The sequence below is a fragment of the Salmo salar genome, chromosome ssa22 (assembly GCF_905237065.1).
Source record: "Salmo salar chromosome ssa22, Ssal_v3.1, whole genome shotgun sequence".
Taxonomy (NCBI): domain Eukaryota; kingdom Metazoa; phylum Chordata; class Actinopteri; order Salmoniformes; family Salmonidae; genus Salmo; species Salmo salar.
In genome coordinates, this window is record NC_059463.1 from 6,486,040 (window position 1) to 6,558,128 (window position 72,089).

Here is a 72,089-nt window from a genome sequence, read left to right on the forward strand (position 1 = left end):
ATCCGAAAACTTCAATTTTTTCAAACATATGACTATTTTACACCATTTTAAAGACAAGACTCTCCTTTATCTAACCACACTTTCCGATTTCAAAAAGGCTTTACAGCGAAAGCAAAACATTAGATTATGTCAGCAGAGTACCCAGCCAGAAATAATCAGACACCCATTTTTCAAGCTAGCATATAATGTCACAAAAAACAAAACCACAGCTAAATGCAGCACTAACCTTTGATGATCTTCATCAGATGACACTCCTAGGACATTATGTTATACAATACATGCATGTTTTGTTCAATCAAGTTCATGTTTATATCAAAAACCATCTTTTTACATTAGCATGTGACGTTCAGAACTAGCATTCCCACCGAACACTTCCGGTGAATTTACTAAATTACTCACTATAAACGTTCACAAAAACATAACAATTATTTTAAGAATTATAGATACAGAACTCCTTTATGCAATCGTGGTGTCCGATTTTAAAATAGCTTTTCGGTGAAAGCACATTTTGCAATATTCTCAGTAGATAGCTCACCATCATGGGCTAGCTATTTTGACACTCACCAAGTTTGGTACTCACCAAACTCAGATTTACTATAAGAAAAATTGGATTACCTCTGCTGTTCTTCGTCAGAATGCACTCCCAGGACTTCTACTTCAATAACAAATGTTGGTTTGGTTCCAAATAATCCATAGTTATATCTAAATAGCGGCGTTTTGTTCGTATGCGTTCAAGACACTATCCGAAGGGTAACGAAGGGTACGCGCCGCGCGCGTTTCATGACAAAAAATTCAAAATATTCCATTACCGTACTTCGAAGCATGTCAAATGCTGTTTAAAATAAATTTTTATGCGATTTTTCTCGTAAAAAGCGATAATATTCCGACCGGGAGTCGTTGTTTTCGTTCAAAGACTGAAAATAAAAACATGGAGTCGTCTCGTGCGCGCGCGCCAGTCTCATTGTTCTCAGATCGACCACTTACCAAATGCGCTACTGTTTTTCAGCCATGGCCTGCAAAGTCATCGTTCAACATTCTGCCGCCTTCTGAGAGCCTATGGGAGCCTTAGAAAATGTCACGTTACAGCAGAGATCCCCTGTTTTGGATAGAGACGATCAAGAAGGCCAAGAAATGGTCAGAGAGGGCGCTTCCTGTTTGGAATCTTCTCAGGTTTTGGCCTGCCAAATGAGTTCTGTTATACTCACAGACACCATTCAAACAGTTTTAGAAACTTTGGAGTGTTTTCTATCCAAAGCTAATAATAATATGCATATTCTAGTTTCTGGGCCGGAGTAATAATCAGATTAAATCGGGTACGTTTTTTATCCGGCCGTGAAAATACTGCCCCCCTATCCATAACAAGTTAAATTAATATACATTTATTCAATAATTAAATGCATTCACTTGTCAGTCACACACAACATAGAAAGGAAAACATAAGTTGACTGCCCCATGCATTCACCATGCAATCATAAGACTGGAGGGAGAAACTGTTGCTTAAATGGTCAAGGGTGCTAATGAGCAGACTGGAGACAGGTGAGGTGCAGTAGTGTGTATTCATGGATGCCAAGGGATGCCAGGCTGTTGTGGAAATTCTACACAGGGACACTTGAAGTCAATCTTGAATCATTCTTTATTATTAGAGCACTGGAGAGGTTCCAACCAACTCAATACACCATGTACACATGTAGATCAGGAGCTCCACTCGGGGCAGTCCCGTTAGATCCTTATATACTGGTTACAGACACATTACATAGGCATAGTTCATAGGGTTGGTTCCGGCATGTGTCTGGCACCATCTCCTATCTTATTAACCTCTTACATCTAGACGTTCCGCTAGCGGAACACCGCTCCAATATCCAATGATAGGGTGTGGCGCGAATTACAAACTCCTCGAAAATCCGAAAACTTCAATTTTTCAAACATATGACTATTTTACACCATTTTAAAGATAAGACTCTCCTTTATCTAACCACACTTTCCGATTTCAAAAAGGCTTTACAGCGAAAGCAAAACATTAGATTATGTCAGCAGAGTACCCAGCCAGAAATAATCAGACACCCATTTTTCAAGCTAGCATATAATGTCACAAAAAACAAAACCACAGCTAAATGCAGCACTAACCTTTGATGATCTTCATCAGATGACACTCCTAGGACATTATGTTATACAATACATGCATGTTTTGTTCAATCAAGTTCATGTTTATATCAAAAACCATCTTTTTACATTAGCATGTGACGTTCAGAACTAGCATTCCCACCGAACACTTCCGGTGAATTTACTAAATTACTCACTATAAACGTTCACAAAAAACATAACAATTATTTTAAGAATTATAGATACTGAACTCCTTTATGCAATCGTGGTGTCCGATTTTAAAATAGCTTTTCGGTGAAAGCACATTTTGCAATATTCTCAGTAGATAGCTCACCATCATGGGCTAGCTATTTTGACACTCACCAAGTTTGGTACTCACCAAACTCAGATTTACTATAAGAAAAATTGGATTACCTCTGCTGTTCTTCGTCAGAATGCACTCCCAGGACTTCTACTTCAATAACAAATGTTGGTTTGGTTCCAAATAATCCATAGTTATATCTAAATAGCGGCGTTTTGTTCGTGCGTTCAAGACACTATCCGAAGGGTAACGAAGGGTGACGCGCCCGGAGCGTTTCATGACAAAAAATTCAAAATATTCCATTACCGTACTTCGAAGCATGTCAAATGCTGTTTAAAATAAATTTTTATGCGATTTTTCTCGTAAAAAAGCGATAATATTCCGACCGGGAGTCGTTGTTTTCGTTCAAAGACTGAAAATAAAAACATGGAGTCGTCTCGTGCACGCGTGCGCCAGTCTCATTGTTCTCAGATCGACCACTTACCAAATGCGCTACTGTTTTTCAGCCATGGCCTGCAAAGTCACGTTCTGGCGCCTTCTGAGAGCCTATGGGAGCGTTAGAAAATGTCACGTTACAGCAGAGATCCCCTGTTTTGGATAGAGACGATCAAGAAGGCCAAGAAATGGTCAGAGAGGGCGCTTCCTGTTTGGAATCTTCTCAGGTTTTGGCCTGCCAAATGAGTTCTGTTATACTCACAGACACCATTCAAACAGTTTTAGAAACTTTGGAGTGTTTTCTATCCAAAGCTAATAATTATATGCATATTCTAGTTTCTGGGCAGGAGTAATAATCAGATTAAATCGGGTACGTTTTTTATCCGGCCGTGAAAATACTGCCCCCTATCCATAACAAGTTAAATTACCTTCAAATAACCTACAATTTTCGTTCTCAGAATGCTAATAAAACGTTGCAGGAAATCTTTCAGGGAACTGTATTAAAATGAACCTCCCTGCAACCTAAAAATATACTTTCCCAGAACAGGCGAAATGTTCACTTCTGTTCTCAGAAAACTAAAAAAACGTTCTGTTTTACCAGTCAGGAAACTTATGGCTTTGTTCCCAGAACTAATGGGAAACCAAAAACATTCATTCCCACAACATCCAAGGAACCAAATGTGGTAGATTGGACCATTCAGTTTCTTCAGAAAGTATTCATACATCTTGACTTATTCCAGATAGATTTTTTTTCTCACCCATTTACACACAATATCCCAAAACGACCAAGTTACATGTTCTCAGACATTTTTGCAGATGTATTGAAAATGAAAATTATGACCAATTTGTTTGACTTCCTTGATACTTGAGCCGTGCCGTTTATCATAGTTGCAATGAACACCACAAAATCCACTTTCATTACATACAGCTTGTTCTGTTCTTTTGTTTGACACATTCACTATAGGCTGTGGTGCATCCACTACCATTATCTTCAACACTAGTGTCACTAGCTCCCTCAGCTCTTTTAATTGTTTCCGCATAAGTGATCCGATGGACCGCCCTCACTTTTGCCACCTTTTATTTATTTTATTTAACTAGGCAAGTCAGTTAAGAACAAATTGTTATTTACAGTGACGGCCTACCCCGGCCAAACCCTAACGACGGTGGACCAATTGTGCGCTGCCCCAGCTCAACCCACGTCATCCTTACAGGGCACTCCACGAAGACTGGGTTATGATCCCCACTACAATTGCAACACGGCCGCTCTTCACTCTGATCTTCAGTATACTCCTTCCGTCTGCACACATTTGAAACATGGCCAAATTCTTTACAGTTTTTGCATTGTAGTGGTTTGGGGATAAATCCTGGTACTAAGTACCTCATATATCCTATCTTTACATGCATAGGGAGGTGTTCACTATTAAAAAACAAATAGCCCAGACAAACCTTCTTATTTTCCTCCATGTGGGTCATGCGACAGGCACTATCCACACCTGGGATTCTCGTCACAAGAAATTCCTTCTTAATTTCCACCAACACCCCACAGATAACTCCCTTAGCAGGTGCCTTAGTCCAGAGTTGGAAATACGATACTTTGGATGACACGATTCTCGTGATGCCCACTGCCTTCTTCCTCTTTTCCTCAGACACACAATTAATCAACTCAAGTCCACTCTTGGTCACTCTGATTGATCCCACTTTTCCCAAAACAAGATTCACCTTCTTCGAGACTCCAAACAGATCTCCCAGGTAAACATCCTTATCCAAAAGTATCCTTGTCCGACATACACTTATCATCCCCTTCATTTTTCAACACTATCTTCTTTTTCATTCCATTCTTCAACACCATTATTTTCCATTAATCTTCCCCAACTCTACTAGACTCATTTCACCCTCGACATCAACTTCTGCCATGATCTCTCGCTAGTTCAGCTTCTCAGGCCAAGAGTGAACTGGACGCTCCATTTTAAGGATCTCAGGCAGACCTGGGCCAACTCCCGTCTCCAAGCCAAGACGGAGGAGTCTGCAATAAATCAATTAGAAAACACAAAAGGAGGGAGAGGCACAGCAAACCATAGAAATTCGTGCAAATTAGAATAAGGTAGACATAAAAGATCACTGCAAACTCAAAATAAGTAATAAATACACAAAAAAAGGGGGCTCGTTTCCAATTGGGGGAAAAACAAAGGGAGGGTAGCACGTGACACATACACACACCCTGTTTTTGCCTGTAGCGAAGTTCTCTGAGGAGAGGGGAACACACTATCACCTTTCACCTTCACTGTAAGGAAGACACTTGGGACACGACACGGCTTGCCACACCATGGATTGCGTCAACCCACGCAGCCAGCTAGTTTGTATTGTATTGACCCATGATGGGAACAGAACACGGGAGAGAAACATGGGGACCCACAGAGCACAGACACAAAACAAAACCACAGGAAGGATGTTACTTCTGCATAAAAACTTTACAAATGTACTAAGTTTAACGCTTTTACTTTAAAAATGGAGTTGAAAAAATGTCACATATTTGCCTGGACTAAGTGATTTGTGTGGTATTTGTATACAATTTCAACCGTAACACTATCACCATTACCTTTCAGATCATAGGCAATCTAAGGAAGGATGAAAAGAAGGAAGACAATACAGAGGGTGGAATGGATTGAGCGAAGGAGGGACTAAAAGACAGAAGATTGAGATGTCAAATACATTTGTAGAAGATGCAAATAGTTCAGGTGGTCACTCTCCACCTCTTTCAGATTTGTGACAACTCAACCTCCTTGGATCAAAATTAGGGGCGTGCAAACGTGATAAATAACAGCAATTAATTAATCCAGTAATGCCACTGTCCTTTTCCCCTCCTCTCTCTCACTGACACTCAGACATCCAACCAAACAACACAATAACAAACACGCCTGGAGACTGAGACGACGTATTCAGTTCCACCTCTCTAAAGAATCTTTTTTCCTCCTCACTAACAGCAGACAATGAATGACAGAACACAAATAATCAAAGGCGAGTCCCTAGATAGGACAGGGAGGAATAATAAAGGAGAATATGGCTGTCTTTGAAATGTACTAGGTCAGTCTCCGTTTTGTGCCTGTCACATAACCATCTCAGACCCAGGGGCATTTTCATTAGGCACCAAACGGGAGAAAACAGACGGAAACAGGGAGGACCTACCTGCACTTGTCTAATAGGAAACGAAAAATGTTTGTTTATCATTGCAAAACGTTTTGCTACGGTGTGCCCTGATGAACAGGACAGGTAGATAGATACGGTGTAAGGTGGACAAAAGCACTAACAATAGGGGGGAGCAGGTGTGGTTACAATATAAAAGGTGGTGGAGGTTTTTCAGGTGTTATGTCTGGGGTGTGAGAGGAGTGTGCATGAACCTGTCTGCAGTGCTTGGCTTAATCTCATAAAGGTGAGTAGGCTTGAAGACATAACTTCTGTTTGGTCTTGGGTGAAATATTACAGAATTGTAGAATACTGAATACATTATTGATATAATATTGAATGCACTACAGATAGATCCCAATGACTGTATTTTCTAGATGTACAGAGTCTGAGCATGCTCAGAACGTTCTAGTATCTCCAAAATGTGATACTTTTTTATGGATATGGTCGTATGGTTTTATGGATATGAGAATTGCAGGTAGCACTTTATAATAACTCCATGTAATAAAGCATTTATAATATAAATACTTTATTGATCATTACTCCATTCATAATATGTTTAATATAGGTCCTTATGAACAATTGACTAATCATTAAGTCTTGTTGCATGGCCTCATCTAAAGTGTGGGATATTTATACTTCAGAAATGTTTTGAGTGACCAGTGTAATTTCTCACAAAAAGATGGACATGCCATTGGTAGACATTCCAGCAGTACCTGATGCTCCTTAAGGTCTCAGAACAATCATGATAATGTTGTAAACCTCGAATGCAAACTAATCACAAAAAAGGAAGATGTAGCCTACACAAAACAACTGGTAGAAATGTTACATGTATAACATCTAGATGCTTCCAGTGCTTCAGTCTTTTAACCACAGACTATTTTCACACATGGCTTTGTTTGGCAGCACATTTATTGGATCTTTAAAAGGTATAAATTATTTTAACATACCTGGTAAGCAGTATATGGACTGCTCTTAATGTCTTGTGGACAGATTCTGTGCATAAACAGAATATTCTCCTCTTATTCTTCTTAGTTTTTTTTTTTAAATGCAGGTTGGCAACCAAAATTTGCATTACAGCCACCAACTGGACTGGAGTGTAAATCTATTACACTTTGTGACACAAAATCAACAAATAAATACATGGAAAAACAATTACCCTGCCAACTAATCTTTCACGTATTAAATAAACTAAATAAAACCCACCACCCCATTCCACTACTTTGACCCTTTTTGATCCTACACCAGGCCAACAGCCTGGGAGGACGGGATACTACAATTCAACACTCCTTGTAACTCCTCCGCAGTAAAATCTCGTAATCCCAAGTACTTCTCACAGCTGCCGCCACCACCACACCTATTTCCTGTGATTTACATTCCATTTCTGCGGTGCAGTTGATAGCCATGGCAATGAACACTAAAAAGCCAAACTTACTGAAGCATATCTCATTAAACACACTCGCCACCGGGCCTGCATCGCACCAAATGGCAGGCGTCACTGACACCGGGAATCTTCAACTTCAGTTGATCAACCTCCATCCACACCCCAGTAATCACTCCTTCCAATAGCGCCTTTTGCTGAAAGCAAAGCAAGTAACAGGTATTTCACAATTTACATGGCGCAGAGCACCTGCTTCCTCTGGGTGGAAGAAACACAAAAACGTATCACAAGTCCACTTCCGGTTACCTTCACCGATTCAACAGTACCCAAGTCCTTTTTCACCCAACCTGTAACCACATATGGGTCAGCCAAAAGGCAGGGGTCCACTTAAAAAAATAAAAATGACTCTTGCTGGACCAGATTCCTCACAACACATCAAGTACTTCATCCTCATTCTCTTCTAATACACCTCCAGAGCTACTGGAGTAAAGCTCATTCTGTTTGTACTTGACGTCAATCTTCCTCGACGCCCACGTCTCCCTCATTACTGCTAGCTTCATCGGAAAACACGTAACCTACTTCCAGCCATCTCTTCATTAACCCCAAACCTGGGTTTTCATCACTGATTAATTGGATATATTAATTGGTGAGGGAGGTGCTTAAACTTTGACTGCTTCGCATGTGTGGTGAAATTAACGAAAGAGGGGGCGGCTTTGACAGAGTTTCCTTTTGCGAGGAGGGAGAAACCAACTCCCAACCAGTGTTGGGAAATAGTGAACTACATGTTGTTCAACTAGCAATAAACTTTATTTTGCAGAAGCTTGGTGGTAGTTGAACTAAATTCAAATCTTGGTAGTGTTTTCAGTAGTTAATAGCTTTTTTTGCCATGTAGTGGGGTAGCTAACTACTGGAACTACACACTAAGAGAAGGGTGAAATAGGCAAGAATTTCATTTCTTTTTCATCATCAGACCTGCCTAATCCTCACTGGAACATAGCTTTTGTGTTTAATAGACACATTCTCTTAACATCTGACTCCGGAGTGATCTGTTCATGCAATATGCAGTCTATGACATTTCTGATTTAGATATGATACATTTTTACCAGGAGGTTGGTGGCACCTTAATTGGGGAGGATTGGCCCGTGGTAATGGCTAGAGCAGAATAGGTGGAATGGTATCAAATACATCAAACACATGGAAACCACTATTTTGGAATAAAATGTTCAATATATTTTCTTAAAACATCCTCTGTATTTTGTGATTATTGTTTAACCATTGATATGTTCTAGGGGCATCAGGTACTGCTGGAATGTTTACCAATGAAATGTCCATCTTTTTGTAAGAAATTACATTATAAATTATTTTAAGGGACCAAAGTATAAATAGCCCACACTTTAGATGAGGCTACCCAAAAATACTTTACTAATGATTAGTAAATGTTTTATAAGGACCTATATTAAACATCTTACGAATGAACTTGTGAATCATTATTAAATACTTTAAAAGCTGTTTATACTATAAAAGTGTGAATAAGGGTACTAACACTTACAATTAAATGATCCATAAATGAATAAAATATTTACCAATCAAATATAAATGTTTTATTACGTGGAGTTTTTATTAAGTGCTACCGAATTGCACAAATATGTTATGTCTACATTAGTGGTACATTTCTAAATCTATAGATTTTATTGTGGCATGTTCCTGAATGTCTAATGGCAGTAAAAATATGGAGTAAAATATTTCCCAGTGTGCTTTTCTGTCTGCTTTAGAACCGACCAATCCAGTCCAAATAGACCAGACCAAGCCAGATCAGACCAGATAACCATGGCAGAATCATGTCATGTATCACTGATCCTAATGGTCATCCTTACAATCAGAGGTATAGAACCAATGTATGATACTGGGCATAGAAATTATTCGGCAGATGTCAATCTTACCTTTAAATACCTCCTCTCTCTCCCCTCCTACCCTCCTTCATCTCCCACTCTCGCTCCCCCTCTCCTCTTCCCTCCTCACCCCCTAACCTTTCTTCCTCCCTCCCCCCACCTCTCCTTCCCGCCCGCCTACCCCTCCCTCACTACCTCTCTCCCCCCTCCCTCCCCACCACTCTCTTGCCCCCTTTCCTATGTCCCTCCTTCACCATCCCTCCCCATCTCCTTATAGGAGTACTGGGCCAGAGGATCATTGGAGGTCTGGAGGTATCACCCTACTCTATAACATACCAAGCCTCCATCCAGTACAACAAATACCACTACTGTGGAGGGACCCTCATTCACCCTCAGTGGGTGGTGTCTGCTGCCCACTGCTGGAGACCGTGAGTAATTAAACTGCTATTTCAACCTACAGTTTCTTTGATGGACAATAGCTTCCCACAGCCACTGTGTCTGGAGCTCTATGAGTCTGGCTAATATTGTTCACCAGCTGGCTCTCTCTCTGAACATATGCGGTAGCAATTGAGCCTGGGGATGAGGTTAGAGTCTGGCAAGTGAGACTACCTCTTGTACTACACCCACTAGATTTGGGGGTTATGATGGGATAGAGTAGGGCATTTCTAATGTATATTCTTCAAGAATCAATAGATATACTATTGATTGAAATAACCATTGAACACCAGGACATCTTACAGAGGGTGTTTTTAGAATTAAGTGGAATGATTCATGGTAGATGCCAGATTGGAGTCCTAACTTCCGCTCCTCTCCACCCCTCTCCTCTCGATCCACAGGGCATACCTGATCAAAGTGGTACTGAGTGAGCACAGTCTATCCAGAGCGGAAGGCTTTGAGCAGGAGTTCAACGTCTCCAATGTGCTGGTCTACTACATGTATAACTACAGGACGTTCGACAATGACATCATGCTGCTCAAAGTAAGCTGATACGATGGACAGTAGCTTTGGTTTCCCTGTACTCCCTCTCTGTATATTATCTAGTGGTCTGATTAATTGATGGATAAATCAATGAACAAGTGAATCAATTCATGCCCTCCTTAACCCCCATACAGTGAGGGAAAAAAGTATTTGATCCCCTGCTGATTTTGTACGTTTGCCCACTGACAAAGAAATGATCAGTCTATAATTTGAATGGTAAGTTTATTTGAATAGTGAGAGACAGAATAACAACAAAAAAATCCAGAAAAACACATGTCAAAAATGTTATAAATTGATTTGCATTTTAATGAGGGAAAACAGTATTTGACCCCCTCTCAATCAGAAAGATTTCTGGCTCCCAGGTGTCTTTTTTAAACAGGTAACGAGCTGAGATTAGGAGCACACTCTTAAAGGGAGTGCTCCTAATCTCAGTTTGTTACCTGTATAAAAGACACCTGTCAATCAATCAGATTCCAAACTCTCCACCATGGCCAAGACCAAAAAGCTCTCCAAGGATGCCAGGGACAAGATTGTAGACCTACACAAGGCTGGAATGGGCTACAAGACCATCGCCAAGCAGCTTGGTGAGAAGGTGACAACAGTTGGTGCGATTATTCGCAAATGGAAGAAACACAAAAGAACTGTCAATCTCCCTCGGCCTGGGGCTCCATGCAAGATCTCACTTCGTGGAGTTGCAATGATCATGAGAACGGTGAGGAATCAGCCCAGAACTACACGGGAGGATCTTGTCAATGATCTCAAGGCAGCTGGGACCATAGTCACCAAGAAAACAATTGGTAACACACTACGCCGTGAAGGACTGAAATCCTGCAGCGCCCGCAAGGTCCCCCTGCTCAAGAAAGCACATAAACATGCCCGTCTGAAGTTTGCCAATGAACATCTGAATGACTCAGAAGACAACTGGGTGAAAGTGTTGTGGTCAGATGAGACCAAAATGGAGCTCTTTGGCATAAACTCAACTCGCCGTGTTTGGAGGAGGAGGAATGCTGCCTATGACCCCAAGAACACCATCCCCACTGTCAAACATGGAGGTGGAAACATTATGCTTTGGGGGTGTTTTTCTGCTAAGGGGACAGGACAACTCCACTGCATCAAAGGGACGATGGATGGGGCCATGTACCATCAAATCTTGGGTGAGAACCTCCTTCCCTCAGCCAGGGCATTGAAAATGGGTCATGGATGGGTATTCCAGCATGACAATGACCCAAAACACACGGCCAAGGCAACAAAGGAGTGGCTCAAGAAGAAGCACATTAAGGTCCTGGAGTGGCCTAGCCAGTCTCCAGACCTTAATCCCATAGAAAATCTGTGGAGGGACCTGAAGGTTCGAGTTGCCAAACGTCAGCCTTGAAACCATAATGACTTGGAGAAGATCTGCAAAGAGGAGTGGGACAAAATCCCTCCTGAGATGTTTGCAAACCTGGTGGCCAACTACAAGAAACATCTGACCTCTGTGATTGCCAACAAGGGTTTTGCCACCAAGTACTAAGTCATGTTTTGCAGAGGGGTCAAATACTTATTTCCCTCATTAAAATGCAAATCAATTTATAACATTTTTGACATGCGTTTTTCTGGATTTTTTGTTGTTGTTATTCTGTCTCTCACTGTTCAAATAAACCTACCATTAAAATTATAGACTGATCATTTCTTTGTCAGTGGGCAAACGTACAAAATCAGCAGGGGATCAAATACTTTTTTTCCCTCACTGTATCTTTCTCTCTCTCTCTATCCATCCATCCATCAGCTGGGGAGGCCCGTGAATCTCAATGCCAACATCCAGCCCGCCATCCTGCCCAGAGTGGACATGCCCCCGTTGCAACAGGGAATGACCTGTACGGTAAGCGGCTGGGGGGTCACCAATATCTTCAGCTACTACCTGTCCCCCGTGCTCCAAGCTGTGGATGTTGACGTTATCACCAACTGCCAGAACTACTACTCCTTCAGCATCACAGACAACATGCTCTGTGCCGGCTCTCCCTTCGGAGGGAAGGACTCCTGTCAGGTGAGAGAGAAGAGATCTGTGGCTCTATTTCAGTGTCCATAATCCACACTGACATACTACTTAGAATTAAGTAACGTATCGGGCATACTGTACATTCTAAGTAGAATGCTAGTATGGAGACAGGAATGTGTAGCCTGTGTCTGAATTTCAGACTGTAAGGTACTTTATGTCGTGATGTATGCAGACCGAGGTTCAAATACTATAAGGTATCTCAGTTATTAAGTAGTTGAATATTGGAATGTATTTGAAAAAACACTTGGAAAGTATTTGAAAAAACACTTGGAAAGTACTTGAAAAAACTCAAATACACTCCCATGAAAATAACACAGTTATTTGAAAATAGTATTTTAAAAAAACATTTAAAAAGTTACCTTTTTAGATAAAACTATACTAAATATTTTCACGTGACCAAATTATTTATTAAAACACCTGTTTTGCAAAGAAGGTCTACAGTAGCCTTAGCAGCACTCTGTAGGGTAGCACCATGGTGTAGCCGGAGGACAGCTAGCGTCTGTCCTCCTCTGGGTACACTCCTCTGGGTACATTGACATTAATAGAAAACCTAGGAGGCTCATGGATCTCACCCCCTTCCATAGACTTACACAGTAATTATGACAACTTCCGGAGGACATCCTCCAACCTATCAGATCTCTTGCAGCATGAACTGACATGTTGTCCACCCAATCAATGGATCAGAGAATTAATGTAGTACTGAAAGCATAAGTTACAGCAAGCTAGCACTACTTAAAATGTGGTGAGTAAACTCAGCAAAAAAAGAAACATCCCTTTTTCAGTACCCTGTCTTTCAAAGACAATTCGTAAAAATCCAAATAACTTCACAGATCATTGTAAAGGGTTTAAACACTGTTTCCCATGCTTGTCCAATGAACCATAAACAGTTAATGAGCATGCACCTGTGGAACGGTCGTTAAGACACTAACAGCTAGCAGACTGTAGGCAATTAAAGTCATAGTTATGAAAACTTAGGACACTAAAGAGGTCTTTCTACTGACTCTGAAAAACACCAAAAGAAAGATACCCAGGGTCCCTGCTCATCTGCGTGAACGTACCTTAGGCAAGCTACAAGGAGGCATGAGAAATGCAGATGTGGCCAGGGCAATAAATTGCAATGTCCATACTGTGAGACGCCTAAAACAGCGCTACAGGGAGACAGGACAGACAGCTTATTGTCCTCGCAGTGGCAGACCATGTGTAACAACACCTGCACAGGATCGGTACATCCGAACAGCACACCTGCGGGACAGGTACAGGATGGCAACAACAACTGCCCGAGTTACACCAGGAACGCACAATCCCTCCATCAGTGCTCAGACTGTCCGCAATAGGCTGAGAGAGGCTGGACTGAGGGCTTGTAGGCCTGTTGTAAGGCAGGTCTTCACCAAACATCACCGGCAACAACATCGTCTATGGGCACAAACCCACCGTCACTGGACCAGACAGGACTGGCAAAAAATGCTCTTCTCTGATGAGTCGGGGTTTTGTCTCACCAGGGGTGATGGTCGGATTGCATTTATTGTCGAAGGAATGAGTGTTATACCGAGGTCTGTACTCTGGAGCAGGATCGATTTGGAGGTGGAGGGACCGTCATGGTCTGGGGCAGTGTGTCACAGCATCATCGGACTGAGCTTGTCATCATTGCAGGCAAACTCAACGCTGTGCGTTACAGGGAAGACATCCTCCTCCCTCATGTGGTACCCTTCCTGCAGGCTCATCCTGACATGACCCTCCAGCATGACAATGCCACCAGCCATACTGCTCGTTCTGTGCGTGATTTCCTGCAAGACAGGAATGTCAGTGTTCTGCCATGGCCAGCGAAGAGCCCGGATCTCAATCCCATTGAGCACGTCTGGGACCGGTTAGATCTGAGGGTGAGGGCTAGGGCCATTCCCCCCAGAAATGTCCGGGAACTCGCAGGTACCTTGGTGGAAGTGTGGGGTAATATCTCACAGAACGGGCAAATCTGGTGCAGTCCATGAGGAGGAGATGCACTGCAGTACTTAATGCAGCTGGTGGCAACACCAGCTATTGACTGTTACTTTTGATTTTGAACCCCCCCCCTTTGTTCAGGGACACATCATTCCATCTCTGTTAATCACATGTCTGTGGAACTTGTTCAGTTTCTGTCTCAGTCGTTGAATCTTATGTTCATACAAATATTTACACATGTTAAGTTTGCTGAAAATAAACACAGTTGACAGTGAGAGGACATTTCTTTTTTTGCTGAGTTTAGTTGAATCAAAGAGAAAGACAATAGTTGAACAGCTTTGAACAAGTTAATTTCTTCCAAAATTAAGGAGAAGCAAGATAGAGAGAATGCTAGCTATATTTCATAGTATATTTGTTTTCCACCTTCACTTAGCTAGCATCAATGCAGCTAGCTAGTTTAGCCTACTCAAAGACAGCTTAAACAGAGAGGGATGCTATGTTAACTAGCTGGCTATCCAACACTGGAACTCTTCCAAGTCAGCTTTTGGTTTTATTAATTTCTTGCTACTGGGACACACCAGAGTAACTGCTAAACTGCTTTCTGACTTTAGAGGGTTTACTAACGTGTTAGTTCTAGAAGCTATGTTGACTATGAGATGACTAATGGTTACACCCTTGACCAGCTAGACGCAAGTAAGAGTGTGCAAAGTTGTATTGAATGTGTCACTGTCTGTCACCTTGTTTACTCAAAATCCTCTCGACTTGTGCACCCACGTAAACTTTCATTCATCGGCTAGGTTGTAGCAACCTCATGATGGATACAGGGAAAATATGAGTATCATGTAGTAGCCTGAACCTTTTGATGTTACATTGAGCTGGGTGAATGGAATATGAATGACAGTCATCCAATACGCTGTTATAGAAATAAGGCCATGTTCATGTTCCTCCCTCATATTAAACGGCACTGACCGCCACTATCTACTAACCCTAGCTCTACCCCTAACCTTAACCCTTGCCCTTATTCTAACCCTAACCCTAACCCTCGCCTGAACCTTAACCCTTATTCTAAAGCTAACCCTAACCTTAGCAAGCAGTTGCTTATGAACAGATAGTTTGTTGATAGTCTGACCATCTGTAGAGCATCTACAGACGAAAATCCAGACTATCCAAATAAAGTGTGACCATAAATAATTATATAAAAACTACGCATGTATTTGAACCCAGGTCTGGACATATGTTGTGATATGTGTATGCCAAGTATATCTGTATGGCAAGCAAATGTCTTGATGCGGATATTAAAGCAAATCAATTCTATCAGGGTGACTCAGGCGGCCCTCTGATCTGTAATGGACACTTTGAGGGCATCGTGTCCTGGGGCATCAGCTGTGCCAACCCCTACTTTCCTGGTGTTTACACCAAGGTCAGGAAGTACATCAGCTGGATCAAGTGGATCATGCAGAACAACAGCTAGCGACGCCGTCTTCTCCTTTGTAAGGATCACAATGGATATACCATGTACAGAAACTGATAGTGTATCGATATGGGACATAGATGCTGAACTACCCACCGTAAACCATTACCACCAGTTTTTTTTTACTAAATAGAAAACACGAAAAAATACACTCAGGTCTATTTTCTCTCTTATGGCTACTGAATGCTGTACTGAATATGTCAATAGTGAGTGATATTGTCTTTTTGCTGATAGAAAGCTTCTAGGTAATAGTGTTATCAGCAGACAGACGTGATAAACCTCCAGCCCATGTAATCATTTGTTGAATAAGAAAAAACCTACGTACACTTTACGTCCATTGAAAAACATCGGGAAAATACACAAGGGTTGGTTTCGTTTGTCCAGTCACCAAACAGAAATAGAGTTTAAGACACACTAAAGCGTCTGTGTCTGCACTGTTAGTTGACATTTTTTCCCCTCTATATCATATTTTGATTAATATGTTATTTTGTATGTCTTAGCAAACACATACTTCTTATCCATTTCACCTGTTGATAAATAACGTTTGTGAGGTTATTTTGGTTTTTCCTTTGTGCTTTCCCATGTCCCTACTAAGGGGCAGTAAAATAAAGATCATTATTTTTACCAAGCTGTCTCTTTACTAATCAGTAGCTACTCATCTACAAAAAAATTGATTTTACCAGCACACAAACCTCATTCCGTGAACTTTATACACTGCCACAAAGAAAACATTTACAGTAAGCGATTGCCACAATATGCAACATCCTGCTGGTTACGCAACAGATGTCTATTGCTCACTCATGTCTATGCAGCTGACTCACCCCCCTCCCCCTACACACACACCCTACCCACCCAGACCCATCAGAGAGGGGGAGAATAAATAAGTAACAGGGATTGGCTATAAAGAAATGAACCACCCCCCTCTACCCTCACCCAATCTATTACAGTACAAGGCATACTCATTAAAGTCAGAGAAACTCAACAAGGACAGACACACGCACCTACACCCACAGATTCACACCACAGACAGAGACTCAGAGCCAGTATGGGAGACCTGAAGATCGCGATGCTCCATGGTAAGGACCAGGGGTTGCAGCTCCTCCACCACCCAGACAGGGTAACGGTAGAAGGGCTTATCCATCAGTCCCTGGAGGCCAAGGAGTTTGCCTACTGTCCCTACAGCAATTTCAGGGTGGGGGCTGCCCTCCTGGCCCACGACGACAGAGTGTTCACAGGTGAGCTTTCATCCATTACTTTCATCTATTGATTGAGTTTATTTGATCATCTTAAAAAAAAAAAAGTCCTACAGCTGACAATCAGTATACGTTTAGTTATATTTATTTGACCAGGTAAGTTGACTGGGAACACGTTGTCGTTTAGCGACAGTATTGAACTGGGAAGACTTAGTGGAGAAGGATCCGACATTGGATGCATGTGTTACAGTAAAGTAAAAATGTACAGAACGTCTACATTTTAATCAATAACTTTAGAATAGATGCGTAGATAACCAGAAAATAGGCATATCCAACAATCGGAAAAATTAAACATTACCCTGTAACGTTTATACTGTAGAATTTGTGATAAAGATTGCTTCTAATCGCGAGCAGGAATTTCCTGAACCTGTTTCATGAGTCATGACGAACCACCAAAAAGGAATAATCCCATATGAAGCAGGCCTGTGATGTTCAGAATGATGTAACTGTCTGTGTTCTACAGTTCTGTAGACTATTCACACTTGTTCCCTCGTCAATGGAATTTACTCAGTCAGAAATGAATCAGTTAGTCAGTTAGAATTTAGTCAGTAAGGAATTTAGCTCAAGTGGGCAAGAAGCCTTTATGTGCACAAGCATAACTAGGTTATTTAACAATACATGAACAGTCAGTAAATTCAAAGGATTTCAATAACTTTGTTGAGTACATTGTGTTCTCGACTGACTGGTTTTGCATAACCTGTTAATGATTAACTAGGGGAAAAACTATCTAAACCAAGTACTCTGCTTGGCCTAAAGACACATTTTTTGCAAGAGGATGCTTGGTATTTTCAATCAACCAATCCATCAATTGATCAATCATAAGATCTTTAGAGGGAACAGGGGAGACATCCTCAGCTCTGTCTACTTTGCCTTTGTTTTAAGCCCTTTGAAACCAAGTGAAAAGCGCTGTACATGACAGTAAATGTGATCTGTCATCTCTTCAGGTTGCAATGTGGAGAACGCGTGTAACAACCTGGGGGTGTGTGCAGAGAGGAACGCCATCGCTAAAGCGGTGTCAGAGGGATGCCGTAGCTTCAAGGCCATCGCTATCGCCAGGTAGTTCTACACTGAGTGTACAAATTATTAAGAACACCTGTTCTTTCCCATGACATAGACTTACCAGAAAACGAAAAGAGACCATATGTGTTTTTTCATAAATAACAACTGGTCTCAAGCTTTTGCTCACCTGATAAATAATATCTCATGGTAAACTGCAGACTTATCTACCAAGAGAGATCTCATCCATAATTACACGGCTGTCTACATTCATCCACAAGCCAACAAGGAGATTGAGGTTGTAACCTCATATAAATATCTTGGAATTTTGATTGATGATGGCCTCTCTTTTAAAATGCATATTCAACAACTTACAAAAAAATTGAGGCTGAAATTAGGATTTTATTTTAGGAATAAGGCTTGTTTTTCTTTTGAAGCCAGAAGGAGGCTAGTATCAGCTACATTTATGCCTTTACTAGACTATGGGGATATTTTATATATGAATGCTTCCGCTCAGTGTTTGAGATCAATTGACACCGTTTACCATGGCACTTTGAGATTTATTTTAAATTGCAAAACCCTTACGCACCACTGCACTTTGTATACCAGGGTTGGCTGGCCTTCTCTAGTCACTCGTAGAATCAGTCACTGGTATACTTTTATTTACAAAGCCATTTTGTGTTTACTACCTTTTTATTTGGGCATTTTTATTGTTCAGAAATGTGGTGGGTACTCTCTTCGTTCGCGGGACTTTATCCTGCTAACTGTTCCAAATGTCCGAACTGAATTTGGTAAAAGGGCTTTTATGTCCTCTGCGCCATCGTCTTGGAATACCTTACAAAATACTTTTAAACTGGAAGAACTTCTCCCGATTGGTATTTTTAAATCACTGATGAATGATCTTGAGACTGATTCCCTGACATGTCAATGTTTTTAATTTGCTGTTTTTGATTTTGTTATATTCTTTGTTAATTCTATGGTTTTTACTAGATTAATTGTAGTTTTTCATGTTGTTTGTCTGTAATTTTTGTAATGACTTGGCGCTGCCTATCTTGGCCAGGACGCTCTTGAAAAATAGATTTTAAATCTCAATGAGCCCTTCCTGGTTAAATAAAGGTTAAATAAAAAAAAATAAACACCACACTGGCACTCAACGAACTGTATGGGGCAATAAATAAGAAACCGCTCACCTCAGCGTTTCTGGTGGGTGGTGACTAACATGGGGAGACTTAAAACCAATCCTACCTCACTTATCCCGCTCCAATAGGGGAGCTAAAACTCTAGACCACTTTTATTCTCCCACAGAAACGCATACAAGGCCCTCCCTTGGCCTACCGTTGGCAAATCTAACCATGACTTCATTCTCCTGCTTCCTGATTACAAGCAAAAGCTCAAACAGGAAGTAGCAGTGATAGACTCAATACGGAAGAGGTCAGACGAAGCAGACGCGAGGCTACAAGACTGTTTGCTAGTACAGACTGGAATATGTTTTGGAATTCATCCAATAACATTGAGCCATTTACTACAACAGTCACAGGCTTCATCAATAAGTGCATAGACGATGTCGTCCCCTCAGTGACTATAAGAATGTATCCCAACCAAAAAGCATGGATTACAGGCAACATCCGCTCTGGGCTAAAGCCTAGAGCTACCACTTACAATGCTACGGGGACATGCTTTCATTCAGCCACAAGAGCATTAGTGAGGTCAGGCACTGATGTTGGGCGATTAGACCTGGCTCTCAGTCGGCGTTCCAATTCATCCCAAAGGTGTTCAATGGAGTTGAGGTCAGGGCTCTGTGCAGCCCAGTCAAGTTCTTGTACAGCCAATCTCAACAAACCATTTCTGTAAGGACCTCGCTTTCTGCAGGGGGGCACTGTCATGCTGAAACAGAAAAGGGCCTTCCCCAAACTGTTGCCACAAAGTTGGAAGCACAGAATTGTCTAGAATGTCATTGTAGCATTAATATTTCCATTCACTGGAACTAAGGGGCCTAGCCCTAACCTTGAAAAACAGCCCCAGACCATTATTCCTCATCCACCAAACTTTACAGTTACCGCTATGCATTGGGGCAGGTAGCGTTCTCCTGGCATCCACCAAACCCATATTCGTCCGTCAGACTGCCAGATGCTGAAGCGTGACTCATCACTCCATATGAAGCATTTTCACTGCTCCAGAGTCCAATGGCGGTGATCTTTACACCACTCCAGCTGACGTTTGACATTGTGATCTTAGGCTTGCGTGCAGCTGCTCAAACATGGAAACCTATTTCATGAAGCTCCCGACGAACAGTTGTTTCCAGAGGCAGTTTGGAACTCGGTAGTGAGTGTTGCAATTGACAAGATTTTTACGCACCACACGCTTCAGCACTTGGCGGTCCTGTTCTGTGAGCTTGTGTGGCCTACCACTTCGTGGCTGTGCCGTTGTTGCTCCTAGACATTTCCACTTCACAATAACAGCACTTACAGTTTACCGCGGGAGCTTCTAGCAGGGCAGAAATTTGACAAATTGACTTGTTAGAAAGGTGGCATCCTATGACGGTGCCATGATGAAAGTCTTCAGTAAGCTCTTCAGTAAGGCCATTCTAATGCCAATGTTTATCAATGGAGTTTGCATGACTGTGCGCTCGAATTTATACCCCGGTCAGCAATGGTTGTGCCTGAAATAGCCAAATCCACTAATTTGAAGGGATGTCAAATCAAATCAAATCAAATCTATTTATATAGCCCTTCTTACATCAGCTGATATCTCAAAGTGCTGTACAGAAACCCAGCCTAAAACCCCAAAGAGCAAGCAATGCAGGTGTAGAAGCATGGTGGCTAGGAAAAACTCCCTAGAAAGGCCAAAACCTAGGAAGAAACCTAGAGAGGAACCAGGCTATGAGGGGTGGCCAGTCCTCTTCTGGCTGTGCCGGGTGGAGATTATAACAGCACATGGCCTAGATGTTCAAATGTTCATAAATGACCAGCATTGTCAAATAATAATAATCATAGTAGTTGTCAAGGGTGCAACAAGTCAGCAACACAAGAGTAAGTGTCAGTTGGCTTTTTCATAGCCAATCTTTGGGAGTATCTCTACCGCTCCTGCTGTCTCTAGAGAGTTGAAAACAGCAGGTCTGGGACAGGTAGCACGTCCGGTGAATAGGTCAGGGTTTCAGCAGGTCTGGGACAACAGGTCTGGGACAGGTAGCACATCCGGTGAACAGGTCAGGGTTCCATAGCTGCAGGCAGAACAGTTGGAACTGGAGCAGCAGCACGGCCAGGTGAACTGGGGACAGCAAGGAGTCATCAAGCCAGGTAGTCCTGAGGCATGGTCCTAGGGCTCAGGTCCTCCGAGAGAGAGAAAGAAAGAAAGAGAAAGAGAGAATTAGAGAGAGCATATTTAAATTCACACAGGACACCGGAAAAGACAAGAGAAATACTCTAGCCCCCTGACACATAAACTACTGCAGCATAAATACTGGAGGCTGAGACAGGAGGGGTCAGGAGACACTGTGGCCCCATCCGATGAAACCCCCAGACAGGGCCAAACAGGTAGGATATAACCCCACCCACTTTGCCAAAGCACAGCCTCCACACCACTGGAGGGATATCTCCAACCACCAACATACCATCCCGGGACAAGTCCGAGTTTAGCCCACAAAGATCTCCACCACGGCACAGCCCAAGGGGGGGCGCCAACCCAGACAGGAAGACCACGTCAGTGACTCAACCCACTCAAGTGACGCACCCTTCCCAGGGACGGCATGGAAGAACACCAGTAAGCCAGTGACTCAGCCCCCGTAATAGGGGTAGAGGCAGAGAATCCCAGTGGAAAGAGGGGAAACTGGCCAGGCAGAGACAGCAAGGGCGGTTCGTTGCTCCAGCCTTTCCGTTCACATTCACACCCCTGGGCCAGACTACACTTAATCATAGGACCTACTGAAGAGATGTGTCTTCAGTAAAGACTTAAATGTTGAGACTGAGTCTGCGCACATGGGTAGGCAGACTATTCCATAAAAATGGAGCTCTATAGGAGAAAGCCCTGCCTCCAGCTGTTTGCTTAGAAATTCTAGGAACAATTAGGAGGCCAGCGTCTCCTAATCTCCTATGTCCACATACCTTTGTATATACAGTGCATTCGGAAAGTATTTAGACCACTTGACTTTTTCCAGATGTTGCTACGTTACAGCCTTATTCTAAAATGGATTTAAAAAAATCCTCATCAATCTACACACAATACACCATAATGACAAAGCAAAAACCAGAAATAGAAATAACTATTCAGACCCTTTGCTATGAGACTCGAAATTGAGCTCAGGTGCATCCGGTTTCCATTGATCGTCCTTGAGATGGTTCTACAACTTGGAGTCCACCTGTGGTAAATTCAATTGATTGGACATGATTTGGAAAGGTCTATATACGGTCCCACAGTTGACAGTGCATATCAGAGCAAAAACCAAGCCATGAGGTCAAAGGAATTGTCCGTAGAGCTCCGAGACAGGATTGTGTCGAGGCACAGATCTGGGGAAGGGTACCAAAACATTTCTGTAGCATTGAAGGTCCCCAAGAACACAGTGGCATCCATCATTCTCAAAATGGAAGAAGTTTAGAACCACCGAGTCTCTCCCTAGAACTGTCCGACTGGCCAAAGTGAGCAATCGGGGGAGAAGGGCCTTGGTCAGGGAGGTGACCAAGAACCTGATGGTTTCTGACAGAGCTCCAGAGTTCTGTTGAAATGGGAGAAACTTCCAGAAAGACAACCATCTCTGCAGCACTCCACCAATCAGGCCTTTATGGTAGAGTGGCCAGATGGAAGCCACTCCTCAGTAAAAGGAACATGACAGCCCGCTTGGACTTTGCCAAAAAGGCACCTAAAGGACTCTCAGAACATGAGAAACAAGATTCTCTGGTCTGATGAAACCAAGATTGAACTCTTTGGCCTGAATGCCAAGCATCACATCTGGAGGAAACCTGGCACCATCACTACGGTGAAGCATAGTGGTGGCAGCATCATGCTGTGGGGATGTTTTTCAGCGGCAGGGACTGGGAGACTACTCAGGATGGAGGGAAAGATGAACAGGAAAAGTACAAAGAGATGCTTGATGAAAACCTCCTCCAGACTGCTCAGGACCTCAGACTGGAGGCGAAGGTTCACCTTCCAATAGGACAACGACCCTAAGCACACAGTCAAGACAACGTAGGTGTGGCTTCGGGACAAGTCTCTGAATGTCCTTGAGTGGCCCAGCCAGAGCCCGGACTTGAACCCGATCAAACATCTCTGGAGACCTGAAAACAGCTGTGCAGCAACTCTGCAGAGAAGAATGTGAGAAACTGCCCAAATACAGGTGTGCCAAGCTTGTAGCGTCATACCCAAGAAGACCAAAGGTTGTAATCACTGCCAAAGGTGCTTCAACAAAGTACTGAGTAAAGGGTGTGAATACTTATGTAAATGTGATATTTCCAGTTTTATTTAAAAATTTGGAACAATTTCTTTTAACGGTTTTTGCTTTGTCATTATAGGGTATTGTGTAGATTGATGAGGAAAAACTGTGTTGAATCCATTTTAGAGTAAGGCTGTAACATCACCAAATGTGGAAAAATTCAAGGGGTCTGAATAATTTCCAAATGCACTGTATCATGTATCTACCTCGAGTACCTCTGCACATTGACCTGATACTGTATGTAGCTCCATTCTTGAGTATTTTATTACTTGTGTTAGTTACTATTTTTGATAAAAAAAATGTAAAACTCTGCATCGTTGGTAAAGGTTCATAAGCCAGCATTTCACTGTAAAGTCAACGACTGTGATAAATACATTTTGATATGTGGACATTCCTCATCTCAATAATTCAAGTCTAATGCTGACTCCTAGTGTCAGGGAAGTGTTATAACATCTTGATAACTATCAATGTTCTTATACAAATGTGTTCGAGGCAGGTTGACTTTTATCGTCAGGAGTCTCGCCCTGGAGGCAGAACTGAGCGGTTTCCGCTAGATACGCCAACTGCAAAGTCAAAATTCATATATATAAAAAAAAATGTTTTCATTTAGGGTTAGCAGTGGTTACAGTTAGCTTTAAAATGAGATTATGACTTTGTGGCTGTGCCAGCTAGTGACCACTCTGCACAGCTGCCTCCAGTCATCCCAATAAATGCCAACCTGCGTGTTGCATAGTGCAGTGAAAGGACGATAGTATTCTTCTTATTGACAGTGTTGTAAAAATGTCTTTATATCAATTTGTTCGCAGTGACTTACATGACCAGTTCATCTCACCATGCGGTGGCTGCAGACAGTTCATGAGAGAGGTAAGCATCATTCAAGCCTTGCATAACTGTCTGTCATTCATCTGTACTGAATGTGCAGTAGGTCTACTTCTGATTACCAAAGTAGTTATAGAGCAGGAAACTTAATCTAAAGTTCTGCTGATGCTCCATATACAACGTGTTTTTCTCCAGTTTGGGGCCAGCTGGGACGTGTACCTGACCAAGCCAGACGGCTCATACAAAGAGATGAACGTCAGCGAGCTGCTTCCTGTCTCCTTCGGTCCAGAAGACATGTCCATGAAGAAAGTCGTCAAGATCTCCAACGAGTATTAACCCGTTATAACAACCACTGGAAGGGGGGGGCGGGGGTAGATAAATACACAAGTTGTAAATTATCGAGATGTATTACACAAATCTTTGATATAAGGTAGATTGGGGGTTCCATTTTATGTAGCATGTGTGGACTGGATAGTAGTGCTATGGCAAAGATGTATATTTATGCATTTTCATTGTTCATGTATATCGAGATTTAAATGTTATTGACAGTACATTGATCAATTTGTATTCAATACATGTATAATATTTTGTCACACTTAGCTGGTATCTTTATTCCACATCAATCTATTCCTGTGAGTGATAGATTTAGAAAATGTTTATTAGGCTTAGGAAGCATATAGGCTACATCAAATAAATATCAACAGCACATCGAATAATTCTACATTCACATAATTTCATACCAATCGTTTAAAATGGACTACAGTACTCTCCCAAACATCTCAAACGTACATTTTGTTAAATCTCTCATCAGCACCAATATTGGACATGAACATGAAAAACACATTAAAATGAAAGGCAGGCAAAGTGAAATATCTACGTAGTTCATATCTAGAACTTAGTGAGCTGGAAATCATTCTGTAGCAAGAATGCAAGTAAAGGACATCTTATGCAAAACCTTGTGCAAATGTGACCGGCTGGGTTTGAACCATGGACTATACGGTTTCAACCAGACTGTTTAGCTCGCTAAGCTAAAGCCTTAACCAAAGTCTTCGGGTCTCAGGCAAGGTTACTCATCACACGAGCATGGTTCACAAGCACATCATGAGGTACAGGTACAGAAAGAGATGTGGAATAATGTTGATGTAGCTTTGCAAATCATGTGACAACACAGAATATTCTTCTGACAATGACATGCAATAAAAATCCATAGCGGTATATTTAAGGGCACAGACTCAAAACGGAAAGTAAAAGAAAAGAAACAAGACAGAAGGATGATTCAACCTTTCTGCCTGATCTGCAAATGGATAGAAATATTTATAAAAGAGTTGTACTGAGATCTCCAGCTTGGGGACCTGGCCCTGAGCAGCAGCAGAGAACACCAAGGGCTCTATTCAATCAGCTAGGAACAGTTTAGCACCCCCAAGTCCTAACCATTAGGAAAGAATAAGCAAAACTGACCTTAGTCCAGTGTTACTGTGGTAAAGTTCAGTAAGCATGAAATAGGAGAAAACGTAGTGAAAAGGGAGGTAATACCTGAACTTGTGCTACAAAAACTAGTTTGTTTTTCCTGATTCAAAAATGAATTCCTATGAACATGACCCTAGATTAAAACTGTACATTTAGATTTTTTTGCTTCACATAATTTTGTTCAGTACATGGATCCTAACCTGCATAATTTCCCCCCCATAATTGAACCAGAGTCAGCTGGTGAGAGGAGCAATAGGAGGACGTTTGACTCCATTCCATTGATTCCATTCCAACCATCACAATGAGCCTGTCCTCCTATAGATCACCCCACCAGCCTCTCTCTGAACTGCACATAATATATCCCCCCCCCCCTTTTCTTTAAATCCTAAGAGCCGGTGGTTATTGAATAGGGCCCTTGGTGTTTATTTACAACAAAATATCCAAACATACAGTAGTCAGTGCTTTACAGTGCAACACGTCAATTGTCTCAAGCCCTAATTCTGGGTTAACAGCTTCCTATGAAAGACAATGGCAAGATCAGTGCATTTGAAGCTTCACCTACTATAGTCCCTAAAGTGAAAGTAAAAAATGATTGTTGTGATAGGGTAAATGAAGCTTCAGTTTCTTGCCTGGTTCTGGATCAGTTTGTGCCGTCTGGCCAACTCCTATGACCATTGTCACACCTGAAGTTGGCATTCGCAAGACAGCACAAACAGATGTGGGACCAGGTTAGTATCCTTTATAGGGTTATATTAATCTTCTGTATTATTCATTGGCTTTGCATAATGACTACTGGCTACGTTTAAGCTGCAGAAACCTCATTTACACTTCATAGGGGTCCGGTCGGGTCCAGTCCAGTGTGGTTCCTCAGTTCTGGGGAGTGGGGCTGGAGCTTGGGGAGGTGGTGTCCAGCCCAGGCCAGCCAGGGACACTGTGCCTGGGCAGAGTCCCCTCCATCAGCCTCTCCATCCACAGCCCCAGCCTGTCCAGCTTATGGTGCACCTCCAGACTGGTAGCCCTGGAGGCCCGCCCACCACCCCTCCCTCCCCTACCCGACGGACCCCCCTCCTCCCTGGACCTTGAACGTGAGCTCGACTGGGACCGCGACCTTGACCGAGACTTTCTCCTGGAGCCTTCGTCAAATGATGAAGATGATGAGCTCGAGCTCTCTCCGCCAGTGTCCGTGTCCCCAGTGAAGACAGGTCTGAAGAGACAGAAGTACTTCTTGTGTCCATTGAGGGCCAGAACATGGCCTGTGAAGTCTCTGGGACGACCTGAGAAAGGAGAGGAGTGTTCATCCCCCTCTCCTCCTCCCCCCTCCTCCTCCTCTCCGTGGGCCAGGGCCCGGGCTGCAGTAGGACAAGACTCTAGGAGAGATGGCATCCACTGGCTGTGTTTGTCTGCATTCAGGAAGGAGAAGTGTAGGGTCTGGGTCCTGAGGGTGGGCATAAAGAGACAGACAAACAGAGAGGGTGTAGCACAAAAATACACTAATCACTAGCGCAAGCATGGTATAATACAATATCGCACAGAATGCGTTTCATTTCTGACACAAAATAAAGTGTTGAGGTTATTTTCTAAAGCAGTACATTTTCTGTAACCTTTATTTATATACGTTTGTCTCACTCATTTATATATTACAAAAAAATCTATTTTGCAAGAGAGGCTAAGCAGTGTATAGCATCTTACCCGGAGAAGGAGAAGACCTCTTTGGCGTACTTCCTGAGCAGAGCATTCTTGGAAGCGTCAGTGAGGACTAGGACCACGTTGATGTGACCAGGTCTCAGCTTGACCAAGTTACTGATGTAGGTGATGTTTGTCAGCTCAGTCACCTCCACAAAGTCCTTCTTAGGAGGACGACTAGCAGGGTGGGGAGAGATGAGAGAAGAGGGCGAATACTCGTTATGTTACTGAAGAGAAATATCCTTGCGCATGCATGCACGCACGCACGCCTCCCCACACTCTCACTCACACACACTTATTTTACTGTTACCTGGAAGTATTGGCTCGACCAGGTGAGTCGTCAGTCTTTGGTGGGTTCTTCGGCTTTGATTTCGGGGGAGGCTTCTCTTCACCCGAGTCACTAGTGATGAAGAAACGGTGAGAGAACAGCTGTATGTCTGTCTGCTATCAGAAGACATATGACTCAGCACTCGACTACCGACACTGACTGAAAAGTCTGAAAAGTTTGAGTTAACTAACATAAAAATATGCAGCATCAGGTGTTTTCCAAATATATTTCAGAAAGACAAATGGGATTCTACACGTTTCTATTGTAAATACTGTCTAAACAAATCCTGATAACAGAATATATGCCGTTGTGGAGCCTTTTGTGGAAGCATACACCAGAGGGGTATACTACAAAGAAGAATGAATGAGTTAGCTATTGATTTTCTGGTTCACAAAAAAAGCTAAACTTGGATATAGTTACAATCAAGTTTGGACACACCTACTCATTCAAGGGTTTTTATTTTTACTATTTTCTACATTGTAGAATAACAGTGACGACATCAAAACTATGAAATAACACATACGGACTCATGTAGTAATCAAAAAGGTGTCAAACAAATCAAAACATATTTTATGTGAGATTCTTCAAAGTATCCACTTTTTGCCTTGAGGACAGCTTTGCACAGGCTTGGCATTCTCTCAACGTGCTTCATGAAGAATGCTTTTCCAACAGTCTTGAAGGAGTTCCCACATATCATGAGCACGTGTATCCTTACCTCTGCGGTCCAACTCATCCCAAACCATCTCAATTGGGTTGAGGGCGTGTGATTGTGGAGGCCAGGTCATCTGATGCATCACTCTCCTTCTTGGTCAAATAGCCCTTACACAACCTGGAGGTGTGTTTTGGATCATTATCCTGTTGAAAAACAAATGATAGTCCCACTAAGCGCAAACTAGATGGGATGGCGTATCGCTTCAGAATGCTGTGTTAGCCATGCTGGTTACGTGTGCCTTGAATCCCAGACAATGTCACCAGCAAGACACCCCACACCATCACACCTCCTACTCCATGCTTCACGGTGGAAACCACACATGCGGAAATCATCCGTTCATCTGCGTCTCACAAAGACACGGCGGTTGGAACCAAAAATCTCAAATTTGGACTCATTGGACCAAATGACAGATTTCCACTGGTCTAATGTCCATTGCTCGTGTTTCTTGGCCCAAGCAAGTCTCTTCTTATTGGTGTCCTTTAGTAGTGGTTTCTTTGCAGCAATTCAACCATGAAGGCCTGATTCATGCAGTCTCCACTGAACAGTTGATGTTGGGATGTGTCTGTTACTTGAACTCTGTGAAGCATTTATTTGGGCTGCAATCTGATGTGCAGTTAACTCTAACGAACGTATCCTCTGCAGCAGAAGTAACTCTGGGTCTTCCTTTCCTGTGGCGGTCCTCATGAGATAGTTTCATCATAGAGCTTGATGGTTTTTGCGACTGCACTTCAAGAAACTTTCAAAGTTCTTGAAATTTTCCGGATTGACTGACCATGTCTTAAAGTAATGACGGACTGTCATTTCTCTGATTATTTGACCTGTTCTTGCCATAATATAGACTTGGTCTTTTACCAAATAGGGCAATCTTCTGTATACCATCCAACCTGATTGGCTAAAACACATTAAGGAAAGAAATTCCACAAATTAACAAGGCACACCTGTTAATTGAAATGCATTCCAGGTGACTACCTAATGGAGCTGGTTGAGAGAATGCCAAGAGTGTGTAAAGCTGTCCTCAAGGCAAAAGGTAGCTACTTTGAAGAATCTTAAATATATTTTGATTTGTTTAACACATGATTCCATGTGTTATTTCATAGTTTTTATTTATTCTACAATGTAGAAAATAGTAAAAATAAAGAAAAACCCTGGAATAAGCAGGTGTGTCCAAACTTTTGTCTGGTACTGTATGTGCTTTTGGTTGTTGAGTCAATTTGACCATGACTATTTCAATCTCATTTTTCATATATATATTTAAATATTTAGGCAAGTTAGCAGGCCTACGGTATGTAAACTAACTTTGAGTCCCAGCCCCAGAGGCGGAGGCTCCCATGCTCACCTGAAGGCCTGGATGATGACAGTACCAAAGAGGATGAACAGAGCAGAAAAGATGAGAGACAGGATGGGCATCATCTCTCGCCTAGAAGATAAACATCAACAAGTATAGATGATACTTACTTTTTTGGTCCACAACACTAACCATGTGAAAAAAAACTATAATTGACAGCCAATGTTTGCCTTTTTTATTTTGGGCTATGGCAGTCAACTGCAAAACATTGTCAGTATTTCTGATTGTCTCCTCAACTCACTCTCTCTCATACTTTTAATTTGCGGCTATGACTAGGGCTGTGGAGGGCATAAAAATGTGTCAGCCAGTTACTATCATGCAAAAGTCTGCCGGACTCACAATTGACCATTAATTAACATAAAAAGGTTTAGCATATCCAGGCCTCCACGCATACAAGCCACTGAGCTGATGTGCGCCTTTGGAACATCTACATTTAAAAGCCTCAAATCAATTTAATATACTGTTCACCATCACAATAAATCCATAATTGATTTTTAGCCAGGTCTAAAGAAACAATATGATATGAAGAAAATGCATTTCAGAAGAACAGAATATGGAGTTGGCCTACTGTATGTTATCTGGCTAAACTCCATGCCATAGCTAAATGAACAAACATACAGCCTAACAAGATACCAGTGCACTCAAAGTACTCAGACCCCTTGACATTTTGTTACGTAACAGCCTTATTTTAAAATGGATTACATGTATTTTTTTCCTCAGCAATCTACACAATACTCCATAATGATGAAGCGAAAACGGGTTATATATTTTTTCAAAGATATAAAAATAAAACAATATTTAAATTGACTTATTTACATAATTATTCAGACCCTTTGCTATGAGACTCGAAATTGAGCTCAGGTACATCCTTGTTTCCATTGATCATCCTTGAGATGTTTCTACAACTTGGAGTCCACCTGTGGTAAATTCAATTGATAAGATATGATTTGGAAAGGCACACACTTGTCTATACAAGGTCCAACAGTTGACAGCGCATGTCAGAGCAACAACCAAGCCATGAGGTTGAAGGAATTGTCCGTAGAGCTCCAAGACAGGATTGTGTCAAAGCACAGATCTGGGGAAGGGTACCAAAACATTTCTGCAGCATTGCAGGTCCCCTAGAACAGTGGCCTCAATCATTTTTAAATGGAAGAAGTTTGGAACCACCAAGACTCTTAATAGAACTGGCTGCCTGAGCAATCGGGGGAGAAAGGCCTTGGTCAGGGAGGTGACCAAGAACCCCATGGTCAATCTCACAGAGCTATGGAGTTCCTCTGTGGAGATGGGAGAATCTTCCAGAAGGACAACCATCTCTGAAGCACTCCACCAAATCAGGCCTTTATTGTAGTGGCCAGGCAGAAGCCATTCCTCAGTAAAAGGCACATTTATTATTTATTTATTCAACCTTTATTTAACCAGGTAGGCTAGTTGAGAACAAGTTCTCATTTACAACTGCGACCTGGCCAAGATAAAGTATAGCAGTTCGACACATACAACACAGAGTTACACATGGAATAAACAAACATACAGTCAATAATACAGTAGAAAAAGTCTATATACAGTGTGTGCAAATGAGGTAAGATAAGGGAGTTAAAGGCAATAAATAGGCCATGGTGGCGAAGTAATTACAATATAGCAATTAAACACTGGAATGGTAGATGTGCAGAAGATGAATGTGCAAGTAGGGATACTGGGGTGCAAAGGTGCAAGATAAATAAATACAGTATGGGGATGAGGTAGGTAGATGGGCTGTTTACAGATGGGCTATGTACAGGTGCAGTGATCTGCTCTGACAGCTGGTGCTTAAAGCTAGTGAGGGAGATATGAGTCTCCAGCTTCAGTGATTTTTTGCAGTTCGTTCTAGTCATTGGCAGCAGAGAACTGGAAGAAAAGACGACAAAAGGAGAAATTGGCTTTGGGGGTGACCAGTGAGATATACCTGCTGGAGCGCGTGCTACAAGTGGGTGCTGCTATGTTGACCAGTGAGCTGAGATAAGGCAGGGCTTCACCTAGCAGAGACTTGTAGATAACCTGTAGCCAGTGGGTTTGGCGACGAGTATGAAGCAAGGGCCAACCAACGAGAGCGTACAGGTCGCAATGGTGGGTAGTGTATGGGGCTTTGGTGACAAAACAGATGGCACTGTGATAGACTGCATGCATCCAATTTGTTGAGTAGAGTTTTTTTTTTATCCGGCCGTGCAAATACTGCCCCCTAGCCCTAACAGGTTAAAACTTGTTTTTCAACCACTTCAAATTTCTTGTTAACCTGTTAGGGCTAGGGGGCAGTATTTACACGGCAGAATAAAAAACGTACCCGATTTAATCTGGTTATTACTCCTGCCCAGAAACTAGAATATGCATATAATTACTGGCTTTGGATAGAAAACACCCTAAAGTTTCTAAAACTGTTTGAATAGTGTCTGTGAGTATAACAGAACTCATATGGCAGGCAACAACCTGAGAAGATTCCTTACAGGAATGGGCCTGTCTGACACGTTCTAGTTCTTCTTGACTCTCTTTATTGAAAACTGAGGATCTTTGCTGTAACGTGACACTTCCTACGGCTCCCATAGGCTCTCAGAACCCGGGAAAAAGCTGAATGATGTAATTCCAGCCCCTGGCTGAAAAACATTAGCGCCTTTGGTTAAGTGGTCTATCAGAGGACAATGAGACTGAGGCGCGTGCACAAGGCGACCCCATGTTTTTATTTTCTCTCTCTTTGTACTAAAAACACAGATTCCCGGTCGGAATATTATCGCTTTTTTACGAGAAAAATTGCATAAAAATTGATTTTAAACAGCGGTTGACATGCTTCGAAGTACGGTAATGGAATATTTAGAATTTTTTTGTCACGAAACGCATCAGGCGCGTCACCCTTCTTTACCCTTTCGGATAGTGTCTTGAATGCACGAACAAAACGCCGCTATTTGGATATAACTATGGATTATTTTGAACCAAACCAACATTTGTTATTGAAGTAGAAGTCCTGGGAGTGCAATCTGACGAAGAACAGCAAAGGTAATAACATTTTTCTTATAGTAAATCTGACTTTGGTGAGTGCTAAACTTGGTGGGTGTCTAAATAGCTAGCCCTGTGATGCCGGGCTATCTACTGAGAATATTGCAAAATGTGCTTTCACCGAAAAGCTATTTTAAAATCGGACATAGCGAGTGCATAGAGGAGTTCTGTATCTATAATTCTTAAAATAATTATGTTTTTTGTGAACGTTTATCGTGAGTAATTTAGTAAATTCACCGGAAGTATGCTAGTTCTGAACGTCACATGCTAATGTAAAAAGCTGTTTTTTGATATAAATATGAACTTGATTGAACAAAACATGCATGTATTGTATAACATAATGTCCTAAGATTGTCATATGATGAAGATCATCAAAGGTTAGTGCTGCATTTAGCTGTGGTTTGGGTTTATGTGACATTATATGCTAGCTTGAAAAATGGGTGTCTGATTATTTCTGGCTGGGTACTCTGCTGACATAATCTAATGTTTTGCTTTCGTTGTAAAGCCTTTTTGAAATCGGACAGTGTGGTTAGATTAACGAGAGTCTTGTCTTTAAAATGGTGTAAAATAGTCATATGTTTGAGAAATTGAAGTAATAGCATTTCTAAGGTATTTGAATAACGCGCCACGGGATTCCACTGGCTGTTACGTAGGTGGGACGAAATCGTCCCACTGGCCCTAGAGAAGTTAACAAACTCTAGTTTTGGCAAGTCGGTTAGAACATCTACTTTGTGCATGATAAGTAATTTTTCCAACAATTATTTACAGACAGATTTCAGTTAATCACAATTCCAGTGGGTCAGAAGTTTAACATACACTAAGTTGACTGTTCCTTAAAACAGCTTGCAAAATTCCAGAAAATTATGTCATGGCTTTAGAAGCTTCTGACAGGCTAATTGACATGATTTGAGTCAATTGGAGGTGTACCTGTGGATGTATTTCAAGGCCTACCTTCAAACTCAGTGCCTCTTTGCTTGACATCATGGGAAAATTAAAAGAAATCAGCCAAGACCTCAGAAAAAAGAATTGTAGACCTCCACAAGTCTGGTTCATACTTGGGAGCAATTTCCAAACACCTGAAGGTATCACGTTCATTTGTACAAACAATAGTACGCAGGTATAAACACCAAGGGACCACGCAGCCGTCATACAGCTCAGGAAGGAGACGAGTTCTGTCTCCTAGAGATGAACATACTTTGGTACGAAAAGTGCAAATCAATCCCAGAACAACAGCAAAGGACCTTGTGAAGATGCTGGTGAAAACAGGTACAAAAGTATCTATATCCACAGTAAAATGAGTCCTATATCGACATAACCTGAAAGGCCGCTCAGCAAGGAAGAAGCCACTGCTCAAAAACCGCCATAAAAAAGCCAGACTACGGTTTGCAACTGCACATGGAGACAAAGAGCTTACTTTTTGGAGAAATGTCCTCTGGTCTGATGAAACAAAAATAGAACAGTTTGGCCATAATGACCATCGTTATGTTTGAAGGAAAAAGGGGGACGCTTGCAAGCCGAAGAACACCATCCCAACCGTGAAGCACGGAGGTGGCAGCATCATGTTGTGGGGGTGCTTTGCTGCAGGAGGGACTGGTGCCCTTCACAAAATAGATGGCTACATGAGGAAGGAAAATTTGGTGGATATATTGAAGCAACATCTCAAGACATCAGTCAGGAAGTTAAAGCTTGGTTGCAAATGGGTCTTCCAAATGGACAATGACCCCAAGCATACTTACAAAATTGTGGCAAATTAGCTTAAGGACAACAAAGTCAAGGTATTGTAGCGGCCATCCCAAAGCCCTGACCTCAATCCTACAGAAAATATGTGGGCAGAACTGAAATTGTGTGTGCGAGCAAGGAGGCCTACAAACCTGACTCAGTTACACCAGCTCTGTTAGGAGGAATGGGCCAAAATTCACCCAACTTATTGTGGGAAGCTTGTGGAAGGCTACCCGAAACATTTGACCCAAGTTAAACAATTTAAAAAGGCAATGCTACCAAATACTAATTGAATGCATATAAACTTCTGACCCACTGGGAATGTGATGAAAGAAATAAAAGCTGAAATAAATCATTCTCTCTACTATTATGCTAGTGAGGTAGGTTTCATCATCTTTTCCAGCACGATTTCTGCTTTTGTGCTGGTGAGTTGCCTCGGCTTCACTTAATGTAGTAGCCACCGAACTGAGGATGGTTGTATAAGAAAACAGTCAATTTTGCAGCAGCGTAGCGGGCCTAGCCATTCACTGTGGGCATGATTCATGTGCCGCCTTTTCCCATGATCTAAGGGTGCTCTCTCAGTGGTTGAATTATGTCTTTTAGATTTGAATCATTTTAATTTGGATTTCTAAGGTTAACCACATTACAATGACTTTAAGATATATATAATATTGTCTTTGTATATATACAGTATCTCACAAAAGTGAGTACACCCCTCACATGTTTGTAAATATTTGAGTATATATTTTCATGTGACAACACTGAAGAAATGACACTTTGCTACAATGTAAAGTAGTGAGTGTACAGCTTGTATAACAGTGTACATTTGCTGTCCCCTCAAAACAACTCAACACACAGACATTAATGTCTAAACCGCTGGCAACAAAAGTGAGTACACCCCTAAGTGAAAATATCCAAATTGGGCCCAAAGTGTCAATATTTTGTGTGGCCACCATCATTTTCCAGCACTGCCTTAACCCTCTTGGGCATGGAGTTCACCAGAGCTTCACAGGTTGCCACTGGAGTCCTCTTCCACTCCTCCATGACGACATCACGGAGCTGGTGGATGTTAGAGACCTTGCACTCCTCCACCTTCCGTTTGAGGATGCCCCACAGATGCTCAATAGGGTTTAGGTCTGGAGACCTGCTTGGCCAGTCCATCACCTTTACCCTCAGCTTCTTTAGCAAGGCAGTGGTCGTCTTGGAGGTGTGTTTGGGGTCATTATCATGTTGGAATACTGCCCTGCGGCCCAGTCTCTGAAGGAAGGGGATCATGCTCTGCTTCAGTATGTCACAGTACATGTTGGCATTCATAGTTCCCTCAATGAACTGTAGATCCCCAGTGCCGGCAGCACTCATGCAGCCCCAGACCATGACACTCCCACCACCATGCTTGACTGTAGGCAAGACACACTTGTCTTTGTACTCCTCACCTGGTTGTCGCCACACACGCTTGACACCATCTGAACCAAATAAGTTTCTTGGTCTCATCAGACCACAGGACATGGTTCCAGTAATCCATGTCCTTAGTCTGCTTGTCTTCAGCAAACTGTTTGCAGGCTTTCTTGTGCATCATCTTTAGAAGAGGCTTCCTTCTGGGATGACAGCCACGCAGACCAATTTGATGCAGTGTGCGGCGTATGGTTTGAGCACTGACAGGCTGACCCCCCACCCCTTCAACCTCTGCAGCAATGCTGGCAGCACTCATACGTCTATTTCCCAAAGACAACCTCTGGATATGACGCTGAGCACGTGCACTCAACTTCTTTGGTCGACCATGGCGAGGCCTGTTCTGAGTGGAACCTGTCCTGTTAAACCGCTGTATGGTCTTGGCCACCGTGCTGCAGCTCAGTTTCAGGGTCTTGGCAATCTTCTTATAGCCCAGGCCATCTTTATGTAGAGCAACAATTCTTTTTTTCAGATCCTCAGAGAGTTCTTTGCCATGAGGTGCCATGTTGAACTTCCAGTGACAAGTCAGTATGAGGGAGTGTGAGAGCGATGACACCAAATTTAACACACCTGCTCCCCATTCACACCTGAGACCTTGTAACACTAACGAGTCACATGACACCGGGGAGGGAAAATGGCTAATTGGGCCCAATTTGGATATTTTCCCTTAGGGGTGTACTCACTTTTGTTGCCAGCGGTTTAGACATTAATGGCTGTGTGTTGAGTTATTTTGAGGGGACAGCAAATTTACACTGTTATACAAGCTGTACACTCACTACTTTACATTGTAGCAAAGTGTAATTTCTTCAGTGTTGTCACATGAAAAGATATACTCAAATATTTACAAAAATGTGAGGGGTGTACTCACTTTTGTGAGATACTGTATATATATTTTTTAATTTCACCAGGCTTTTGGACATTTTCCCGTGACCCCATTTTCATATCAGGCAACCCCACATGGGGTCGCAACCCCTAGTTTTTGGAACCGCTGACCTAACCCAATTGAAAACGGATCAAATACAGAATTATCTTACCAGTTGGAGAAGAGAAGGTCATCATAGATTTGAAGGAAATAATCGTAAGCTGCATTGATCCACTGAATCAGAAACATCTAGAGTTGGGGAAGAAGAGAGAAATTGCTGTTTAGTTCAGGTAGAGTGCCGTCGTAGTTCAGGTAGGTAGGTGCGTGTGTACCAGGTGTGCATGTGTGTGTGACTCACAGGGGTCAGTTTCGTTGTTAAGTTCAGGTAGTGTAGCATCATACAGTTAACTGCCAAAATAATGGAAACACTTGAGTAAAAAAAGGTACACAGTATATTGAAAGCAGGTGCTTCCACATGTGTGGTTCCTGAGTTAATTAAGCAATTACATCCCATCATGCATAAGACACTATGTTGGTGTTTCCTTTATTTTTGCAGTTACCTGTAGCTCAGGTAGGCAGGCGTGTGTGTACCAGGTGTGAGTGAGTGACTCACGGGGGCCAATTCGTTGTTTAGTTCAGGTAGCGTGGCGTCATAGCTCAGGTAGGAGGGGTCTCTCTGCAGGAGCTCCAGCTGCTCGTGGAGGCGGGTCTTATCATCGTCACTGCCGTTCCATCCACCAATCACAGACCGGTACACAGCCTTACCTCCCGGGCTCCGCCTCTCCAGTATCACCACCTGTCATGGTGCAATCAAACACGAGCGCATAATGTGATACACGTTATTGCCCATTTGTGTGGGTGTGCATTGTAAGCAAAGCATGCGTTTATTACTAACCTGTGCGAACAGTGGGGCCTGGTTGTGGAGCAAGGCCTGACACAGTGGTTGTTGCTGTCTCTGGTAGACGTATGTGAAGCGCAGGACGTCTTTAGTGTTGGACGAGGCGAAGGTCAGGAAGGCCTGGTTACCAGGGACAAACCCTGGCTCCTCACCAGTGATCAGCAGCACACAGTACCTGAGTGAGTGAGAGAGAAAAGAAAAAAGATTAACTTTATTTTCCTTAAGGATCAGAAACATGTCTTTCTGCTTTGTTCCAATAACCACACAAGCATAACACTTATAACTCAGAATGCATACCAATACAATACTTAATTCTTAGGATTATCCCGACGAAGATAAAGTATATCCGAGAGTCTTTATTGCAGTCACACTGCAAAGATAAGATCTCACAACACGTATAGAAGTGTTGAACATCTCAGGAACCCCATAAACGTTATATAGAAATCTTCTGAAATGTGCAGTGCACAGTGAGACTGCAATAAAAACGACCTTGGACAGAGGCAAGCTCTGTCCACATTAGCATACCACTTAGAATTAAGAATACATGCCCAAAACATGACTTCATTCTCAGTCAGGCCTGGGCAAAGGATGGCCCTTGGGCCGTATACGGCCCGCGACCTGATTCAATACGGCCCACGGAATCCTGCTCAGATCAAAGAATTTGCAATAGTAATGTTTTGAAAAAAAGTATTTGTTATTCAAATTAAAAGCCCAATGAATACTCGCATTTGTGTAATGATTTAACTCCAATGGCTTGTGGGACATTTATTTTGAAGGCACGTATAAATAACAACTGAACGAGGACCGACAGGCTGACACACACACGTCACAGTTACAAAGAGTAGCTAGCTAGAAATTGTGCAAAATGAGCTTTTTCAAAGGAAAGGAAAGTAGACAATGAATGTAGGGTGTTCCAGCAAGAGCAGACATTGAAATAGTTCTTTATTGAGGTATCAGGGAAAGCTGTGTTCTTAGTGTGCAAAGAGAGCATCACTGTCTTGAAAGACTACAACTTGTCCCGACACTTCCAGACGAAGCATGCAGAGAAATATAGGAATATGTCTTCTGAGCAGAGGGCAAGCACATCGATAGAGTTGCTTTCTCATTTGCAAAAGCAGCAAGGACATTTTACAAAACTGCATTCAGCAAACGGAGTTGCGAGAGCTAGCTATGTACTGTCCCACAACATTTCTAAACATAGCAAGCCATTCTGAGGGTGAATTCATTAAAGAATGTTTAATTGACTCTGCATGAATACTTTGCCCCGACAAGAAAGAGTTTTTTGAAAACGTTTCCCTGTCAAGAAGAACAGTGACACGGCGTGTTGAGGACGTCGCAGAGAATATGGAACAGTTCCAAAAGCTCATCAATAAGCTAAAGGACCCTGGGATGAAACACCTCCCTCTGCAACTGGATCCTGGACTTCCTGACAGGCCGCCCCAAGGTGGTAAGGGTAGGTAACAACACATCCGCCACGCTGATTCTCAACACGGGGGCCCCTCAGGGGTGCGTGCTCAGTCTCTTCCTGTACTCCCTGTTCACTCATGACTCCAACACCATCATTAAGTTTGCCGATGTCAACAGTGGTAGGCCTGATCACAGACAACGACGAGACAGCCTATAGGGAGGTGGTCAGAGACCTGGCCGTGTGGTGCCAAGACAACAACCTCTTCCTCAACATGATCAAGACAAAAGGAGATGATTGTGGACGACAGGAAAAAGAAGACCGAGCACACCTCAATTCTCATCAATGGGGCTGTAGTGGAGCAGGTTGAGAGCTTCAAGTTCCTTGGTGTCCACATCACCAACAAACCAAGCACACCAAGACAGTCGTGAAGAGGGCACGACAAAACCTATTCCCCCTCAGGAGACTGAAAAGATTTGGCATGGGTCCTCAGATCCTCAAAAGGTTCTACAGCTGCACCATCGAAAGCATCATGACTGGTTGCACCACTGCCTGGTATGGCAACTGCTCGGCCTCCGGCCACAAAGCACTACAGAGGGTAGTGCGTACGGCCCAGTACATCACTGGGGCAAAGCTTCCTGCCATCCAAGACCTCTATACCAGGCGGTGTCAGAGGAAGGACCAAAAATTGTCAGACTCCAGCCACCCTAGTCATAGACTGTTCTCTCTGCTACCGCACAGCAAGCGATACCGGAGCGCCAAGTCTAGGTCCAAGAGGCTTCTAAACAGCTTCTACCCCCAAGCCATAAGACTCCTGAGCATCTAATCAAATGGCTACCCAGACTATTTGCATTGCACCCCCCCTTTACACCACTGCTACTCTAACATCTATGCAGTCACTTTAATAACTCTACCTACATGTACATATTACCTCAATTACCTCGACTAACCGGTGCCCCCGCACATCGATTCTGTACCGGTACCCCCCTGTATATAGTATCGCTATTGTTATTTTACTGCTGCTCTTTAATTACTTGTTACTTTCATTTCTTATTTGTACTGCATTGTTGGTTAGAGCTCATAAGTAAGCATTTCACTGCAAGGTCTACACCTGTTGTATTCGGCACAAGTGACTAATAAAATTAGATTTGAACAGTTGAAAGACGAGGTAAAGGATTTGACCTATTTCTCCTTGGCCCTGGACGAGAGCAGTGAGGCACGTGACACGGCGCAGTTGTTGATATTCTTACGAGACAGAACCCCAGACTGAAATTACAGAGGAGTTTGCTTCGGTGTAGTCAATGAAGAGCACAACCACAGGGAAAGATTTATTGGAGGAGGTTAATGAGTGTGTGGCAAAGCTGGGACTGAGTTTTGAAAAGTTATCCAGTGTGACCACTGATGGGTGCCCAAACCTTGACAGGAAAAAGACATTGGCCTTTTGAAAAGGATACAAGATCAAGTACCAGAGCTGAACCCAGATTAGAAAATGATTTTCCTGCATTGCATTATTCATCAGGAGGTGCTCTGTAAATGTGTTCTGAAAATGAGCCATGTGGATACAGTCACTAAACTGGTAAACTTAATAAGAGCAAAATCTTTAAACTACAGGCAGTTTGTCTCACTGTTGGAAGAGAGTCGGGTCATGCAGATCTCCCTACCACGCAAACGAGAGATGGCGGAGAAAGGGAAAGGTGCTTAAAAAGGGTGTGGGACCTGAAGTCGGAGATTTCCTTTCTTTTGCAAAAAATTGCCCTCAACTGCAAGATAAAGAAAGGTTGGCTGATTTTGCCTTCACCGTGGACATCATGGCCCTCATGAATGAACTGAATTCCAAACTACAAGGGAAGGGCCTTTTTGCACATCAGATGTACAGCCTTGTCAAAGCCTTCAGGGGAAAATTACTCCTCCTGACCCACCAAGTAGAAGCCAACAATCTCACCCAGCTTCCGACACTACTAGTCTGTTCGCTATCAAAATGACCAGCGGGAGAAATATACATCGCTGCTGCATGCTTTGAACGTTCAGTTTTCCCGTCGTTTTGAGTTTTTCAAGTATTGGAAAATGACATGCTGTTGGTTATCTCTCACCAATATGGAACACGCTCCCATTGGCCTGCAACTTGAGCTTATCGCTCTTCAGTCTGATGCAATGATTGGATAACTATTCAAAACAATGTCACTGACGATGTTCTATGCATCTCTCGATGAACAAAACTTTGTAAAGATTAGGAGTCATGCTCAGAACATGTTTGTACTGTTTGGGTTAACCTATGTATGTGAACAGACATTTTCAGTGATGAAATATAACCAGTCAAGGCACAGATCCTCTCTTACTGACTCTCACCTCTCAGCAATCCTGCACATAGCGACGAAACTATACGATGACTTCACTGCTCTAGTCAACGCCTATCAGACTTTTCCCTCCGTGTAGTTCATTGCATGTTTAATAATGAAAATACCTACCAAAAGAAAATATGGATGTGGTTTATTTCTGTGATGTTAAAGTAAAATAAGTGGCATATCTGGACGTGATTTACAGAAGAGATATCTGTCAAAGTCAAACACAATGTATAATCCTGTTATATGATTCTGGCCCACGATGGCAAAAATATATTCGAATGTGGCCCTCCATGGAAAATAATTGCCCAGGCCTGTTCTAAGTGGTACTAGTGTGGATATTAAAGCCCAGTGCAGACAAAAACGTGATTTTCTTTGGAGATTTTCTTTCTTAAGTTTATTAGGTACACTCAGAGTACCGGGTAGGACCTCTCTTTTCCTCCAGAACAGCCTGAATTATTCAGGGCATGGATTCTACATGGTGTGGCGTTCAAATGTTGCTCAATTGTTATCAAGGGACCGAACGTATGCCACGGAAACATTCCCCACAACATTACACCATTGACACCAGGCTGGATGGGGCCATGGCCTCATGCTTCTTACACCAAATCCTGACTCTGCCATCAGCATTACGCAACAGGAAGCAGGATTTGTCCAACCAAGCAATGTTTTTCCACTCCTCAATTGACCAGGTTGGTGATCGCGTGCCCACTGGAGACGCTTCTTGTTTTTAGCTGATAGGAGAGGAACCCAGTGTGGTCGTCTGCTGCATTAGCCCATCCCTGACAAGGACTGACGCGTTATGCGTTCCAAGATGCCGTTCTGCACATCACTGTTGTACTACGCAGTTATTTTCCTGTTTGTGGCTCGCCTGTTAGCTTGCACGATTCTTGCCATTCTCCTTCGACCTCTCATCAACAAGCTGTTTTTGCCCACAGGACTGCCGGTGACTGGATGTTTTTTTTTTTTTTTTCCGCATCATTCTTGGTAAACCCTGTACACCGTCGTGCGTGAAAAGCCCAGGAGGACGGCCGTTTCTGAGATACTACATCTGGTGCGCCTGGCACCGACGATCATACACGCTCAAAGTCCCTTAGGGCACTCGTTTTGCCCATTCTAACATTCAATCGAACAGTAACTGAATGCCTCGATGCCAGTCTGCCTGCTTTATACAGCAAGCCACGGCCATGTGACTCACTGTTTCTAGGAGGGAACCATTTGTGAACAGGGAGGTGGTGTACCTAATAAACTATATTTTATTGTATATTTCCACAGTGAGGTTGTAATAATACTGTTGAAAATGATGATAATACCCTTTCAGTGTGAGAGCTGTTTGTAAAGACATCCTGAAATTTCACCGTTTTGAAGGGATGGAGTTTTGGCCAGCCTGGTAACATCACCAGGTGGTAAGTTAATTAATAGACCAATAAGAAAGAGTTCCAAACCTTTCTGTGAATAACAACTAGTTTTCAGTTTCCCCCTCCCCACTCAGACTACTCCCAGATAGTCTTCGCAAAATTCTTGGTTGAGAAATTGCGCTTTGCTAAGATGCTATTTTAGTTTATTTTTGACCATTTTAATAGAAATCACAGTAAGGTACTAAATTGTTATCCAGAAATGATTTGATATGGAGATAGAAACGGCTGCATTGGACCTTTAAGATCAGAGGCCGGATTTAGTTGGTTCTTACTTCCTGCGTCGGTGGAACTGCTTGATGGGGCAGAGCTCATCGAACAGATGCTGGTTGACCAACCGAGGGACACACAGGTACTTGTTGTTGGACACAAACTCCTCCATGATCTGTCTCTTCATCCCTTTAGCCTGGAGGAGGGGAGCAATGATCAGGTATTCAACTGGCAGTCTTGTGGTTCTGACCCATTGATCTCTGACACCAAAACAGAATAAGTCATCTAGATCCAGCGCATGCAACTATTTTAATACTGGTCCATGAGTTCACCTGTATAATATCAGCAGGTTGCTCAGTGTTCTCCTTGAACAGCAGCATTGTGGGAGCATAGCTGTTGATGTTGAACTGATGCAGTAGTCTGGATGTCTCTGTCAGGCCCTGGTCCACGTAACCAAACCGCACATAGTCCTTAAAGGCAAACGCTGTGAGCTGGAGAGAGGGAGAGAGAAGGGTAAGCTGTTGGACTGATAACTAGATAGATAACCATTTCCCACAGACACACTCATTGTGTGATACCTTGTAGAGCAGGGGCACTGCAGGCACTTGGTCAAACAGCAACACACTGGGATTGTTCTCAACATGCCAGCTGCCCAGGAAGGACACATAGTTCTTATCTGTTACCTGACAAAGAAAAATAAAACAAGATCAATGGAACAACTGATTAAGTTCAGGAGAGATTAAAATGCTTTATATATTCATACAGTGCCTTGGGAAAGTATTCAGACCCCTTGACTTTTGCCACACTAACGCTACAGCCTTGTTATAAAATGTATTAAATAAATAAAAATTCTCAATCTACAGACAATACCCCATAACGACAAAGCGAGAAACTAAAATACCTTATTTACATAAGTATTCAGACCCTTTGCTATGAGACTAAAAATTGAGCTCAGGTGCATCCTGTTTGCATTCTTGAGATGTTTCTAAAACTTGATTGAAGTCCACCTGTGGTAAATTCAATTGATTGGACATGATTTGAAAACGCACACATCTGTCTATATAAGGTCCAACAGTTGGCAGTGCATGTCTGAGCAAACACCAAGCCAAGGTCGAAGGAATTGTCCGTAGAGCTTCCAGACAGGACTGTGTCGAGGCACAGATCTGGGGAAGGGTACCAAAACATTTCTGCAGCATTGAAGGTCCCCAAGAACGCAGTGGCCTCCATCATTATTAAATGGAAGAAGTTTGGCACCACCAAGACTCTTCCTAGAGCTGGCCACAGGGCCAAACTGAGCAATCAGGGGAGAAGGGCCTTGGTCAGGGAGGTGACTGACAGAGCTCCAAAGTTCCTCTGTGGAGATGTGAGAACCTTCAAGAAGGACAAACATCTCTGCAGCACTCCACCAATCAGGCCTTTATGGTCAAATGGCCAGACTGAAGCCACTCCTCAGTAAAAGGCACATGACAGCCCGCTTGGAGTTTGCCAAAATGCACCTTAAGACTCGCAGACCATCAGAAACAAGATGCCAAGCGTCACGTCTGGAGGAAATCTGGCACCATCCCTACGGTGAAGCATGGTGGTGTCAGCATCATACTGTGGGGATGTTTTTCCAAAGTCAGGGACTGTGAGACTCGTCAGGATCGAGGGAAAGAACAGAGCAAAGTACAGACATCCTTGATGAAAACCTGTTCCAGAACGCTCAGAACCTCAGACTGGAGCAAAAGTTCACCTTCCAACAGGACAGCGACCCTAAGCACACAGCCAAGAAAACGGAGGAGTGGCTTCGGGATAAGTCTCTGAATGTCCTTGAGTGGCCCAGCCAGAGCCCGGACTTGAATCCGATCAAACATCTCTGGAGAGACCTGAAAATAGCTGTGCAGCAATGCTCCCCATCCAACCTGACAGACCTTGAGAGGATCTGCAGAGAAAATTGGAAGAAACTCCCCAAATACAGATGTGCCAAGCCTGTAGCGTTATACCCAAGAAGACTTGAGGCTGTAATCGCTGCCAAAGGTGCTTCAACAAAGAACCGAGTAAAGGGTCTGAATACTTATGTAAATGTGATATTTTAGTTTAAAATGTTTAATACATTTGCAAAAATATCTAAACCTGTTTTAACTTTGTCATTATCGTGTATTGTGTGTAGATTGATGAAGGGAAAAAAACTAATTAATCCATTTTAGAATAAGGCTGTAACGTAACAAATTGCGGAAAAAGTCAAGGGGTCCGAATACTTTGCGAAAGCATTGTATTTTATGACATGCAGTGCAAAAAAGGAAACCTACAATACGTATTACAGATACTGCGTAATTGTAGCAATTATACACAATATATCAATAATATAAACAATATATCACTTTGGAATGAAAAACACTGTAGCTTATTAAAGTGCAACTGTGCCACTTTTCAACCTCATATTCATTATATCCAGCACCAAACCAGTGTCTACAAGATGGTGCATATACACTACCGTTCAAAAGTTTGGGGTCACTTAGAAATGTCCTTGTTTTTGAAAGAAAATCACATTTTTTGTCCATTCAAATAAAAAATGTTTAATCAGAAATACAGTGTAGACATGGTTAATGTTGTAAATGACTATTGTAGCTGGAAACGGTAGATTTTTTATGGAATATCTACATAGGCATACAGAGGCCCATTATCAGCAACCATCACTTCTGTGTTCCAATGGCACATTGTGTTAGCTAATCCAAGTTTATCATTATAAAAGGCTAATTGATCATTAGAAAACCGTCAGCTATGTTAGCACAGCTGAAAACTGTTGTTCTAATTAAAGAAGCAATAAAACTGGCCTTCCTTAGACTAGTTGAGTATCTGGAGCATCAGAATTTGTGGGTTCGATTACAGGCTCAAAAATGGCCAGAAACAAGGTACTTTCTTCTGAAACTCAGTCTATTCTTGTTCTGAGAAATGAAGGCTATTCCATGCGAGAAATTGCCAAGAAACTGAAGAGCTCGTACAACGCTGTGTACTACTCCCATCACAGAACAGCGCAAACTGGCTCTAACCAGAATAGAAAGAGGAGTGGGAGGCCCCGGTGCACAACTGAGCAAGAGGACAAGTACATTAGAGTGACTAATTTGAGAAACGGACACAAGTCCTCAACTGGCAGCTTCATTAAATAGTACCCGCAAAACACCAGTCTCAACGTAAACAGTGAAGAGGCGACTCCGGGATGCTGGCCTTCTATGTAGTCTTATGTAGATATTCCATAAAATAAATAAAAATCTGCCGTTTCCAGCTACAATAGTCATTTACAACATTAAATGTCTACACTGTATTTCTGATCAATTTTATGCCATTTTAAGGGACAATTTCTTTTAGCTTTTCTTTCAAAAACATTTCTAAGTGACGCCAAACTTTTGAACTGTATAGTAATAACACATTTTTATGTGTTATGTAGAAAAAAAGGTTATACTCGATGACATCGTCAAAAGTTACATAAAAAAAATGTATTTTCAAAACACTGAGATTCCCAGTGACATGGGGAGCAAGGAAATACCATCCCTCTTGCTAGAAAAACTCATTGCAGGTTCTGAAAATATTTCTTACTTTTAACCTTACCCTGTGATGTCACAGAGAAGCATTTTTTAGGACCTTATCTTTTAACACAGAGCAAAGAAACATATGTAGACATTGGTTTGGTGCTGAAGATAATGAATAAGGTTGAAAAGTGGCGGAGTTGCCCTTTAAGCTATTATTTTGGACATGTTTGCCTCGGAGGCAGCAGGTCCACTACAAACTGTCTGAGGAATTTGACTATTTATTACAATGGTGCTGATTAACTGAACACAATAGGTGACAATAAAACATTGGAAGCCAGTCATTTTCAATGGAGGGAAGTGAAATGGGCAGGAGACTGTTGGGCGATTCGAAAATGGCCGAAAGAATGTGAAGGGGGCGGGACCTAAGTTGGGGAAAAATGAATTCTCAGCGATATTGCGTCAAGATTGACCAATCAAAGCCTACTATAGCTTCCAGCCTCTACTGGATTGGCTGTTGATACCTAGCACGCTCGCTAGCACCCATTATTACTATAAATCATACTGGATACGTTGCAATATTGATAACAGCAGGCCTACCTTTTCCACCAGCCTCTGAGGCAGCAGGTCTTCTACAAACTGTCGCAGGTGTTCTCTGACCACGGAGTAGTGGAACACGGTCACTCTACCATTGACCACACCCAGGATGGATGGCGTGTGATGGACACCCAGCTGGTTGGCTAGGCGACGCTCGTAACCAATGTCAACAATGCCGATACCCACACCTGAGTGATGGAGACCATTCATTAGGTTGTTACATACCAGTGGACAGCAGAGGGAAGCAAAGAGACAGTTGTATTAAACAGATTACAATGTACTATATGTTTTGATTCATCCGAGTCACCACTGACTAATAGGTTTGAGCCCATTTCCCCTGTTGTTCTCTTGTCAATGGTTAATTTCTCCACCTGTTACAAAACACATCAGTGAATGAATTTAAAAATCTTCAAATCAGGATTCGACCCCAACGGATTCTTAGTGAAAGACGTACTGCATCCCAAATGGCACCCTTTTCCTACAGAGTCCACTACTTATGACCATAGCCCTAGTGTACCTGGTCAGAAGTAGTGCAGTATATAGGGAATAAGGTGCCATTTGGGACACAGCCATGGACTTCCTGGATGTCAGCCGACTTCATACCCAGTGGCTCTAGCTCTTGTACTGTCTCCCTCCAGACTGGCTCGATGTGAACGCAGGCGAAGCACCACTCGGAGGTGATCTTGATCAGGTAGGGCCGCTTGAAGCTGTCGGGCAGCACCTTACTGTTGAACCCTGCGTGGTCGAGCAGGTACTTGCTGTCTGAGAAGTCCCGGCCTGACCTGGGGGAAGAGAAGATTTAGCCACTCTTGGAGGACAATGGAAGTTGATTAAAGATGCTTCTTTAGTACTAAACCCAATGTATTTCTTGCATGTAGCCTTCGTCAGGGTTTCCCTAGACAGAAAAATAAAGGAGGCTTTGATACTGTATCTTTCAAAATGGCCTCAGGGACCAATCAATTCAGGGACAACTCAAAGTGGGACTACATTTACGTTTTGGTCATTCAGCAGATGCTCTTATCCAGAGCGACAGTGGAATTAAGGTATGTAAAACCAACACATATCACAGTCATTGCAAGGGATACAAGACAACATGATATGATTGGCAAATGAGTTGCAAAAATTGCGTGGTATCTTTTCCTTTGCACTGACCTAGGGAAATTGAAGAATGACTCGTCGAAATAGAAGCTGTTGTGGAAGTGTCGGTTGAAGCCCTGCTGGTGCTGACCCTGCTTGTTCTCCTCCATCTGACCGTAGCGGTCATAGTTAGCACGCCGCTCTACATTCCCCAGGATCTGAGGGAGGGATCCAATCAAACTTTATTATGAACTCCTCTCCTCCTCCTGACTGGAGAGTTTAAATAGAGCAATGTTCTACAATTCAGATCCTTGGAGACCCATAGGGTCAGGATGTGCTGCATTTACACAACACTTCAGCACCAGAATCATCAAGCTCTTGATTAGTTGAGCCAGGGGTTAGATTTGTGCTGTGTCAATCTGTAGTGCACACACCCAGTGCATGCGATGTAGCCATGTTAGATGAATAAACATGACTCTAACATCTAAATATTTAAGATTTTTGTCCGCATGTGTGTCTGGTAAGGGAAACTAGTTTACCTCATAAGATTTAGTGATCTTGATGAACATATCTTCAGCCCCAGGATCATTGTTCTTGTCTGGGTGCCTTGAATACAGAGCAAAGAGACACTTAAAAAACACCCCTACCAGTAGAAATCCACTTTTTCGAGCTGAAAGAAAACAGCCAGAGCTTAACCACGATGTTGAACAGCGATTTAATTCAATAAGTCATTGTTTTAGTCAAAGTATGATATTTTTAGGCTTGCAAATCCATGCAAATCCATGGGAATCCGGTGACTTTTCCTATGATATGACATACATATTATTTTCGGCCTAATTTGTTTAAAGGCTGGGTTTTATTTGAATGTACTACCCACAAGCATGGCATTGTTTATTAATCAAAAACAGCTGCAAAGTTATTCCTCTTAGCGAATGAGATGAGCCAGACAGCCTTGCACCAATTGGATATGTGTAAATTCACTTTTGTTTTGAAAGTCTGTATAAAGAAAACGCATAACCTACATGCATACATACAACCAGTCAAAAGTTTGGACACACCTACTAATTCAAGAGAGTTTTTCCTTTATTTTACTTTTTTCGACATTGTATAATAGTGAAGACATCAAAACTATGAAATAACACATGGAATCATGTAGTAAGCAAAAAAATATAAATAAAAATGTTAAAACTAATTAAAATATATTTTATATTTGAGATTCTTCAAAGTAAAACACCCGTTGCCTTGATGACAGCTTTGCACACTCTTGGCATTCTCTCAACCAGCTTCATGGAGGTAGTCATCTGGAATGCATTTTAATTAACAGGTGTGCCTTGTTAAATTCATTTGTGGAATTTCTTTCCTTCTTAATGTGTTTGTGCCAATCAGTTGTGTTGTAACAAGGTAAGGGTGGTATACAGAAGATAGTATGTACTTGGTATTTTACCAAGTAGGGCTATGGCAAGAACAGATCAAACAAGCAAAGAGAAATAACAGTCCATTACCTTAAGACATGAAGATCAGTCAACCAGGAACACTTCAAGAACTTTGAACGTTTTTTAAAGTGCATTTGCAAAAACCATCAAGCACTATGATGAAACTGGCTCTCCTGAGGACTGCCACAGGAAAGAAAGGAGTTACCTCTGCTGCAGAGGATAAGTTCATCATAGTTACCAGCCTCAGAAATTACAGCCCAAATAAATGCTTCAGAGTTCAAGTAACAGACACATCTCGACAACTGTTCAGAAGAGACTGCGTGAATCAGGCCTTCATGGTCAAATTGCTGCAAAGAAACCACTACTAAAGGACACCAATAAAAAGGGATTTGCATGGGCCAAGAAAAAAGAGCAATGGACTTTAGACCAGTGGAAATCCTAGAGATGAATGTACTATGGTGAGAAAAGTGAAAATCAATCCCAGAACAACAGCAAAGGACCTTGTGAAGATGCTGAGGAAACAGGTACAAAAGTATCTATATCCACAGTAAAATGAGTCCTATAATCGACATAACCTGAAAGGCCGCTCAGCAAGGAAGAAACCACTGGTCCAAAAACCACCTTAAAAAAAGCCAGACTACAGTTTGCAACTGCACATGGGAACAAAGATTGTACTTTTTGGAGAAATGTCCTCTGGTCTGATGAAACAAAAATAGAACAGTTTGGCCATAATGACCATCGTTATGTTTGAAGGAAAAAGGGGGAGGCTTGCAAGCCGAAGAACACCATCCCAACCGTGAAGCACGGAGGTGGCAGCATCATGTTGTGGGGGTGCTTTGCTGCAGGAGGGACTGGTGCCCTTCACAAAATTGATGGCAACATGAGGAAGGAAAATTTGGTGGATATATTGAAGCAACATCTCAAGACATCAGTCAGGAAGTTAAAGCTTGGTTGCAAATGGGTCTTCCAAATGGACAATGACCCCAAGCATACTTACAAAATTGTGGCAAATTGGCTTCAGGACAACAAAGTCAAGGTATTATAGTGGCCATCACAAAGCCCTGACCTCAACCCTACAGAAAATATGTGGGCAGAACTGAAAAAGCATGTGCGAGCAAGGAGGCCTACAAACCTGACTCAGTTATACCAGCTGTCAGGAGGAATGGGACAAAATTCACCCAACTTATTGTGGGAAGCTTGAGGAAGGCTACCCAAAACGTTTGACCCAAGTGAAACAATTTAAACGCAATGCTACCAAATACTAATTGAGTGTATGTAAACTGGGAATGTGATGAAAGAAATAAAAGCTGAAATGAATCACTCTCTCCACTATTATTCGGACATTTCACATTCTTAAAATAAAGTTGTGATCCTAACTGACCTAAAACAGGGAATTTTTACTAGGATTATATGTCAGGAATTGTGAAAAACTGAGTTTAAAAGTATTTCGCTAAAGTGTATGTAAACTTCTGTCTTCAACTGTATCTCATAGTTTTGATGTATTCACTATTATTCTACAATGTAGAAAATAGTAAAAAAAATTAAGAAAAACACTTGAATGAGTAGGAGTGTCCAAACTTTCACTGGTATTGTATAATTTCCTCACCATCTTAAATAAGCATGCCCCTTTCAAAAAATGTAGTACTAAGAACAGATATAGCCCTTGGTTCACTCCAGACCTGACTGCCCTCAACCAGCACAAAAACATCGTGTGACGGACTGCACTAGCATCGAATAGTCCCCACGATATGCAACTTTTCAGGGAGGTCAGTTACCAATACACACAGTCAGGAAAGCAAAGGCTAGCTTTTTCAAATAGAGCTACTGGATGCAAATTTCTAACTCCAAAAAGTTTTGGGACAGTAAAATCCATGGAGAATAAGAGCACCTCTTCCCAGCTGCCCAATGCCCTAAGGCTAGGAAATACTGTCACCACCGATAAATCCACGATAATCGAGAATTTCAATAAGCATTTCTCTATGGCTGGCCATACTTTCCTCCTGGCTATCCCAACAAACAGCGCCGCACCCCCCGCAGCAACTTGCTCAAGCCTCCCCAGCTTCACCCATATCCAGATAGCAGATGTTCTGAAAGAGCTGCAAAACCTGGACCTCTACAAATCAGCTGGGCTAGACAATCTGGACCCTCTCTTTCTAAAATTATCCGCCGCCATTGTTGTAACCCCTATTACCAGTCTGTTCAACCTCTCTTTTGTATCATCTGAGATTCCTAAAGATTGGAAAACTGCCGCGGTCATCCCCCTCTTCAAAAGGGGGTGACACTCTAGACCCAAACTGTTACAGACCTATATCTATCCTGCTCTGCCTTTCTAAAGTCTTTGAAAGCCAAGTTAATCAACAGATCACTGACCATTTAGAATCCCACCGTACCTTCTCCGCTGTGCAATCCGGTTTTTGAGCTGGTCACGGGTGCACCTCAGCCCCGCTCATGGTACTAAACGATATCACAACTGCCATCGATAAAAGACAGTACTGTGCAGCCATCTTCATCGACCTGGCAAAGGCTTTCGACTCTGTCAATCACCACATTCTTATTGGCAGACTCAACAGCCTTGGTTTCTCAAATGACTGCCTCGCCTGATTCACCAACTACTTCTCAGACAGAGTTCAGTGTGTCAAATCGGAGGAACTGTTGTCTGGACCTCTGGGGGTACCACAGGGTTCAATTCTCGGACCGACTCTTTTCTCTGTATATATCAACGATGTCGCTCTTGCTGCAGGTGATTCCCTGATCCACCTCTACGCAGACGACACCATTCTGTATACATCTGGCCCTTATTTGGACACTGTGTTAACCTCTCTAGGCTAGGCGGGACGAATTCGTCCCACCTACGTAACAGCCACTTGCAGCCTGTGGCGCGATTTTCAAAATCTTAAAAATCCTATTACTTCAATTTCTCAAACATATGACTATTTTACAGCCATTTAAAGATAAGACTCTCGTTAATCTAACCACACTGTCCGATTTCAAAAAGGCTTTACAACGAAAGCAAAACATTAGATTATGTCAGCAGAGTACCAAGCCAGAAATAATCAGACACCCATTTTTCAAGCCAGCATATAATGTCACCAAAACCCAGAAGACAGCTAAATGCAGCACTCACCTTTGATGATCTTCATCAGATGACAACCCTAGGACATTATGTTATACAATACATGCATGTTTTGTTCAATCAAGTTCATATTTATATCAAAAACCAGCTTTTTACATTAGCATGTGACGTTCAGAACTAGCATACCCCCCGCAAACTTCCGGGGAATTCGCTAACATTTTACTAAATTACTCACGATAAACGTTCACAAAAAGCATAACAATTATTTTAAGAATTATAGATACAGACCTCCTCTATGCACTCGATATGTCCGATTTTAAAATAGCTTTTGGTGAAAGCACATTTTGCAATATTCTAAGTACATAGCCCAGGCATCACGGGCTCGCTATTTAGACACCCGGCAAGTTTAGCACTCACCATAATCATATTTACTATTATAAAAATGTCATTACCTTTTGTTGTCTTCGTCAGAATGCACACCCAGGACAGCTACTTCAATAACAAATGTTGGTTTGGTCCAAAATAATCCATCGTTATATCCGAATAGCGGCGTTTTGTTCGTATGCGTTCCAGACACTATCCGAAATAGTAAAGAAGTGTCACGCGCTTGGCGCAATTCCTGACAATAAAATTCAAAGTATTCCATTGCCGTACGTCGAAGCATGTCAACCGCTGTTTAAAATCAATTTTTACGTCATTTTTCTCGTAGAAAAGCGATAATATTCCGACAGGGAATCTCCTTTTCGACAAACAGAGGAAAAAATCCCAAAGGCGGGGGCGGTCGGGGTCACGCGCATAAGCTAGTGTCTCTTGATGGGCCACTTGAGAAAGGCGATAATGTGTTTCAGCCTGGGGCTGGAATGACGACATTCTGTTTTTTCCCGGGCTCTGAGCGCCTATGGACGACGTGGGAAGTGTCACGTTAGAGCAGAGATCCTTAGTAAATGATAGAGATGGCAAAGAAGTTCCAGAAATGGTCAGACAGGCCAGTTCCTGTAAAGGAATCTCTCAGGTTTTGACCTGCCATTTGAGTTCTGTTATACTAACAGACACCATTCAAACAGTTTTAGAAAATTTAGGGTGTTTTCTATCCATATGTAATAAGTATATGCATATTCTAGTTACTGAGTAGGAGTGGTAACCAGATTAAATCGGGTATGTTTTTTATCCAGCCGTGTCAATGCTGCCCCCTAGCCCTAACAGGTTAACTAACCTCCAAATGAGCTTCAATGCCATACAACACTCTTTCCGTGGCCTCCAACTGCTCTTAAAGGCAAGTGAAACCAAATGCATGCTTTTCAACCATTCGCTGCCCACACCCGCCCGCTTGACTAGCATCACTACTCTGGACGGTTCTGACTTAGAATATGTGGACAACTACAAATACCTAGGTGTCTGGCTAGAGTGTAAATTCTCCTTCCAGACTCATATTAAACCTCTCCAATCCAAAATTAAATCTAGAATCGGCTCTCTATTTCGCAACAAAGCCTCCTTCACTCACGCTGCCAAACATACCCTCGTAAAACTGACTATCCTACCGATCCCCGACTTCAGCGATGTCATTTACAAAATAGCTTCCAATACTCTACTCAGCAAACTGGATGCAGTCTATCACAGTGCCATCCGTTTTGTCAAAGCCCCATATACCACCCACCACTGCGACCTGTATAATCTAGTCGACTGGCCCTCACTTCATATTCGTCGCCAGACCCACTGGCTCCAGGTCATCTAGAAGTCTTTGCTAGGTAAAGCTCCGCCTCATCTCAGCTCACTGGTCACGATAACAACACCCACCCGTAGCACGCGGTCCAGCAAGTATCTCTCACTGGTCATCCCCAAAGCCAACACCACCTTTGGCCGCCTTTCCTTCCAGTTCTCTGTTGCCAATGACTGGAACGAATTGCAAAAATTGCTGAAGCTGGAGACATATTTCCCTCACTAACTTTAAACATCAGCTATCTGAGCAGCTAACCGATCGCTGCAGCTGCACATAGCCCATCTGTAAATAGCCCACCCAATCTACCTACCTCATCCCCATATAGTTTTTATTTACTTTTCTGCACAACAGTATTTCTACTTGCACATCACCAACTGCTCATCTATCACTCGTGTTAATTTGCTAAATTGGAAATACTTCGCTACTATGCCCTATTTATTGCCTTACTTCCTCACTCCATTTGCACACACTCTATATAGACTTTCTTTTTTTTATTGTGTCATTGACTGTACGCTTGTTTATTCCATGTGTAACTCTGTGTTGTTGTTTGTGTCACACTGCTTCGCTTTATCTTGGCCAGGTCGCAGTTGTAAATGAGAACTTGTTCTCAACTAGCCTAAATAAAGGTGAAATTAAAAAAATCAAACGTACATAAGTATTCAGACCCTTTGCTATGAGACTTGAAATTGAGCTCAGGTGCATCTGGTTTCCATTGATCGTCCTTGATGTTTCTACAACTTGGAGTCCACCTGTGGTAAATTCAATTGATTGGACATGATTTGGAAAGGCACACACCTGTCTTTATAAGGTCCCACAGTTGACAGTGCATGTCAGACCAAAAACCAACCCAAGAGGTTGAAGGAATTGTCAGTAGAGCTCCCAGACAGGATTGTGTCGAGGAACAGATCTGTAGAAAGGGACCAAAACATGTCTGCAGCATTGGCGGTCCCCAAGAACACAGTGGCCTACATCATTCTCAATGGAAGAAGTTTGTAACCACCAAGACTCTCCCTAGAGCTGGCTGCCTGATCAAACTGAGCAATCGGAAGAGAAGGGAGGTGACCAAGAACCCTATCGTCACTGACAGAGCTCCTCTGTGGCAATGTAAGAAACTTCCAGAAGGACAACCATCTCTGCAGCACTCCACCAATCAGGCCTTTATGGTAGAGTGGCCAGACGGTAGCCACTCCTCAGTAAAAGGCACGACAGCACGCTTGGAGTTTTCCAAAAGACACCTAAAGGACTCCTAGACCATGAGAAACATGATTTAACTCTCTGCCTGAATGCCAAGTCTGGAGGAAACCAGGCATCGCTCATCAATATGCCAATACCATCCCTACGGTGAAGTATGGTGGTGGTAGGATCATGCTGTGGGGATGTTTTTCAGCGGCAGGGACTGGGAGACTAGTCAGGATTGAGGGCAAGATGAACGGCGCAAGTACAGAGAGATCCTTGATGAAAACCTGCTCCAGAGTGCTCAGGACCTCAGACTGGGGTGAAGGTTGACCTTCCAACAGGACAATGACCCTAAGCACACAGCCAAGACAATACAGGAGTGGCTTCGGGACAAGTCTCCGACAGTCCTTGAGTGGCCCAGCCAGAGACCAGACTTGAACTCAATCAAACATCTCTGGAGAGACCCGAAAATAACTGTGCAACGACGCTCCCCATCCAACCTGACAGAGCTTGAGAGGATCTGCGGAGAAGAATGGAAGAAACTCCCCAAATACAGGTTTGCCAAACTTGTAGCGTCACACCCAAGAAGACTGAACCCAAGAAGGCTGTAATCGCTGCCAAAAGGTGCTTCAACAAAAGTACTGATTAAAGGGTCTGAATACTTATTTAAATGTGATATTTCAAGAGACAGAAAGATAGGGCTCTACCGTGCGACCATTTTAGTCACATATGCGCCAAAATATTTTGCGCTTGAACTGGAATTTTAATTTAGGAACAGTGTGCCTAGAAAAATTAAGGATTCCAGCTTTATTACCTTCAATATTTTAAATTGTGTTACTACATTTCTGTGTGTGCGCATACATTTTTCCAACATAGGGGCACACACACTGCTTGTAAAAAAAGGTCAGTGTAGAACTGTCGTGCATCTGCCGGCCGAAAGTACTTAGTGGTCCCTATAACACTCTGTGCCGACAGAAAGCAAGTTAATGGCCCCTACTATGCAGACCGACACTTGGTCTGGTACGTCCTCCCTACCCTATTGACAGACATTACTAGAGACAAACAAACATCCATCCTTAAGAGGCCACACACACGTTACCCAAACCTATCCATAGTATGATAGACAAAAAGTAGCAGGGTGTTTCCAACTCACCATTCTCTGACCAGCCTCTTGTACACCTTCTTGACCTCTGCTTGACTGGCGCTCTTGGTGAGCCCCAGGACTCTGTAGGGGTCAAACTCCTGGGCTGTGTTCACCGTCTCCCCCCGCAGCAGAAGGAGAACGGCCAGCCAGACCATAGAGGCCTGGAGTGGCCTACACAATCCCCCCATCTCCTCTCCTCCCTGTCCCAACGTCTCTAAATCTGCAACCTGAGTCAGGAGGAAGAAATTAAAGTAAAAATATACATTCATATCATATGACTCACTGGCAGTTCTGTTGGACCTCTAACTGAAAATATTTTTCTTCACTTTCATTTCAATACAGCGGTGCAGTTCTGCGGTGTTGTGAAATGGTTTCAGTTGTGTCGTTGAGACACTTCACCTGCATCAGCTCGGTCAATGAGTGTCTCTAATGAGCCACGGAGTGGCAATGAACAACAATCAAAACGTTTTGCTAAGGCTGGCATAAATGACCTCACCTAGCCAGCAGCTAGTACCAATATTTCTAGCCAAAGTTAGCTAGGTATAACTATTGACATGATCAACATTAGCTACTACAGCTAGCTAATATAGCTAGCTGCATTTGGTCGATGTTTTGCTAGATAACGTTGCTGACAGCTGGCCAAACAAAATACGAGTGTAGCTTTTATAACTAGTTAGCTATACACATTACTCTGCTAGCTAACTAAATACGGCCGAGAGAAAGATAATGAATGTGGTGAGCTCGCTAGATATTCCAGCTCTTTGCCCAGCTAGCAGCAAATATTTTATCTGTATTAGCAGTTTTTGCCTTTACTCTAGCTAGCTAACGTTAGAGGGCTAAGTCACGTCTACATTTATCTAGACGGCGACGCAACATGAAAATATGTTGCTAACTAGATACAAAATATGTTGTAAAAATACTAAACCTGGGTCAGTCACAAAATCAACTTGTCATCATGTCGACTGATATAACTTGATTTGGGCTGCCAGTTAACGTTACGGATGCTGCTGCTGCTTCTTCAAATGTGTCCACAGCGCCACCTACTGTACTGGAGTGTGAGTTCTTGTGTGGCTAGAATCAAATACTTATGTGGCACACATCAGAGTCAAATACTTTCTATAGAACAAACGTCACGTCAGGATAGGCAACCGAAATTAAAAATGTATGTATGTATGTGTGTGTTATATTAAACATAGAGGTACGGGCGACATGGGCAGCCGCCCAGGGCGGCATCTTGCCGGGGACAGCACGGGGCGGGGGCGACCGCTGAAGGTGGGGTTCGCCCAGGGTGCTATACAAACTGCAGACAAAAAAATGCTTTCTGCTACTATGATCAGTGAAATGTAGGCCAAACTAACAACGGAGAGTGAAGGACATAAATCTCAACTAGGAAGCAAGTCGCAGCAATAAAGAACACGAACACCGGCCCCAATTGGTGAAAAGTGTATTATTTTCAACTACCAAATGAATACTTCGCTTGGTAAAAACACCAGGTTATTGATGATTTAATATGATATTTTTCAAAATGTCATAGCGAGCTGATAGAAAGAGAAATCGAATGGCTACCTCCTCAAGCTAGCAATGCTCAGGCATCATCCAATGTCGTTACACAGGAGGCAAATGCTTTGATTGACAACTGCCACAACTATACTGGCCTGACAGACTCTATGACACTTAAAAAGTGTCTGACAAGGATTTTCCTTTCCAAGAGAGGCATGTTTGAGCTGGGCCCAGATGCCGCTGCCAACAATGATGTCATCGCCACTCTTCCCACGCTCATCAATGACAGAGAAAATGGTCAGGGACAACGCAATGAAAATATTGACTTTGCATGCATGGAAATCAAGAACGTTAAGAAGGTCGCCGACATCGAAAAGCGTTTCGAAAAAGAGGAGGGAAAGATGGACTTGTGCCAAAGAAGAATCGCAGAACTCGAAAACTACTCCAGGCGGTGGAATCTGGGACTATGGAGTTCCCGAGGCAGACGGGGAGGACGCGTGGCCAGAGACCATCAAAGCCTGCCAAACTATCCTACCCGAGGAGAAGGATAAACTAGCAGATGTGGTCGAACACCGTGCATCGCCTCGGCACGAGAAGGCAGGGTGACCCCCAAGCCCAGAGGTGTCATTCTCCAGTTCACATTACAGATCTACAGGGATGCCACTTGGAAAGCAGCCTATACATCTACCTTCCTACGCGACAACAACCTGTGGTTTGCTGAAGACCTCTCGAAAAGAGAGAGAAACTGTGGCCAGTTGTGGGAAAAGCATGAACATAGGGGAAAGCGGCTTACTTTTCATCGGAGGGCGCGCTTTCATCAACAGATTTGAAATTAACCTTCCTCCTTGAGGACTGTCATAGACTGCCTGGTGGTCAGCATAGGCTACCTAGATAGCTACCTCTGATGTGAGCAGATCCCAGTCCCGGCTCAAAAGTGATGGATATGTACTATTTTATTTTTTCTCTCACTTCTGATATTTTTACCTGCGGTATTAGCAGTGAGCAAGCTCTTTGTTGTTTCTTGTTCTGGCAGTTATATTTGTTAAGGTAAACTATTCTCATTCAATCATTTATATCTATATGGTGTGCAACGCTGGTTTCTTTTCATTCATACTCGATTTGCGATTGCTGTACTTTCTGTTCTATATTCCACGTTGTCGTTGTCTGTAATTTCACTCAATGCTAGGGGGTTAAGAAATCATGTAAAGCGCAAAGCCTTATTTTTATTTGCCAAACAGCTTAAAACAGATTGATATTTTTTTTTCAAGAGTCTCATTCAGTTTCTACCGACGTCAACTTCTGGAGATCTCAGTGGGGAAATGATTTATGGCTCTCTCATGGTTCTGAACGCTCTGCTGGAGTTATCACTCTGGAGCAGGGGGGACACGACCCCCCCCCATCCTGGGAAAAATATGATTTGTCCCCCCCAATATATCACTGAAACATAACTATGTAATTTAAATAATATTAATAATACGCAATGAAAGCAATTGTGCTGATTAAGATTGCGTGTCCACAAAAGATTGCGACCCCCACACCCTTTGCCTCACAATGGTTTGATCCACTGCCAGTTCCTTAGTTGGCAAGGTAACAGAGGGGTCGTATCCACTGTCTGAAAGGCACTCAATGAACGTAACTGACGTGAGGTTAATCCAGTCAATCGCGCGCACACACACTAGCTGAATATGCAGAGCTAGCGTGCAAATATTAACTATTAAGCTAGCTAGTACCTATTCCATTTATGTGGCCTCGTCAAAGATGGAATCTTTGCTATCGTCAATTTATTCCAAGATCAGCATGCAGATGATGTAAATTAGTGCTTTAAAGTCCATGTGATAAGGTTAGCGATAAACTGAAGTCCAAACTGAACAGAACTACACTCTCTTCTACCATTGTCTTAAATATATTTAATGGTCTCGTTGCAAAAGCTAAATTGTTGCAAGGGAACTTTTATTTATTTATTTTATTTCACCTTTATTTAACCCGGGTAGCAAAGATTATAGCAAACACCACTGAAACCGAATTGGTGCTCGCTAGCTTTGCAAATTCAGCTATTGTTGGAAGCCAGCCAATATGAAAGAAACTATTAAAATTACAAAAGGTTGCAGCATATGTTGTGTAAATGGTGAACTCATACAGCTGTCAACTCTTGTCATTTTAATCCGTTTCACATTTGCTAGCTACCTTTTAGATCGAAGCCCAAATAGAATGATAAAAGATAAGATGATAGAAGCCCATCTCCTACTATAAATAACCTACACACTGTGTGTGTGTAGCCAGCCAGCCAGGTAGAAAAATGGCAGAAAAATAAAAGACAGACATCAGAGTATTTTTCAGTACACCAAAACGCAAAGTAAGAACCCTAGTAGCCTAATATCTCAAAGACTAGTTGATAAAATGTTCATAAGAAAGAAATGAAATTCTAATGGAAATGTTTCACAATGATGTCATTAGGCAGAGCAGGCAACAGATGGCACACAGACAGCAGAGTTGGGGACAGATATGCAGGGACAGACTGGCAGAGACAGGGAGTCTCAGGTAAGTTTGTTGAGTCTTTGTTTGGCAACATTATGAAAGGTTCTCCATTTTTTTTACTTGTAACATAGGAACATAATTGGAAAATGCCATGGATACCCCCACTCTCAACTTAAACTGGTGACTGAACTAAGATTTGTTAAAGGCAATGGTATTGCTGTTGTGATTAGTTGTGTAGTTTTGGGTACCGGTAGTTAGGAGTACGGCAAACACCTTATTTCTTTGGTTCCTCAATATACATTTACCATATTACAATGTAGGCTATGTGTTACAGCACTACTTTTGGTGTCCCCCTCAGGAATTGCTCTTGAGAAAATTTCATGTAATTGTCCCCTCCAAAGTTGATATCAGATTTTCGCCCCTGCTCTGGAGAATACTTTAAATGGAAGTATTTTCTCCGACTGTGACCCCTTTGGTCACTTTCTTTGTCTTGTTATCAACTGTAACAACATCATTATTATTATTACCAACATTTAGGGGTACAATTCCAAACTTGAAAATGATCAGTTACTTGAATCTTTGGAAAAGCATATTCTCCATTGGCTAACCAAGTTCTCTAATGCTTTACTTGTAGTAGGTGGGGATTTTCATATTTCTCAGGTTATGGAAAAGTTTGATATTATAGATATTTGGAGAGTAAAGTTTCCCAATGACAAGTCTTTCACTTCGAGTAATAAGGCACGCTCCAGAAAACCACGCATAGATTTTTGGCTGGTGTCTAAATGTTTTGATAAACAGAGTATTTCTGTTAACATCCTGGCCACTCCCGTCACTGATTGATCATAGAGCTATTTATATTGACCTTAAACTGTTTATCTCTGATAATGGCATTGGCAGAGCATCCTACTGGAAGCTTAATAGCTCTATATTAAAACATGAGTTGGTCAAGGGGGAGATAAACAATTTAATTACACACTTCTGGAACAAAGCTATAAGTGACCATTCATACAGTAATAACTGGGAGCATTTTAAATATGAGATTGGAAAATATTTAAGAAAATATGGGAGTATTCTTGCCAAGACGAGGAGAGCTGAAGAAGAAAGTGTAATTACAAAGACCACCTCTCTTGTTCAAAAGCCTGTTGAAAGTCTCTCAAAACACCAGTCTCAACGTCAACAGTGAAGATGCGACTCCGGAATGCTGGCCTTCTAGGCAGAGTTCCTCTGTCCAGTGTCTGTGTTCTTTTACCCATCTTAATATTTTATTTTTATTGGCCAGTCTGAGATATGTCTTTTTCTTTGCAACGCCGCCTAGAAGGCCAGCATCCCGGAGTCGCCTCTTCACTGTTGATGTTGAGACTGGTGTTTTGCAGGTACTATTTAATAAAGCTGCCAGTTGAGGACTTGTGAGGCATCTGTTTCTCAAACTAGACACTCTATTGTACTTGTCCTCTTGCTCAGTTGTGCAACGGGGCCTCCCACTCCTCTTTCTATTCTGGTTAGAGCCAGTTTGCGCTGTTCTGTGAAGGGAGTAGTACACAGCGTTGTACAAGATCTTCAGTTTCTTGGCAATTTCTCGCATGGAATAGCCTTCATTTCTGAGAACAAGAATAGACTGATGAGTTTCAGAAGAAAGTTTTTTGTTTCTGGCCATTTTGAGCCTGTAATCAAACCCACAAATGCTGATGCTCCAGATACTCAACTAGTCTAAAGAAGGCCAGTTTTATTGCTTCTTTAATCAGCACTACAGTTTCCAGCTGTGCTAACATAATTGCAAAAGGGTTTTCTAATGATCAATTAGCCTTTTAAAATGATCAACTTGGATTAGCTAACACAACGTGCTATTGGAACACAGGAGTGATGGTTGCTGATAATGGGCCTCTGTACGCCTATGTAGATATTCCATAAAAAAATCTGCCGTTTCCAGCTACGATAGTTATTTACCACATTAACAATGTCTACGCTGTATTTCTGATCAATTTGATGTTATTTTAATGGACAAAAAATGTGATTTTCTTTCAAAAACAAGGACATTTCTAAGTGACCCCAAACTTTTGAACGGTAGTGTATGTTTAATAATGTCCAACTGGTGTTTGACCTTATTGACTATTCTGATCTAATCTTTTAAGATAGAAGACAATAAAACTTAGACTTTGATACAGTGGAACATGAGTTTCTGAGAATTGTTTGCTGTTAAAGACTGTGTGATACCCTCCATATGCAATATTCCAGTCAAGGAAAAAGTAACATACCTTGGGATTACCATATCTAAGGATCAACAGGAAAGATGCTTATTCAATTTCATACCTATTATTGAAAAAAAACGAAAAGAAGTTGAACCATTGGTTGCAGAGGGATTTGTCCTTGAAAGGTCAAGTATTGCTTTCTAAAGCTGAAGGTATCTCCAGACTTACTAATGCAGCCCAGTCCCTACATCTTGACAACAAAATAGGTAAAGTGGTTGACCAGATATTTTTCAACTTCATTTGGAAAAATCGTACAGATTATATTAGGAAATCTGTCGTTATAAACGCATGAATATGGTGGTCTCAATTTTTTTGATTTTCCCACTTTGAATAATACTTTAAAGATAAATTGGGCTGAACATTCAAAGAATCCCGCTTCAATTTGGAATTTCATCCCTCATTATGTCTTCTCCTGTTTTGGTGGCTTCAATTTTATGTTACTTTGTAACTATAACATTGATAAGATTCCTACAAAATTATCTGCTTTTCATAGACAAGTATTCTTAGCGTGGTTGTTAATAGTGTATATAAACCTAATTCTTCCCCACATAGGTATTTCATTTGGAACAATAAGGATATTTTTGATAGAATCAAGTCTTTATTTTTTAAGAACTGGTTCAATAATCATATCCTGCTGGTGAGACAATTTTTTTATGCAGTAGGATTGTTACTCAATTATGAGGAATTTTTATCTCATTACAATATATCTGTTACACCTAGAGAGTTCGCCATAGTCTTTGATGCTATTCCATCTGGAACTCTCATGTTGTTTAGAGGTGTAACCAGACCTCATCTTCTTGACCTACCCTCTCTTTATCCAGTTGACTTTCCAATAGGAAAAATGTGTTTCTCCTTGCTTCCTCAGAACAACAAATCTATATGTGCTTTATTTCAAAAGGATATTCTATCCATTTCTTATGTCACAATTTACTGGAATACATTTGTCAATAATGTCTGTTGGAAAAAAGTCTGGTTATTACCACACAAATACCTGCTTGTTAACAAGGTCAAAGAGATCTCTTTCAGAATGATCCATAAGTATTACCCTGAGAATCATTACCTGAGAAACTCAAAAAAGACATTAACATTAACTGTACTTGTCACGACTTCCGCCGAAGTTGGTTTCTTTCCTTGTTCGGGCAGCGGTCGGCATCGCCGGTCTTCTAGCCATCATCGATCCACTTTTCATTTTCCATTTGTTTTGTCTTGTCTTCCCACACACCTGGTTTCAATTCCATCATTACTTGTTGTGTATTTAACCCTCTGTTTCCCCCCCATGTCCTTGTCCGGAATTGTTTATTGTAAGTGCTTGTGCTCGTTATGTCTGGTGTGCGACGGGTTTTGTACCCATTTATATATTGTTCTGTTTTCCGGTGGTTTTTATTATTAAACTGCGCCGTTGTAAACACACTTTTTGCTCTCCTGCGCCTGACTTCTCTGTCACCAGTACGCACCCCTTACAGTACTTTTTGTGTTGACCCTCCAGAAACAGTTTTGCATTGATTTTGGCATTGTTTACATGTAAAGAAATTAAGGAAAGATATTCATAGTTCTATAATTGTTAATATTCTTGATGACATTTGTTTTTTATGGGAGAATGTGCTGCTCGGTTTCCTTAACTATAATAAGGAAAAAGAAAAACAATTTTACCTCATAAATCTAATTGTGCTAATGGGAATGTAATATTCATAAATGTAAATTCACAAATAAAAAAACACTCTTCTGTGTTTTCTATAAGGAATTCGAGCAGTACATTAAGACCATTCTACATTCTTCTAATAAGAAAGCTGTTAAAACAATCAAGGTCTTTGTATAATCTGTAATTTGTTGTACCCCCTGGCATATGTTATCATTGTCTGTTTGTATACTTCTTGTATGTATACTGTTTGTTCTGCAATAAATACAAATAAATATATAACCATCATACTTTGTGATACAAAATGGCAAAAGAGAAGAAAAATATATAATTATTTAAAAAAATACACCCTTCCAACTAAACCTACACTGATTAAAAACCCACTACCCCATTCCACTACTTTGACCCAATCTACTCCTGCACCATGCCAACAGCCTGGGAGGACAGCACACCACCACTCAACACAACCTGAAGTCAAATCTTGTATACCCAAATAGTTCTCTGCAGCTGCCACCACAACATCTATTTTCTGTGATTTACGTTCCTGTAACGGTCGTCGTATGAAACGGACCAAGGCGCAGCGGGTTGAGTGCTCATTTTAACTTTTAATTTAGAACACTGAAAACACAAAACAACAAAACGCACGAACGCACAGTAATGCAGGCTACACACAGCAATGCACAAACAACAACTTCCCACAAAGAGACAGGTGAAACAGGGCTACCTAACTATGACTCTCAATCAGCAACAACGATGTACAGCTGTTCCTGATTGAGAGCCATACCAGGCCAACACAAAGAAATACACAACATAGAAAACCATAGAAATACAAAACAAGAACATTACCCAAAAACCCCGGAACACATAAATCAAACACCCCTCTTACATAAATACATATCCCATTAAACCCCGAACCACATAAAACAAATACCCCCTGCCACGTCCTGACCAAACTACAATAACCAATAACCCCTTATACTGGTCAGGACGTGACATTTCCATTTTTGCGGTACAGTTGATAACCATTGCTATGAATGCTAAGAAGCTAACTTTACTGAAGCATAAAGTGCCTTCGGAACGTGTTCAGACCCTTTGACGTTTTCCACATTTTCTTACATTACAGCCTTATTCTAAAATTGATGAAAAAATTAAATTCCTTATCAATCTAGACACAATACCCCAAAATGACAAAGCAAAAACAAGTTTAGAATTGTTTTGCTAACTTATAAAAATACAACATTTACATAAGTATTCAGACCCTTTACTCAGTACTTTGTTGAAGCACCTTTGGCAGTGATTACAGCCTCGAGTTTTCTTGGGTATGACGCTACAGGCTTGGCACACCTGTATTTGGGGAGTTTCTTCCATTCTTCTCTGCAGATCTTCTCAAGCTCTGTCAAGTTGGATGGGGGCGTCTCTGCACAGCTATTTTCAGGTTTCTCCAGAGATATTAGAGCGGGTTCAAGTCCGGGCTCTGGCTGGGCCACTCAAGGACATTCAGAGACTTGTCCCGAAGCCACTCCTGCGTTGTCTTGGCTGTGTGCTTAGGGTCGTTGTCCTGTTGGAAGGTGAACCTTCGCCTCCAGTCTGAGGTCCTGAGCAGTCTGGAGGAGGTTTTCATCAAGGACCTCTCTGTACTTTGCTCCGTTCATCTTTCCCTCGATCCTAACTAGTCTCCTAGTCCCTGCCACTGAAAAACATCCCCACAGCATGATGCTGCCACCACCATGCTTCACCGTAGGGATGGTGCTAGGTTTCCTCCAGACGTGACGCTTGGCATTCAGGCCAAAGAGTTAAATCTTGGTTTCATCAGACCAGATAATTTTGTTTCTCATGGTCTGAGAGTCTTTTGGTGCCTTTTGGCAAACTCCAAGTGGGCTGTCATGTGCCTTTTACTGAGGAGTGGCTTCTGTCTGGCCACTCTACCATAAAGGCCTGATTGGTGGAGTGCTACAGAGATGGTTGTCCTTCTGGAAGGTTCTCCCATCTCCACAGAGGAACTCTAGAGCTCTGTCAGAGTGACCTTTGGGTTCTTGGTCCCCTCCCTGACCAAGGCCCTTCTCCTCGATTGCTCAGTTTGGCCGGGCGGCCAGCTCTAGGAAGAGTCTTGGTGGTTACAAACTTTTCCATTTAAGAATGATGGATGCCGTTGTGTTCTTGGGGACCTTCAATGCTGCAGAAATGTTTTTGGTACACTTCCCCAGATCTGTGCCTCAACACAATCCTGTCTGGGAGCTCTACGGACAATTCCTTCGACCTCATGGCTTGGTTTTTGCTCTGACATGCACTGTCTACTGTGGGACCTTATATAGACAGGTGTGTGCCTTTCCAAATCATGTCCAAACAATATAATTTACCACAGGTGGACTCCAATGAAGTTGTAGAAACATCTCAAGGATTATCATTGGAAACAGGATGAACCTGAGCTCAATTTCGAGTCTCATAGCAAAGGGTCTGAATACTTATGTAAATAAGGCATTTCTGTTATTTATTTTTAATACATTTTTCTTACAAATATTAAAACCTGTTTTTCGCTTTTTTGTTATGGTGTATTGTGTGTAGATAGATAATGTAAAAAATGCTGGAACTGTAACGGAACAAAATGTGGAAAAAATAAAGGGGTCTGAATACTTTCCGAATGCAACGTATGATTGTTTTTTGATGAGTCTCTCCCTTCTTATGTAAAGCTTGAACACTCAACACCACAGTTTTAGAGACAGAGGTGGTGAGAATAAGGGCTGTCCAGCGTGTCTCCTATTTGGAGGCGGTGAGAAGAGTGGAAGGAGCGAGTGGAATTGAGTAATCAAGGGATTCTGAGATGTTACAGGTGAAAAAGGTGGACTTGGTAGCATTTATTTCAATGGTCACAAACTGCACAGCACAAACAAATAAGATATCAGAGAACATTTGAAGGACTGTGCAGCAGTACGCTTTTTGGGAGTTTACAGCCGAGGCATTGCAAGAAATCCTGTCGAAGGACGTTCCGCCCTCACAATTCCCTGAGTCTGTGTAGGGATGTGATTTGAATGGTAATGTGACTGAAGGAGTGTCTATTTTTATATTTCGTATGATGTCGGTTTCCCACCTTTTTTTCCTACAATGGTTCTCAACTGTACCGCAGAACTGGAACGTAAATCAGAAAAAAATTGATTTGTTGTGGTGTCAGCTGTAGATAAGTACTTAGGTGTACGGGATTTTACTGCAGAATAGTTACAAGGTGTGCTGAACGATAGTGTCCCATCCTCCCAGGCCGCCGGCCTGGTGTAGGATCAGGTAGGACCAGTGGAATAGTGGTGACATTTTGAATGGGTGTTTTGTCTTCCTTTTTCTCCATCCCTTCCCTTTTCCATTTTTATATCACAAAGTGTAATGAATTCACACTCCAGAACAGTAGGCAGAAACACGGGGCTAGATAAGAGAAATAGATTAATAGGACGGCCGACCGTTTTTTGTTTTTTTTACAGTAATGATTGACGAGCGTCGAGGAGAAAGAGAGAAGGGAGAGAGGCTGTGCCTCTGCTCATGCTCTCAAAATGTCGGCGCCCGGAGAAGACATGTTTCCAAGGTGAGCAGGACGATTATGAGATGAAGTTACGTCAGGATGCCACAAGGCTGAAAGCAAAGTCGGGAGAAGATGAATATTGGGAAAGGGATACAGAAAGGTGGGTTTCTGAGGATCTAAAACCCTCACTCCGACTATAAACAAATCTAGGGATTTCTTTCTTTCCATCACCATTACTTCTTTTGATTCCTTTCTTTTTCACGACTGTAGCCCAATCATTCTCAATCTCATCTTCACCCGACCCACCATCAGTTTTGAACAGAACTGCTGTTTCCACCACCTTCCCAAATCTTTCTTTAACCTCTAAGGTTTATTGGCAGACTAAAAACCTATAAGGTGTATTGCCGTCACGTAATGTGCGAGGTAGTAAAACATCCCCCAAAAAACAAGACGTTTTGGATTAAAATATTCATACTAACTACGATCTTCAATATGCTCCATCCGTTTGCAAACATTTGCAACATGGGCAAATCCTTTACAGTTTTTGCATTGTAGTGGTTAGTGGACAAATGCTCTTACTAAGTACTTTACATGCATAGGGATGTGCACAAGGGATGTGCTCTTAATCAAAAAACAAAAGAACCGACAGACTTTCTTCCTTTTTTCTATTCACCATTCAGTTTAGGCGAAGGCCACCAACCACACCTTGGATTCTCTTGAAGTATTCAATCTCAACTTCCATCGACACCCCGACGATGACTGCTATAACAGGTGCTCTACTTTGCAGTTCAAAGCATGACACTTTGGAATTTGCAATTCTTGTGATTCCCAATGCCTATTTCTGCTCTTCAGAAACACAATTAACTAGAACAAGCCCACTCTTGGTCACTCTTTTCCCAACACGTGCTTCACCTTCTTTCATACCTCAAATGGGTTTAAGGATCGGGCCCTTTTTTTCAATTTTCGCCTAAAATGACATACCCAAATCTAACTGCCTGTAGCTCAGGCCCTGAAGCAAGGATATGCATTTTCTTGGTACCATTTGAAAGGAAACACTTTGAAGTTTGTGGAAATGTGAAAGGAATGTAGGAGAATATAACATATTAGATCTGGTAAAAGATAATATAAAGATAAAAACAACCGTTTTTTGTATTTTTTTTGTACCATCATCTTTGAAATGCAAGAGAAAGGCCATAATATATTATCCCAGCCCAGGTGCAATTTAGATTTTGTCCACTAGATGGCAGCAGTGTATGTGCAACGAACCATTGCATTTCTGTTCAAAATGTTGTATCAAGCTGCCCAAATGTGCCTAATTTGTTTATTAATAACTTTTTCATGTTCAAAACTATGCACTCTCCTCAAACAATAGCATGGTATTCTGTCACTGTAATAGCTACTGTAAATTGGACAGTGCTGTTAGATTAAGAAGAATTTAAGCTTTCTGCCAATATCAGATATGTCTATGTCCTGGGAAATGTTCTTGTTTCTTACAACCTCATGCTAATCGAATTAGCCTACATTAGCTCAACCGTCCCACAGGGGACCCACCAATCCTGAAGAAGTTTTTAAAGTAATGATGGACTGTCATTTCTCTTTTGTTATTTGAGCTGTTCTTGCCATAATATGGACTTGGTCTTTTACCAAATAGGGCTATCTTCTGTATACCACCCCTACCTTGTCACAACACGACTGATTGGCTTAGCACACCTGTTAATTGAAATGCATTCCAGATGACGACCTCATGAAGCTGGTTGAGAGAATCCCAAGAGTGTGCAAAGCTGTCATCAAGGCAAAGTGTTGCTACTTTGAAGAATCTCAAATATAAAATGCTTTTTTGGTTACTACATGATTCCATATGTGTTATTTCATCGTTTTGATGTCTTCACTATTATTCTACAATGTAGAAAAGAGTCAAAATAAAGTTTGTGTCCAAACCTTTGACTGGTACTGTATAGTTTTTTTTCCAGGTTTTTGGAAATTCTCCCATGACCCCATTTTCATATCAGGAACCCTAGTTTGGAAACACTGAGTTAAGTGATCCTGAAATACTGAGAATGAAGAAGGTGGATTTTGTTGCAATTATTGCGCAGGTTAAACTCACAAGAAATTGAAGAAACTTGACATTGTGAATGTAGCAAAAAGGTTTTTGGATCTGCAGGACTTTACGGCTAAAACATTTCAGGTAATACTGTGCGAAGATACGCTTTCGCCTCAGGCCCCAGAGTCTGTAGGGATCTGAGTAGACATTTTAATCTGAGTACATTGATTGATTGATGTATTTTTTTGGGGGGGGGGGATAACCTTTCCCCATGATGAGTGTCAGTCGGATAAGGATTTGTTTCTTGTTGGGATGCGTTTTTTTTTTTTAATTAAGCCATGTTTCAATCAGGCCAATCACATCAAGATTATGATTATGATTAAGATTAGTTCCTTGACTATAACTGCCTTGGAAGTGAGGGATCTAACATTAAGTAGCCCTATTTTGAGATGTGAGATATCACAATCTCTTTCAATAATGACAGGAATGGATGAGGTCTTTATTCCAGTGAGATTGCTAAGGCGAACACCGCCATGTTTAGTTTTGCCCAACCTAGATCTAGGCACAGACACGGTCTCAATGGGGTTAGCTGAGCTGACTACACTGATTGTGCTAGTGGCAGACTCCACCAAGCTGTCTGGCTGCACCCTATCTCATTGTGGAGCTGGAGGAGTTAGAGCCCTGTCTATGTTGATAGATAAGATGATAGCACCACTCCAGCTAGGATGGATTCTGTCACTCCTCAGCAGGCCAGGCTTGGTCTTGTTTGTGGGCGAGTCCCAGAAAGAGGGCCAGTTTTCTTTTGGGAGGGGCAGAAAACAGTTTTCAACCAGCGATTGAGTTGTGAGACTGCTGTAGAGCTCATCAATCCCCCTAACTGGGAGGGGGCCAGAGACAATTACTCGATGCCGACACATCTTTCAAGCTAATTTGCACGCTGAAGCTAGGTTGCTCTTGGTGACCTCTGACTGTTTCATCCTAACATCGTTGGTGCCAACGTGGATAACAATATCCCTATACCCTCTACACTCACCAGTTTTTGCCTTAGCCAGTACCATCTTCAGATTAGCCTTAACGTCGGTAGCCCTGCCCACTGGTAAACAGTGGATGATTATTTTTAAGTCTAATATTGCGGGTAATGGTGTTGCCAATGACTAGGGTTTTTAATTTGTCAGAGCTAATGGTGGGAGGCTTCGGCGGCTCAGACCCCATAACGGGTGGAGGAGAGACCTGAGAAGGCTTAGCCTCTGACTCGTTGCTTTATAAGCTGTTTATTCGATTGTGGGGTTTGAATAGTGTGAGAAGACAACATATTTGGTGAAAATCACAACAGGATACAAAATCAATTATTGCTCTTAAAAGAGCAGTAGCCATCGTTAGGTGCTCATTTTCAATTACAGCATTATTTAATCTGCAGTTATTCTTCTGTTATTTAATCTGTTACCAATAATATTTACATGTTAATAGTATATTCTGATTACAATTATTATCTCTCATATTTTAACTAAATGCAATCTATTAGCTTCCAAAATGTAAGTAGATACATATCAACCTGTCCGATAACACATTCTGATGAAATTGCTTGTCCTGCACTAGTAAAAGCCTAGAGTGCATTGAGTGAATGTTGGAAAAAGATCTTGGTTCCTTTCTAAACATAGCAATGTGAATGCAAAGAGGACTCTGAAAAAAATGAGTGAAGTGAACTGGCAAAAGAGTTCAGTCAAAGGCAAGGGCAGTGTGAATACAAAGATTTCACTTTAAAAATGACTGGGAACGGTTCTGTTAAAGAGGACTATATGTGAAAACACCCTGAGAGAGCCCAGAACGCATCATTTAAGGTTACCTATCATATAGCACTATAGCACAGGCAATGGAACCACACACTATTGCAGAGACTTTGATATTAACCGGCCTCAATTGATAT

The 72,089-nt window shown here is 42.1% G+C and overlaps 3 protein-coding genes and 1 long non-coding RNA gene across 5 annotated transcripts; 3 read left to right on the top strand and 1 right to left on the bottom strand.

The window, feature by feature from the left end:
* The first annotated feature begins 6,209 nt into the window (after nucleotides 1-6,209).
* Nucleotides 6,210-16,288, top strand: LOC106582612 (trypsin-3-like). Its single transcript, XM_014165841.1, has 6 exons — nucleotides 6,210-6,263; nucleotides 9,170-9,279; nucleotides 9,564-9,714; nucleotides 10,123-10,264; nucleotides 12,030-12,287; nucleotides 15,553-16,288. The coding sequence occupies exons 2-6, from the start codon at nucleotides 9,225-9,227 to the stop codon at nucleotides 15,703-15,705; spliced, it is 759 nt and encodes a 252-aa protein (XP_014021316.1). The 5' UTR covers nucleotides 6,210-6,263; nucleotides 9,170-9,224; the 3' UTR covers nucleotides 15,706-16,288.
* A 406-nt stretch (nucleotides 16,289-16,694) lies between these two features.
* Nucleotides 16,695-25,062, top strand: cdd (Cytidine deaminase). Its single transcript, NM_001146593.1, is given in 4 exon segments — nucleotides 16,695-16,940; nucleotides 17,903-18,014; nucleotides 24,183-24,240; nucleotides 24,391-25,062. Coding segments are annotated over 4 exon segments (501 nt in total). The 5' UTR covers nucleotides 16,695-16,750; the 3' UTR covers nucleotides 24,532-25,062.
* On the bottom strand, nucleotides 24,836-57,804 carry LOC106582681 (dnaJ homolog subfamily C member 16). Of its 2 annotated transcripts, XR_006761433.1 has the most exons (17): nucleotides 57,691-57,804; nucleotides 56,775-56,992; nucleotides 48,762-48,828; nucleotides 48,298-48,440; nucleotides 47,749-47,927; nucleotides 47,149-47,333; nucleotides 43,624-43,728; nucleotides 43,378-43,536; nucleotides 43,111-43,241; nucleotides 37,674-37,851; nucleotides 37,392-37,574; nucleotides 36,951-37,027; nucleotides 29,722-29,802; nucleotides 27,656-27,745; nucleotides 27,352-27,522; nucleotides 26,381-27,097; nucleotides 24,836-26,309 (listed from the first exon to the last, which is right to left on the bottom strand). XR_006761433.1 is itself a non-coding variant. In XM_014165977.2 (16 exons), exons 2-16 carry the CDS (start codon nucleotides 56,951-56,953, stop codon nucleotides 26,530-26,532), a joined length of 2,496 nt encoding a protein of 831 aa, XP_014021452.1. In that variant the 5' UTR covers nucleotides 56,954-56,992; nucleotides 57,691-57,804; the 3' UTR covers nucleotides 24,836-26,529. The 2 variants fall into 2 exon arrangements, 1 of the variants encoding a protein (XP_014021452.1); XM_014165977.2 differs by having other exon boundaries at nucleotides 24,836-27,097.
* Nucleotides 57,805-67,296: 9,492 nt separating this feature from the next.
* Nucleotides 67,297-69,271, top strand: LOC106582682 (uncharacterized). The gene is made up of 3 exons (XR_006761355.1): nucleotides 67,297-67,651; nucleotides 68,087-68,284; nucleotides 68,805-69,271. It is a non-coding gene; the product is annotated as an uncharacterized lncRNA (long non-coding RNA).
* The last annotated feature ends 2,818 nt before the right edge of the window (nucleotides 69,272-72,089 follow it).

Excerpts from the sequence above, each read along its gene's own strand:
- LOC106582612 (XM_014165841.1), top strand. The coding sequence starts at position 9,225 with ATGGCAGAATCATGTCATGTATCACTGATCCTAATGGTCATCCTTACA. Across the intron at positions 9,280-9,563 it reads GGTCATCCTTACAATCAGAG|GAGTACTGGGCCAGAGGATC; the intron begins GTATAGAACCAA and ends ATCTCCTTATAG. Across the intron at positions 9,715-10,122 it reads GCTGCCCACTGCTGGAGACC|GGCATACCTGATCAAAGTGG; the intron begins GTGAGTAATTAA and ends CTCGATCCACAG.
- LOC106582681 (XM_014165977.2), bottom strand. The coding sequence starts at position 56,953 with ATGGGGGGATTGTGTAGGCCACTCCAGGCCTCTATGGTCTGGCTGGCC. Across the intron at positions 37,852-43,110 it reads CAGTTCCACCGACGCAGGAA|GTACTGTGTGCTGCTGATCA; the intron begins GTAAGAACCAAC and ends TCACTCACTCAG. Across the intron at positions 27,523-27,655 it reads GGTCGAGCCAATACTTCCAG|TCGTCCTCCTAAGAAGGACT; the intron begins GTAACAGTAAAA and ends CCACCCTGCTAG.